Raw genomic sequence first — 71887 nt, forward strand, 5'->3', positions numbered from 1 at the left:
AAAATCCTCGATGAAATCGAAAAGATCATTAAAAGCTTTTAGTGGGGGGTTTGCAGAAAAGAAGATGGGTCAGCTGGATCGCCATGTCTAGCTCCAAATCTAAAGGTGGCTTGGGACTTCGAGATTTCAGAGCATTCAACTTGGCTCTCCTCGCTAAGTAGGGCTGGCGTATCATTCATGAACCGGACTCCTTTTGGCTCAAACTTTGAAAAAGAGGTATTTCCCAACTTCTTCTTTTCTTGAAGCTGAACTAGGAAGAAACCCTTCCTACGTTTGGCGTAGCATCCTGGAAGATAGAGAGATTCTTCAGGCAAGCTCAGTTTGGAGGGTGGGTAACGGAATTAGAATCCGCATCCTTGAAGACAACTGGGGTTGTAATATCCAATTTTCAAAAAGGGAGAAGCAGAATTTAAAGAGAAACGGTATCTACTGTGCAGCACAGCTCCTGAACAGAGAAACAGGCCAATGGAACACTAGACTCCTTCAATCTCTCTTCAGGCCCTTAGTGGCAGCAGCAATTGGGAAAACCCCAATCCTCCCTTTCAACGATGACCTGATGGCCTGGAAGAATACAAAAAATGGGACCTTTACGGTTAGAAGCGCTTATTTTGTGGCCCTGGATCTCAGGCAAAGCAACGTTTACTCCCCTCCGTTTCCTAAGTTCTGGGCGATAATTTAGAAGCTCCAGGTTATGCCTAAAATAGCCCTCTTCCTCTGGCAATTGGGACACCAAAGGTTAGCTACTAAGGACATCCTGCGCTCTCGAGGTACGAATCATGGTTCTCAATGCCCGGTATATAAATTGGAGCCCGAAAACATTGGGCACCTTTTCCTCTCTTGTAGCTGGGTCAAAAAATTCTAGAGTTTATTGTTTCCTAATCTAGATGTTGGAGTGTGGCAGAATGAAAATTTCTTCCAGTGGTTTTTTAGGATGCATGATTTGTTAGACATTAACTCCTACATTTCTTTGAACATTGGGCTGTGGATTACTTGGAAAAATAGAAACGACGCGTGGTCCAACTCCCTGTGCGCTACTCCCCAGTCAGCTGCTACTCTGGTCATGCATATTAAGGCATTGCCGTCCAGGTCAGCCAGTCTGTCGAATCAACCCCAGCCCAGTTCCTCTAGAGGCTGGATCCCCCCTCCGCAAGGCACGGTCAAGGTTAACTCGGACGCGGCGTTATTTAAAGGATCAGGATGCTGGGGGCTCGGTATTGTTTTGAGAGATCACCTTGGTAAGACTATTTTCTACAAATCCTTGTTTGAACAGGGGATCATGGACATTCTTTATGCTGAAGCTGTGGCTCTCCTACAAGGAATCTTAGTGGCCTTATCCCTTGATTTTTCTCATGTTATAGTTGAATCTGATGCTTTGATGGTGGTTAACGATGCTTTGAGCACCGGCCCCTCTTTTCTTTCTTGCAGAGATGTAATTTTTAAAATTAGATCTTTAGCTAAAAATTTCATTTCCTGTAATTTTGTTTATGTACCAAGAACGGGTAATTTGCTTGCCCATCATATTGCTAATTTAAGAAGTAATGGGCAAGGAAGATTACACCTTCTCTGACTTTTGTAGCTAACTCAGATTCAGCTCAATAGTACATCAGTTCTGATGGGTACAGTACATATGGGTACAGTAAACCCAAATGGTGAACAGAAAAGAGTCGGACCGGATTTTAAAATGCCGGTCCGACTAATTACCACTAATCACCTTAATTAACACACAAAACCGACTTTTTGTTGCCGGTCCCGTAGGAAACCGGCTTTGGGACTGCCGGTTCTAAGCAAAACCGGCACTTTAAAGCCGGTTTTGTACTGAACCGGCATTTTAATTGCCGGTTTTGCATTGGACCGGCAGCTTCATTCCCGGTCCAATACAAAACCAGCAATTAAAATACCGGGTTCAGTACAAAACCGGCAATTAAAATGTCGGTTCACGCATAAAATTTAATTTAATTTTATCCGGCAATCCGAATGACGGTTCGACATATTTTTCTATAAAAACCCCATGCCCATTTCTCAATTCCACACCCCATTTAATATGTACATTTTTTCCGCCGACAGGCTATTTTTAATATTTATTGAATTTCAATTTTTTTTTCAATAAATATGTGTTCTTATCTGAATTTATACTGGAAGAGTTCTATACAATTCGTTGAAGGCAAGGTCGTGGTGTCTAGCTTACCCGACGCATCGTATTTCATCGATCGTATTTTGGATTACGATGGGTTTTCTCGAATAATGTGCAACTTTGTCGGGATTCGAAGAGAGCAGGTACAATTAAATCTTATTTATATATACGCGGTAGATAATGGTGAAAACCAATGTATCGTAATAAATGATGATGCTATGCTGCCATTATTGTATCAACACCAATCATGGAGTCGTCACTTGTTCATAAGCTACATCCGATTCATAATTCTTTCCGGACATCAAGCTTCAATAACGCGGGAGAGGGTAGTAGTAGACCACGCGACGACGCACACAATTACAGGGAGGCTTCTGCCGAAGCTAGCCAAGGCGTCGTGCACGTCGAACCCAATCAGGATAACGCTGCCCCCCAATGGAGATCACTGTTGCAGAGGCTCGGGAGTCGGGTATTCGGTGGCGGCAGACGACGCAGACAGCAATCACCAGAGGATCCTCCGCCTTTTGTACCTCCTCCACCGCCCGCAGCCGCGCGTAATTCTGTATCGGATTTTAGGGTTGCACCCCCTCGACATGTGGTGCCTCCTCCTCCACTTGCGGCCGCTCGTTATTCTGTATCGGATTTTAGGGATCTTCCGTCTCGCCCAGCTGGATCCTCTCGAATGGGAGAGGGTAGTAGTAGCTCTCGCGTAAGACGAGGAAACGCGTCATCGGACGAGGATTACATCGTCCCACGAGAAGAGACTATCATGTGTTCAGCAACATGGATGGGCCTAATGAGGTAACAAACCGCCGCATTCCTGGTGCTCCGGAATTATACAATGGGGACCCTAATTGTATAAAGCTGGGAACACATTTCTCTAGCAAGGACGAGCTTCATGGTGCGATGGCGATCTGGACAACCAGGGTTGGGAAGAGAAATGCGAACGACGAAGTCAGATCGAGCAACTTGGGCAGCAGAATGCGTTAATCGCCCGAACAAACGCACCAAGGAGCCGTATGACGGTATTATATGCAACTGGAAGATTCGGGCTACGTTCCGGAGGGAATATCGAACGTGGCAAATTACCGTGTGGTGTGACGGACACAACTGTGACGGATCGGAGAATCTTCGTGAGGACAGGAATATAACTCAAGGTCACGTTGCATACGTCATAATGGGAAAGATTCGAGAAAAACCTAATTACCCGACCTCGGCAATAATTGACGACTGTAAAGCAGCATTCGGCGTTACAATTGGGAGAAAAAAAGCTTGGGACGGTAAGCGAGTGGCGATGAACCAGGTGTATGGAGACTGGGAGACGAATTTCCGCCAACTACCCGGCTACATGCGAGCTCTTCAGAACTGCCGAGATGGGACTGCAGTACAGTGGAAGTTCAAGAAGGAGGACGGGAGTGTTGACAGTAGGAGGAAGATTTTCAGGTACCAACACAACTTTAACGGGTTTTTCTTGAATAACCATTTTACTCCGTACACTGATTTATCGTTATTATTCAGGTACGTATTTTGGCATTTCGGTGCCACGAGACTCACTTTCGAACACAGCCACCCTGTGGTTACTGTCGACGCAACCCATCTTCGCGGGTCGTACAACGGTAAGGCGATTGTAGCGGTCGTGAAGACTGCCAACGACAGAGTGGTTCCAGTCGCATATGCGATCGTAGACGAGGAGTCTAGCCACAGTTGGTACTGGTTCTTAAAGTACCTGAAAATTCACGTTCTACGAGATACATTCACCTGCATCATCTCGGATCGTAATTCGGGGATCTTGTCCGCGACTGCGAAGCTCGATACCAAATTTCCCAACTGGGGTGTTCACAGGTGACTGTTTACGGGACTTTAATCGTAATTTCAAGTTCAAATTATTCATTCAATTAATTACTTCTTCCGAACAGGTATTGTATGGAGCACATTCGTGCTAATATGCTTTCAAACGTGCCGAAGAAGGCAGGATTATATGGCTTAGCTTGGACAGTCGGTACCGAATTGGACGAGGCTAGGTATACTCAAGCATGGGCAGATCTCATAGAATCGAGTCCGCCTGCAGCAGCATATCTCCAAGGTATTCCCCTAGATAAGTGGACGTTGATGAACGACGGATTCCATCGATGGGGGACAACCACCTCGAACGACGTTGAGAGTTACAATAACGTTCTCAGAGGCGACCGCTTCTTGCCTATCAGGGCATTCGTTCAGGCCACGCACGCCAAAGTCATGGCGATATTTGTTGACGAAATGTCCAAGATAAATAGATACAGATATCCGCTCGCACAAAAACCGATGGCGACGTTCGAGGAAAACAAAATGCGTTCAAGACGGTACGAAGTCTCGCTATATCCAAACGCACCCGGTCGTGTGTTCAAAGTAAAATCTCCTCCTGCTCGTTTTGGAGTTCCAGGCAACGGCAGAGACCACGACAGGAGGAGTTGCACGTTCACGCATACACCGGCGGATAGACTGCCGTTGAACATGTTGTACGACCCGTACGGACTTCAAGGTAATGCGCCTCTCGGTGAGCACAACTACGACGACGACAGTTCAGATGAGGACTACAATGTGGACAACGACGACGACGTCGAAGATGATGACGATTACGACGACGACGAGTACGACGACGAGGATGCCGTCGACCATACCGATGATGATGATGTGGAAAACGACGATTAAGTCGTTGATAACTATGTATTTAATTTACCCTCCGAGATAATAATTGGGTTCTACATTAATGCCTACATTACGAAATACATTGTTTAATTGTTAATGTTCGGAGTATAGAGTGTAAAATGAAAAAAATAAAATTGTACGTATAAATATAAACTTTTAAAACCCATATACTTAACCATTAAAACAACCATATGAGTAGATATTATTTTGTTTTACTTCGTACAATCAAAAATATATATGTTCTTTGTTTATGAAATCCATCCCATATACATACGACGAAAGACTACTCCTTCATACAGTCTAAATTTAATTAATAAGATAAAAAAAAATATCTATATCATCTGACGTCGAGATATAACCAACTGCTGCGTTTTTCCTTCTGACCGAAATTGGCTCTAGTCGATCGTCGCACCCGTACGTCCTCCGCAGTCGGTTCGGCAGATTGAATACTAGTGCCTAATAATTACGATAAGATCAAACGATTACACTTGTCAATAAATGTACATTAGAAAAAGTACGTGAAAACGTATAAATTATTACAAACATATTCTAACCATAATAAGTATCCCCTCCCTGCTGTGTTGCGTACTCCGCAAAACCCGATAACCCGGCTGTGGACGTCTCGAGAAGTCCCCGAGAGCTCGATCCGATCCCTAAACTAATGTCCACTCCGCTATCGATCGGAGCCGTCATATGCTGTGCGGGCATATCATAATCAAACAGGGCGCCCATGAAATCATGCTGAATATTACCCGGTTGAGTGGGAGGTCCGGAAGCCGTCATATGCTGTGCGGGGATCTCAACATATGGAGAAGTCGTGTCGGTCAAGTCCTCGACACGATAATCGGTGGAAGTGAATATATTAGTGAAGCCGCTCGGCCAATCGGACTGCACATTTTCCAAGTCGATTGGCAGTGCACCTGGCGCTTGTTGGAGACCACCTCCACGATGTGATGATGTGGGACGACCGGACGACCCACTATGACGAGAAGACCCAGGGGGCCAAGAAGGACCAGGCCTAAAATCAGAAACGGAATGTCGAGCAGCGGCCGGCGGAGGAGGAGTAGGTACATAAGGAGGAGGAGGTACCTCAGCTGGTCGGTCTCTGCGTCGTCTCCCGCTACCCGTAATCCGACTGCCTAGCCTTTGTAGAAATGATCTCCGTTGTGGGGCCCTGTAACCTTGTGTGGGATCCACTTGAACGACGTCCTGCGGAGCTATGGCGGTCTCCTCTAATATCGGCACACCAGACGCCTCCATCAGATTACGGAGATCGGACGAGACCTTACCGAAACCTTCACTACACGCACGGTGATATTCGTTGTGACTCAACAACTCCTCAAGTCTTTGCACCTCGTATATTATTCTGCTCAACCCGTGGCTCTGCAAATGAATACCACATAACAATTTCTAATAAGTAAATCACCACATGAACTAAACAGCGAATTAATAAGTAAAACATCATATCACCTAAACAATGAATTGATAAGTAAAACATAACATCACCGTAACAGTTATAAACATTACGTACCAAGGCATTAACCGAACCCGTATGGCCATGGTAACCCCCGCTGGACGGCGCCCGATTGGGCTGCTGAACTAATCGGACTGTCTTATCCAGATACCACTCTTCATATCGGGGCACCGTTGTCGGGACTAGTGTCGGCGGGCCCTCAACGACATGGTGCGCACGTCGGAACCAATGACGAACGTGCCAGTCATGAACAGCTTCCCAGTCAACAGCGTAGGACGACCTCTTCGTCCGGTGCAAGATCTCAGCACCTGGCTGATCTAGGGGTGCCTGTGGCACATGCTGCAGGCGACCGAACTGCCGCATCACCCTGTCAGGATAGTGACACTCCACAACATAAAAGTAGTGGACGTAAGTCCTGGACATCCATATATTCTCGCCTTCACGGCATCCATTAGGTAGACCGACAAGCAGGTCGGCATACGGTGTCCAATCGAACTGAAACGAAATGACGAAAATAATTGTTACAAATAAATTAATATTACGAAAAATAATACTCTGAAAAATTTAAAATACCTGGGATGGAGTCAGGACCGAGAGCTGATCTCTATACCCTACTAGTGAATGGCTGGTGATGGTAGTCCTCGACATAGGTCTCGTCCACCTGCGTCGATTAGCATTTTAGTAAACTGCATAAAAAACATAACTTACTGACAGTCGTATAATATAAAGAATTAGCGAAATTACTTTGCAGCAAGTGGGGAGTCCGGAGGCAGCTCATGCCCTCGACGATTCCTTGGCCTCACTTTAGATATCCTCGTCCATGCCCATGACTGGACGAGTAGACCGCACATGAGAGAGTTTTTCTCACCAGATCGCGCCGAATCGCATAGTGCGCAATATGTGTATGCCAGAAGGGCTCTGCCCCAGCTGAAACAATCGCACCTCTCTGGGTCTTCTAGTAGGCGCAGTGTGAATAGGTTGATTTTGTTCTGGCTGTGATCTGGAAAGAAGCAACCGGCGAGCAAAAATGCTAGCATACATCGCGCCCTTTGAAGCGCATCCAGCTCAGAGGTAATTTCTGCCCCGTGAAGTCCCTGGAGGTGGGCCTTAATACTTGTCAATTTTATGCCAGTCTTGGATGTCTTCTCCGGCACGAAGCCCAATAATCCAAATAGGTACCCATCGATGTCGGGGTCGTACGCCTCGGTACCAGTTACGGGGGCACCGTCGACCCGAAGTCCGAGCAGCACCTCCACGTCCTGTAGGGTAATGGAGGCCTCGCCGACAGATAGGTGGAAGGAATGTGTCTCTGGCCTCCATCGCTCAGCTAGTGCGGTAAGGAGGTGGTGGTCGTACTCCATGTACCCGACCTTCGCAATCAAGCCGAAACCCATCAACCGTATAAAGTACATGACCTCTTCGGTTGCACACCCTTCGTCGTCCGCCATGCACTCCCAGAAGAAAAAGTCAGCTCTCCTTATCCTCATAGCATCCTCGACATCCTCCCCGGACGAAAATATGTCGCGGGACCTGTGCTGCGGCTGAAACCACAGTAGATCATCCGAAGTAGAACCCTGCGCCGTCCAAGAGGATCTCGCCGCCATAATCTGGAAAAAAATAACAATAAATCCTAACCGTTAAATTTTCTAATTTAATCATTTTATATTGTTGATTAAATTATTTTATAAAAAAAAATTAAGAAATTTAAATTATTTAGAACTAAATAATCTAACAAACCAAAATATTTAACCGTCTCAATAAATTATTTATTAAAAAAAATATACATGCCGCATCTTAATTACAATGTAATGAATTTTATTTAATAATCTCCTATTTAATAAACAGAACTACAACCTGGAATGAACTCAACAGAACTACAACCTGGAATGAACTCAACAGAACTACAACCTGGAATGGACTCAACAGAACTACAACCTAGAATGAACTCAGCAGAACTACAACCTGGAATGCACTCAGCAGAACTACAACCTGGAATGCACTCAACAGAACTACAACCTGGAATGGACTCAACAGAACTACAACCTGGAATGAACTCAACAGAACTACAACCTGGAATGTACTCAGCAGAACTACAACCTGGAATGGACTCAACAGAACTACAACCTGGAATGAACTCAACAGAACTACAACCTGGAATGTACTCAGCAAAACTACAACCTGGAATGGACTCAACAGAACTACAACCTGGAATGAACTCAACAGAACTACAACCTGGAATGAACTCAACAGAACTACAACCTGGAATGAACTCAACAGAACTACAACCTGGAATGAACTCAACAGAACTACAACCTGGAATGAATTCAACAGAATTGCAACCTGGAATGTACTCAGCAGAACTACAACTTGGAATGGACTCAACAGAACTACAACCTGGAATGGACTCAACAGAACTACAACCTGGAATGATCCTAACAGAAATACAACCTGGAATGAACTCAACAGAACTACAACTCAGAATGCACTGAACAAAACTACAACCTCGAATGAACTCAACAGAACTACAACTCGTAACACATCATTACATCGCAGAAATACATTAAATTGCAACGAAAACTAAATAGAAACAGAGAAATTTACCTCGTATGTATTTGACTTCCTTTGACTAAAAAAAACACCAAGAATGATAGAAATTGAGTGAGTGAAAACGAAAGAGTTGTTTGTAAGAGTAAATGTTTGAGAGTGATAGAAATGAAAACGAAAGGCTTGTATATAATGTGAAAGAGCAGGCTGATTTTTTAAATAAATTTCTCTTGCCTTATATGAGTTGTCAAGCATGCATACAACGGCAAATACATTTGTCCCGCATGCAGGTAGCATGAGACCGGCATTGATTGCAATAAAGTCACCCATGACCGGCATCTAAAGTGCCGATCTTACATCACTCCACCAACATAGTTTTTGCACATGGCCGGCATTGAACCTGTCGGTCCCTTTTTTTTTTTGTATAACCGGCACTTTAAGTGCCGGTCTTGTGTTGGAAAGTTTTTTTTTTTTGTATAACCGGCACTTTAAGTGCCGGTCTTGTGTTGTAAAACCGGCATTTCCTTTGCCGACTTAATTAGCCTTAATAGAGTTTAATTAAGTAGTCCGACCGACATTCCCATTGCCGGTCGGACTACATCTGTTCACCTTTCCGTTTTCCGTTTCCAAATGTTTACATGTATTTAAAAAAATATACATATGTAATTTTCTCCAGTTCTGATGGTTTTTTTTAATAAAAAAAAAAGGACTGTTGTGTTGTGTTGTGTACACATCATCATATTTTAGAGGGAAAATGTATTCTACTAGTATAGTAGTAGTAAATTAATTGGCGATTTTACTCTCAAAAAAATAAGTTTTAATTGGCGATTTCAGAGAGAGTGAGCGTTTTGCACTGTTTATTTTCCCCAAACAATAAAGTGGGGCCCAGCACAGCTTACCCAAACAAAAGAAATGTGGCTGTGCGTGCTCCTCCTTTCCTTCTCTTTCTTTCAGTAGATATATATCATAAAACTAGCAAGAATCATTGGACAACCATTCCAATCACCTCCAGAATGAACTTTGATTCCAAACAAACAAACACATGCCCTCAAAGATCATCAAATTATTAATCAATATTCAACAATAGCGCATAAGTACTACACTTAATTTGAACACCACGAGAAAGACCATATATAGCGGGCATGATGATAATATTTTATCTAGCCAATACTCTTTTTTTTTTTTCTTTTTTGAGGGGTATCTAGGCAATACTTGTAACACTTAAAAATCGTATTTTTATAATTGTTCGTCATAAAATGACAAATAATATTCTAGACGATAGATTGAAAAACAGATAGATATTGTCATTGGCCCACTACGTACAGAGATATAAGCATATATTGAAGGTGTCAACAAGTTGTGTTCTGTCTGAAAGCAGCCATCCAACCATGCAACTAAAAAAAAGAAAAAAGAATCCGATCTAGTAAGTAAAGTAAGGTGGGTTTTATATCCAAACCACGTGCTATAGACATATATTTAGGGTTATGTTTCATGTTTAACGAGTTGTTAACTGCAGCGACATAAATTTTCATGAATTAATTAGATATCTTTGGAGAAAATGCTTGTTAAGTAAGAGGCTTATATAATAGAGATTAATAAATTTTTACATACAAAAAAGGTTTATATTTTATGGATAATTCAATTCAATCATTCTTCTTCAAAATTAATCGGCTTAAACTTTTACTCATTCCTTGTCGATTCATAACCTAAAATATTTTCAAACATATATATGATATAAATATTAAAAAAATATTTCTTCCATCCCAAAATAAATATAAATTTTTATATATAAATTATATTGAAAAACATCTATTTTAAAAAATAGTAAATATTTATAAAAAAAAAGTACAACAAATGTGTTGTAGTAATATAAGTTGCACAGAACACGAGTCAAAAACTTCCAAACGAAGTCTAAACGGAAAAACAAACATCCCATTCAATCCCAATTTTATTTTATTTTTCCCAATTTTACTTTATTTTATTTTTCCCAATAATTAATTAATTTCCAAGCTAAATTAAAGCAACCCAACTCTCTCTCTCTCTCTCTCCATTCTAATTACACTACTGGACAAGAATGGTGAAGGATATGAAGTTTGATCCAAAGCCATTAGCACTCCACAAATTCAAACACAATCGTTTAGTTGTAAGGCTAGCAGTTTCAGTCCTGTTGTTAATCGGCATCGCATTTTGTCTTCTGTCATCAGATTCTTTTAGATTTTTACCAGTTACAGAGACCCCAAAAACAGAGTCCATTACTGATGATGAGAGCTCTCTGCAAACCAAATTGCATGAACCGGAAGAAACGATTAAGTTTCAGCCAAATCAAACCCAAAACAGAACTTCACTAGATGGTAAGAAGAGAGATCTTTCATTTGCTGAGTAAATGCAGTTTGGATGGATAAAAATGTAAACTTTATCCACCTTCTTCTTTAATGTTGTTGATTGAATTAGAATTTTCATGCTTATGAAGCACATGTTTCATATTTTGGACATAAATTAAAAGATTCTTTTTTTTTTTTTTTTTAAGAACTTTTCTGGGATAACTGTTCGCCAGAACATTTTATCAGGTAATTTCTTGGTTTTATCGACCCAATTTTTGTGGGTTGGTAAGATATTAGTTGTTACTAGTTAATGTTCATGTGTAAATTGTGATGACAATTAAAAGAAAATATAATGTAATTGATGCAATGCAATGCAGGAAAATGTGATTTATTTATCGGAGATTGGATTCATGACCCATATGCGCCAGTATACACAAATGAGAGTTGCCCTGAGATTGAAGGTCACCAGAATTGTATGAAGAATGGTCGTCCTGATTCTGGGTATCTCCAATGGAGGTGGAAACCACGCGACTGTGAGTTGCCAAGATTTAATCCACGCAGATTTCTCGACTCCATGACCGATAAATCATGGGCATTTATCGGTGACTCCATTTCGCGTAACCATGTTCAGTCTCTCCTTTGCATTCTCAGTCAGGTAGCTACATTCTTAAATTACTCCCTCCGTATCACAATGATTATCTCTTAAGAGTATTTAGCATATCGATATGATTATCTCTTCTTATTCGTGGATATAGAATTATCGTAGATGCATAAGTGAGGTAATTTTCAATTTGTAGCAATGCCTATTGCTATTGATTGTAAAATATGAACTAAATCAGACCATTGCTTAGAAGATAAGACACAATGTAATTATCTTTGACCAGTTGTTAGATACTCATATCACTAAACAGTATTGTAGTATTTGGTTAATTTTAGCCGTTAATGTAGATGATTTTTGATGTTGCATACAATACAATTATCTATGTTTGTATGCTGAACCTTACATAGTTTTCCTTATTAAAACCAAACATTCAAAATTCACCAGACATTATTTGTACCAATGCTTAGAATTGTGTAGACATTCTTATTTAGCAGCCCAGTATATCTAGGACCTACAATTCCGGGCTATTAATGTTACTGTTCCAGTGGTTTCTCTGTTGTGTTCTCTTTTTCTTGCTTTATCTATCCTGTTCAATTTTTTTACCATTATTTGGTTCCGCTTATTTATGAACCAACTTGATATATCCACAGGTGGAACACGCTGTTGAGGTCTACCACGACAAGGAATACAAATCCAAAATATGGAACTTCCCTTCTTACAACTTCACCCTCTCTGTTATTTGGTCCCCATTCCTTTTAAAATCTGCTGTTTTTGAAGACATGAATGGAGTTTCTTCCTCTGATATCCAGCTGTACCTCGACGCATTGGACAAAAAATGGACCGATCAATACAAAGACTACGATTACGTGGTGATCGCCGGTGGGAAATGGTTCCTCAAAACTGCTATATATTACGAGGACAACGAAGTGAGGGGCTGTCATTACTGTCCTGGAAAGAACTTGACCGAACTTGGGTTTGACCATGCATATCGGAAAGCTCTCCGGCTTGCTCTCAACTTCATCTCAAATTCAGATCATAAGGCGTTAGTCTTTTTTAGAACGACTACACCAGATCATTTCGAGAATGGGGAATGGTTTAGTGGAGGAATTTGTAATAGGAAAGTACCCTTCAGAGACGGTGAAGTTAATATGAGGGATGTAGATAGTACCATGCGAGAAATAGAGTTAGAAGAAATCAGGAAGGCTAAGGACGTGGCAGCAGAGAATGGGGTGGCTCTGAAAGTGTTGGATACGACTGGACTTTCGTTGTTGAGGCCGGACGGGCACCCAGGACCATATAGGCAATTTCAGCCATTTGCGAAGGATAAGAATGCAGAAGTTCAGAATGATTGTCTGCATTGGTGCTTACCAGGTCCAATAGATTCTTGGAATGATTTGGTACTGGAGATGCTAACCAATGAAAGAATTTACAGATGATAATGGGAATACAAAATATCTTTTAGAAATTACTGTCCATTTCGATTCTGATCGCAGTAGCAAACCATGCAAAGAAATTATGGTTGATAGTTCCAAAGTTGATTCCTATTGATTTTCTTTGAATTTTTATACTCGTTTACAAAGTGACTAGCTGCAGTTTGGATGAACTGAATACTATGAGAAATAATACACACAATTCGAACAGATCAAGCTATTACTTTTGAATTCCAAAATGATACAGAGTGAACTCAGTACTCCTACAGTTCCCATACTGTTTTTGAGTATTTTGACCATTATTATTGAGTTCAACGCCATCTAATATTCAGCAGAACATACCAAACCATTATTTAGAGTCGATGCCTCAATGGTGATCTCACAGTTCCTATAATATGAAGTTTGAATGAACTGAAAAAACGATGAAGACATATATAGAGTCAATGTGACTAGCAATCTAGAAAGCAGTTATATTTGAACTCTCTATTTGAGCATTGAAATTTGGTTATTAAAGATGGTATAGACAAGTGTGCCAATCAGATACAGAAACTAAGCAGTATTATTCAGCAGAACATGATTATTGCCGACGGCAGCTTGTTCAACGGTCAAAAAACACAAATACTTAACAAAGAAAAAAGAGACACAAGCTCAATTTGCTTAAAAGACCACACACAGAATTCACCTCCAATCCATTCTTCCTACTTCTTAAGTATTTCTGGCTTCTTCTCTTCAGGTTTACGCATCCAATCCTGTAAATCAAAAGAGTGTTAAGCGAAATCAGTAAAAGAAAAGCATAAAATCTCAAACAAGATACAAGAACAAGAGCATGACGTAAAGTATCTCCAACTGCAGATAAAGTTTGACAAATAGATCAATTAGCATTATCAATTGCATAACAGAATATGAAAAAATGCTGAACTCTAACACAGAAATCAGTCACCCAAAGATGGTTACAGTAAAAACAGGGATTCAGAAGAAAAGCATACTGCAAAAATAACAAAACATATATACAGAATAAATACAACTAAGGAAACAACAGACTATGAATAATATTGATACGATTTTTACTTCACCAGCAAAATCTTAGACACATATGTGTTGATTATGTGTTTGGATCTGAATGGAGCTATTGAAATCTAACTGGAGTAAAAACTCCTCCCCTATAGAATGCAAAACTAAAACATTGGCTCAGATTCTTCACCAAAGCTCGAAATCGAATAATTAGGATGTATGAAGGCATAATCGGGTAAGGAACATGTATCTAAATGAAAGAGAGCTAAATTCAATTCAATAGATCCGCTAATAATTTATATCCAGCGAACAATCCACTAAGTAATCGGGGATTTGAGAGAGAGAGAGGGGTAGGGAGATTACGTTTTCAACAAAGAGGAAGTTCCCGACGATGACAGCCGCCGCAATTCCGCCGGTGATATAGCCCGTGGCGGTGAGCATACTCCATTTACGGTAGATCATCTTCTCCGCTTCGATTCACGTGTCTTTGGAAATTCTGGTAGTGCTCTACTATTAATCAGTTGATTTTAAATTATTATAGCAAAGGCCTACTACACTCCATCGCGGCGTTTCAGCCCGATATGCCAGCCTTCGGCTCTTTTAAAGCCCATTGTCTTACAAGTTACAACCCATTAGGCTATTGTTAGATTGTATGCTTTTATTGAATTTAATATTTTCGAAAATAATCATTTTTTTTGTTAGGTTTTTCCAAAATAATCATTCATCTCTATTTTATAAGTAGACAATTAAAATGCGATTTAAATTAAAATTTTATTCCGTTCTCTTGAGTAAGAAAAGATAAAAATTTGATGAAATCTTCTTATCTTATCTTATATATACATACAATTATATATATAATAGTGAGATTTTTTCAATTTTAAATCTGTTCTAATTATAAATTTAATAGTAAATTTTATTGTCAAATCAACATCTGACATATGGCGTTTTATTAACTAATTGTAATTTGACACACATATTTTAGAATTTTGAGTTTAATTAGGTTTCAAGTTACAATTTTAAGTCAATGATATTTTTTTTTCCTATTCTAACTAGAAAATCAAAACACAATAATAACATAATGATTCCTAATAAAATTCTACAAATTACTTTTTTCTAATATAATAATTTTATTACTAATTGAAAACTGAATCGCAAATTTTATTATCAAATCAACATCCGACACATGACGTTTTATTAACGAATAGTAATTTGACACATGTATTTTAGAACTTTGAGTTTAATTAGGTTTCAAATTACAATTTTAAGTCAATAATATTATTTCTTTTTCTATTTTAATTAGAAAATCAAAACACAATAATAATTTAATGATTCTTGATAAAATTCTACAAATTATTTTTTTCTAATATAATAATTTTATTACTGATTATGAACCTATTCTGTACGAATTCTATTCTCATTTATCTTAATTCAAACGAACATACATAAATATAAATATATATGTATATACATATCTTTTATTTTCGAATTAATTTCGGCTCATAGTTTTTTATTAGCGAATTAAATTTGACACATGAATTTTTTATCTATCTATTATTTAAAATATTATTCTTAATAAAATTATAATACACTATAATTTTTTTTCTAATTTTTTTATTAAACAATTTTTCCTAATTAAAATCCATTATATCATTTTTTCCTATTCTAATTAAAACGGACACATCTTCTTCTTTTTTCCGATTCAAACCGGAACATTATTTAAAATAATATTTTTTATCAATATTTTTTTTTAATTTTTTTATCAAACTATTATTCCTAATAAAAATCCACTATATTCTTTTTTCCTTTTCCTAACTAAAACATACATATCTTATTTTTCAAATAATAGGAACAATTAAATTGATTAGATGAAATTATAAATTTTATTATCAAAATAAATCTTGACATGTGACTTTTATTTTTTGCCATGTTTATTATTTTTTTTAAAAAAAATAATTTGTTAACTCTAATAAGATTGTAGATCTTGAAATAAAATAAAAATAATTATAATTGATATAAAGTTAAAATAATTCTCTTTTAATATAATATTTGACATATATTTAAAATGTTTAATACAAATAATTATTATATAATTTTTCATATGATATACTTAAATTATTAATTTTCAAAGTTACGGATTTTATGTCCAACGGACGGGCCTACTGACTTGTATATATAATAGCAAGATTTTTTCAATTTAAATTTGTTCAAATTGCAAATTCAATTGAAAATTTTATTGTCAAATCAAAATTTGACACATGGCACTTTATTGATGAATAGTAATTTGACACATGTATTTTAGAATTTTGAGTTTAATTAGGTTTCACAAGTTATAATTTTAAGTCAATGATATTTTTTTCTTCCTATTCTAATTAGAAAACAAAAATATAATAAAAACATTATGATTCCTAATAAAATTCTACCAATTAATACTTTTTTCTAATGTAATAATTTTATTCCTAATCAATTTCCTATCTATTATTTAAAAGAAAGTATTCCAAATAAAATTTTAATACACTATATATATATTAATTTTATTATTAAAAAAAATTTCCTAATTAAAATTCATTATATTATTTTTTCCTATTCCTAATTAAAATGGGCATGCCTTCTTTTTCCTTATTCAAACGAGCATGTTAAAATTATTTCTTATCAAATTATAATATATATTATTTTTTCTATTTTTTTATTAATCTATTATTCCTAATAAAAATCCGCTATATTTTTTTTCTTATTCTTAAATTAAACGGGCGTATCTTATTTTTCAAACAATTAATAGTTTTTTCTAATTAAATTCATTATATTTTTTTTCTATTCCTAATTAAAACAGACATATCTTCCTTTTTTCCTATTCAAACGTGTATATTATTAAAAAAATTATTCATAATCAAAATATAATATATATTATTATTTTTTCTAATTTTCTTTTTTAACTATTATTCCTAATAAAAATTCGCTATATTTTTTTTCTATTCTTAATTAAAATGGCATATCTTATTTTTCAAACAATAGGAATAACTAAATTGATTAGATGCAATAATTAAATTTTATTATGAAATTGAATCTTGATATGTAACTTTTACTTTTTTTTTATGTTTATTATTTTTGAAAACAAATTAAATTTTTAATTTTAGAATTGTAGATTTTGAAATAAAATCAAAATAATGATAATTGATATAGAGTTAAAATAATTATATTTTATATAATATTTGACATATATTTAATAATGTTTGATACAAATAATTATTACATAATTTTTATATGATATATTTAAATTATTAATTTTTAAATGTATGACTTTTAGTCCAACGGACGGGCCCACTGACTTGTATTGACAATAGAGAAACTTTTTCAATTTGTTCCAATTGTAAATTCAATTCCAATTCACTTGCAAATTTTATTATCAAATCAACATCCGACACGTGGCGTTTTATTCATAAATAGTATTTTACACATGCATTTAAGAATTTTGAATAAGAACTTTGAGTTTAATTAAAAATCAAGTTATAATTTTAAGTCAAAACACAATAATAACATAATGAATTAGGAATCAAATTATAATTTTAAGTAAAAAAACACAATAATAACATAATAATTCTACCAATTACTTATTTCTATTCATATGAGATTTCTATTCTCTTTTATCTTTACATCACAAATATATATAGCTATATACACCATACTAAATTCACACCCGACAAAAAATTCGCAAATTTTTTTAATTTTAGCAAAAGTTTCTCTTTGTTCGGTAAGGTTTTTTTTAACCAAACGAGAGTAATATATATCTTTATTGTTTTATAAGAACAATGTCAGGAGATTTATTTTGATGCCAGCAAACCACAATACATGTTTCTGTTCTCCATACTCCCAAATAAGTCTAATATTATTGTAATTAGCAACTTAATTCAATATGCATTCGTCGTGATTTTTTTTAAAGAATCTATAAGAACATCAAGCATTAATATATTTGACCAAAAATTCTAACAACTACTAATTAATTAATTATATATTATGAGTATTTTTTTTTGTTCTTTAAGTTAGTTTTTTTCTTTTTTAAGTTCGTATGTTTTCTTGATCTTTTGATTATAGATCATTTTATTGTAGGATTGGGTCAAAAAATATTCTGAAATTGATGATGTTTGTCCGGATGTATTGATTGGAAGATTAAGGCCCCGTCTTAAATCTTTGGATTGTACCAAATTTTTATAATTGTATAGCAGATGGAGGTATGGAGATGATTTTGCTTGATGAGAAGGTTTTTTTTATCTTAGAATATTATGACGTAGAATTCTTAGGAGGTTTTTAATAAATTTGTCTTTTTTATATTTTTTATTGTGTGTAGCATGGCCGTATTCAAGCAACAATTAAAAATGATCCTCTTGCAAAATATCATATAGACAATAGATAGACTTTTCAATTTGTTCTAATTACAAATTTTATTCTCAAATCAAAATTCGACACATGGCACAATCCTACAATAAAATCAAAATAATTATAATTGATGTAAAGTTAAAATAATTCTCTTTTGATATAATATTTTACATATGTTTAGTAATATTATTATAAGTTCTTCATATGATTTATTTAAATTATTAATTTTTAAAGGTACAGATTGTCCCTCCAACGGACGAGCCCACCGACTTGTTAATTATTAATTATAGAAAGAATTTTAATTTTAAATTTATTCCAATTGCATATTTTATTATCAAATCAACATTCGACATATGGTGTTTTATTGATAAATAGTAATTTTACACATGTATTTTAGAACTTTGAGTTTAATTAGGTTTCAATTTACAAAATTAAAATAAATGATATTTTTTTCTTATTCTAATTAGAAAATCAAAACACAATAAAAAAATCCAAATAAAATTATAATACAGTATATTTTTTCTAATTTTTTTATTTAACAAATTTTTCTTATTAAAATCCATTATATTTGTTTTTCCTATTCCTAATTAAAACGGACACATCTTCTTTTTTCCTATTCAAACGGACATATTATTTAAAAAACTATTCCTAATAAAGTTTCAAGTTACAATTTTAAGTACATGTGTCAAATTTTGACACATGTACTTTAAAATTTTGAGTTTAATTAAGTTTCAAGTTACAATTTTAAGTTAATGATACAATTTTTTTCCTATTCTAATTAAAAAATCAAAACACAATAAAATTCTACCAATTACTTTTTTCTAATATAATATTTTTATTCCTAATCAATTTTCTATCTATTATTTAAATAACTATTACTAATAAAATTACAATACACTATATTTATTTTCTTATTAATTTCTTTTTCTATTTAAAACTTATTATATTTTTTCTTATTCCTAATTATAACGGGCATGTAATCTTTTTCCTATTCAACCCGACATATTATTAAAAAAATCATTCCTAATGAAATTTTAATATATATTATTTTTTTCTTTTTTTTTATTAAACTATTATTCCTAATAAAAATGTCACGATCCAAACCCACGTCATGACCAGCGTCCTAATCCACTCAACCTCAGGACTACGACCAGCCTCAAAATACAAACCACGTCCAAATATAACCAACAACAAGGTTCAATAATTACAAATCGACTTCCGACTTAAACAAAAATCGGCATTATAACATCAAACCCATAGACATCCCACAAGCCAGAAACCGGAAGTCATACTACTAAGTTCTACCAACACGGAGTTACACTAGATTCAAAAGTTTACATCGATCATTTTACAAACTAAACGACCAATGTACATGAAAGTATACCAAAAAGAAAGATCCTAATCTCCTAGAGCAAGTCCTCGAGTAGACGAGGCGAGAGTATGGAACCTAGTCCTGCAAAATCTGAAAAGAAATATATATTTTTGGGTGAGTTGGGCCACTTTGTAAGTATCGAATATAATATATGAAGCAATATACCCATAATCTAATAAATTATAATCCCAAATAATCTCCAAAACATTTATAAAAACCGTTTTGAAACCATATGTGAAATCATAAATCAGTTTATCAAATAATCGAAAGAATATTGAATACTTCCAAGATATCAATTTCACAAAATGTAATTCATCAAAATACAATCTTATGATAAGTTAATTAAATCACAATATAAATTTCGATTTCAAATCTCAATAAAACCACAATTACTTATCATGGGTTAATCTTCATGGCACGTGCTCCCTAGAACATGTCTAGGTACAAGTAACGACATGCCACCACGTCTTTTGGCTTAGGTGCGTAACCTTTTGCCTCACCTTGAGCCCGTCATCATTACGAATTGGTCACTCTACCCTCATTGATAGCAAGTGACAAGACCCAAAACTAAATAGTCCTATAATCGGTATGCGGCCGTATCCTACACATATGCCAATCCAATCAAGTATCGAATTTCTCAATGAAATCATTTTTAAATCAAATTACGGTTTCAAAATCAATGTGAACTTCCCAGATTACATTATAATCTTCCCAAATTATATTTTTAAATCTATATAACATGCAAATATTCAACTCTAATCATTTTCTACAATCCATAACATATGTTTAAGATTCAATTCTCATGAATGTCTATCAATTCAATGATTTCATAAGAAAATATTAAACCAAACTCTTCGAGAACCAACACACGTATTAATTCAATAGATTTTCATGAACAATTAACTTAATTCTAATAAGAAATTAAAACACATATCTAGATTAGCTCTTAATCAAATTAATTGAGATTAATCAAGCAAAGCTTTCTCTCTTTCCTCTTTAAATTCGATTGCTTCCTCAATTAATCAACTTCCTCCGTCTCATCTATCTTTGATATTTAGCTAGTCACTCCTTTTCTTTTAATTTTTTTCTCCCTTCTCTCTGGGTGTGCTCTCTTTCTTTTCTTTCTAATTAATCATTCTTTTTCTAAAAAAAAAAAAAAACTAGTTAGTAGCTTCCACCGTTCGGTGGAAGCATTATATATAATAATTTTTTTAAATTCATCCTCAAATTTTATTAAATTATTAGATATAATTTTAAATTTCAATAAATTACAATTCAGTCTTTCTTTTTATTTAATTTTTAGTATAAAGTTATAATATTTCACGTAATATCATTATATCGTTTTAATTTTATACGTGTTTCGTAATATCATGAATGCGTATATGCATACTATTAAAATTCTACGTCTAATAAATAAATATTTGGGGTATAACAAAAAATTCGCTATATTTTTTTTCCTATTCTTAATAAAAACAACCACATCTTATTTTTCAAATAATTAATAATTTTTCATAATTAAAATTCATTATATTCTTTTTTTTGGATTCCTGATTAAAAAAGACATATATTCTTTTTTCCTATTCAAACGGACATATTATTAAAAAAAATATTCCTAATCAAAGTATAATATATTAATTTTTCTAATTTCTTTTATTAAACTATAATTTCTAATAAAAATTCGCTATATTTTGTCCTATTATTAATTAAAATGGGCATATATTATTTTTCAGGCAATAAGAACAATTAAATTGATTAGATGCAATTATAAATTTTACTATGAAATCAAATCTGAATATGTAACTTTTACATTTTACTATGTTTATTATTTTTAAAAACAAAATAAACTTTTAAGTCTAGAATTGTAGATTTTGAAATAAAATCAAAATAATTATAATTGATATATAGTTAAAATAATTATTTTTTATATAATATTTGACATAGATTTAATACGATTTAATACGAATAAGTATTATATAATTTTTTATATGATATATTTAAATTAATATTTTTTAAAGGTAAGAACTTTTCGTTCAACGGACGGGCTCACTGACTTGTGATATAAAATAAAATATATTTTACTATGGTTAATTGATATGAGTTAAATTATATTTTGATTCAAAATGAATCAAGGTGAGTCAAAATGAGTCAAGACGAGTTAAGATGAAACGAAAAGAAAAAAAACAAAGACTTAAGGAGTATATTTCCTTCTTGTTATTTGGAAACTAAAGACCGATAAAAATGCATACCAAGACTTGACCCAAATGGTGAGCATCTCCTCTTTCTTGAGGTAAGGGTTTTGAGCCGTGCAGTCCGCACAATTGTAATGTAATAAAAAAATACTGATAAAAATAAAAATCAGAATGATTAAGATTAAGATGTCTGAATCTAAATACATATCTGAATATTAAGAGATTAAATATGAATCTTAATATTAGTCTATTAAGACTGTTTGTTTTAAAACATCTGAATATATGTATGAATTGTATAATTTATGTTTAAAAATATAATGAGGATTAAATAAGGATATTAAATTAAATGTTATTTTAAATAGAGAAATATAATTATAAGTTCATATAAAATACTAAATTCATCAATAAAGGAGCAAACTCGAATGATGTAGAAAAAATTATCCTAACATGACTTCACTTAATTTTAATTTGAAATAATTTTTAGTTACTAAAAATGAAACGTAAGATTGAAAAGTTGGGAAAAAAAAGTACACATTTGATCTTAACTTAAAATTTACATGGATTTTCAAATTTCATTAATATAAATTAAATTTTAGTTAAAGTAATTAATTAATATATTGATCATATTTAAATCAAAATACGTCTCAGAAAAAAAAACATATGTAAAAGCAGGAAAAAAAACAAGCTACAGTAATTTTAGCTCATACTTAAAATTGTGGCTAAAATAAATTATTTTAATTATTTTTTCAGTTAAACAAATTAATTAAAATACTGAAATTTCATAATTTTATGTCACGTATGAAGGAACTAAAGTAAAAGTAGGAAAAAATAAAAAATATCGAATAATTTGGGTTTCGAGCCCAGTCAATCAAGGATGGATACAGCAAAAGTTTATTTCTTACGCGCAAATTATCTCTGAATGGTATTCAGCGAGTATTAGATCACTTAATCGGTCAGAGTCTTTAAGTTCTATTAAGAGGATAAAAATTAAGAAAAATAAAATACTCTTAATTAACACAAATCTAATTCATTCAAATTAAAAGACTTATTAAGATCTATTAAATCTAAACAAATATATTCAGATTATCTTTAATTTATGAATAATTTGATCATTTAAAGAGTATTTTCATTTAATGATTTAATCAAACTCTTTTTTTTTTTTTTTAAAGTTTAATTGCATTTTTAGGGTCTGTTTTTTTTTCCGTTTATTATTAACTCATCTCAACTCACTTTGATTCATTTTGACTCAAAACATAACTTAACTCATATTAATTAACCATAATTGAATATATTATATTTTATATCATTAATTACCACTATACATTTAAAATATATTATAATATATATTCAATCATCCACTACCTACCTACTCTATATTTTTTATATTATCATAATTTATATTTAATCATACTTCAATCATCCACTAACTCATCAAATCAACCAAAATCACACGCAATCATCTTAAATCATAATCAAACACAATCGAATCGAAACGAGTCGAAGCAAAACGAAAAAAACGGACCCTTCTCGTTTTCTTTCCGTTTTTTAAAAAATATCGTTCTTCCCAATTTCCATTTCATTTTTTAATTTGTGCAAAACTTGTTCAGTGTACAAATTTTTCTTTTTTCAAAAGTCAAAATCCCTAATTTTCAAAAATCAAAATCAGATCTTCAATACCAGCGACGACGATAGGGCTTCGGAGCAAGCTGACGGTCGAGCTCTTAGAATCAGGACAAGGACAAGCAAGCTGACGGTGACAGGATTCGACGTCGAAATCAAGATGAGCGCCGACTAATCCTTCACGTCGGAGAAATCAAAGGGATCCGACATATGCGAGCTTCACTCGAGAGAAAAGGGATGGTTTTGGGGCTGAAGGAGTGAGAGACAGTGAGCGGGAGGAGCAATGACGTTGATTGTGGTGGCCGGAATTTAGAGTGGGCGGTGGCCGGAATTTGATAGGAAGAAGGAGAGATTGATTAGGCGGAGATTGATTTTGTTATAATACATTATGATTCTTGACGTTTTCATTTTTTTCAATTCAATCCTTCGAGTAATTTAAAAACTTCAAATTTAATTATCTCATTTTTTAAAAAATTGAAAAAATAAGAATTTGATGAAAAAATTCAAAAAAAATTTAAAAACCGAGTCACCGAATAGGCCGTTAGTGTGTAGGCTGTGAATAATTTTTTGTTTTTTGTTGATGGAAGTGCATAATTCTTGGCGTGCCTTTAATTTTAGCGGACAAGATGTACTTACTACAGTAGTATGTCATTGGTGATGCTCGTATTTGGATTCAAGGTTACGCATGTTGGCCGCCACTGTGACAGTCCTCAAAAGAAGCGTCTCACATTCCGAATACTCTAATCGTGTGGGGCCCAGATCAAGATTCCTACGTCGTCCTCTCATCATTCTCTCGTCATTTATTTTTCCAGTCTTGGATAATTCAAAAAGTTTTCCAATGATTAAAATATCTGCTTTTATCGCTGATCGTTACACATGAATTTTCTTACCTAATCTACTCTATACCATTCCCTCCCTATTTAAATATATTATATTTTTATTTTTTAATTCATTAAAAATTAATATATTTAATCATTATTTTATATTATTTAAATATATTAAATTTTCAAGAAATTTGAAAAATTAAAAATAAAACTACCAACTACTGTATCTATATAATATTTGTTGTTCCTGAAAGTGTTATAAATGTCAAAACATCTCGAAAGAATATATCGGTCATTTTATTTAGGATTTCTAGTTCTTCGAAGTTTTTTTTTTTTTTAGGATTTTCATCCGTAAAAACATCTCGAAGTTTTCTTCTTCTTTCTTTATGCTAAATATACTCGTGTAATTTTTCCAACCTTCCCTTCTACAAAAGCAAGAATACCATTTATCAGGACATATATATTATTACCATTTATTCAGTGCATTGTCGCAATTTTAACCATTTGCCTAAGAGCATATTCGACTTAGGAGAAAAAAGTAGTAGCTTTGCTTTCAATTTCATACCAAAGTAGGGATGAATTCCAGGAAGTGCTTTGGCAGCTTTGTCTATGTTACAAACATCATAAGCCAATACAACTCCATCAAAAACTTCATTATACCAGTGATTAACATCAATTGAATAAAAAAATTGTCATCTTATACATTTTGAGCTCAAAAATCCTAAATTAACATAAAGGAAACAGAGTGTAAATTTACTTGAAGAGCAGAGAACTGAGCTCATAAAAATTACGTTGCTAACATGTTAAATAAACAGATCGTAGATTGACGGGGAGATGGATTTTACCGGCAAGACCGAGAGATGATTTGGTGATGAGAGTACCGGTGACGGAGAATCCGACAAGGAAGGGCCAGCTCCTTTTCCACTCACGCTTGAAGAAAACTGGCCATGGATCGAATTTTCGCATTGTTGGCTGATGCCAATATCTCTTCCTCTCTCGAGCTTCGATTCGATGATACTGAAAAAAGCTTGTTCCTCCGTGTCAAGTATTTCGTTCAATCCATATCTGGTATTGTACAAAGAAGGAAAGAAAAAGAAAGATTTTTAAAATTGAAACAGAGATCATTGAAGAAAAGAGGGACGGCTTTGAATCCTTTGTAGAAGAATAGAGGATTGGAGAGATGGAATTGATTTGAGATAATGGATCGAAATTTAATTAGGGAGGAAAAAAAAGGACAGAAGGACGAGGGAAGGAGATGCAACAGACGGCAGACGCCCAATCGCGTTACCTGCTGACCAGAATATACAATTCAACTCGCTACGGTGACGTACAATCGACGAACGAAATGACCAAATAACCATTAAAAATGAGACGCGCTAAGTAAAAATAGAAAATGCTGAGGTGGCGTATACAGGTGTCATGTTGTAAGAGAGTCAAATGGATTGATCTCTCCAGATAGGTGTTAATTATGAAATTAAATGTGAAGTTTGTTAATTATGAAATTAAATTATGATATTTAATTTTGTTCAGTATGAGAATTGAAACTAAAAAAAGGCTTGAAAATTATAGGAGTAGTTGATAGTTGGGGTATGTAAGCATTACGTTGTCACTAACGTCAGCCTCTCCTAACGCGCATGTGCCAAACAATTATTCCTTCCGTCTCAAAATAAATTTCGTTTCAAAATAAATGCAAATTTTTATATATAAATTATATTAAAAAATTTATATTTATTTTGAGACGGAATTAGTAATGAGATAATTTTTTACGAAATTCTGATTTGATTAAAATAAAATTGATGTCTACCCAATATATATAAGAAATACTACTATTTTATTTCAGAAACTTCCACATAAATAGAAAAATATTTTTTGAAGTAAAAATATCGTACGCTTATTTTGGAAGAGTTTGAATTGTACATGAATCTTGATCTTGATATAGTTAATAAAATGTTAACTTTTACCGGGCTAATAAAAAAAGAAGAAGTGAAACTCAAAAAAATAATAAAAAAGAAGAGTTGATATTTATGTATACAGTATATATATATAATGCGTTTTCTTAAATTGTCATGTGAAAAAAATAAAAAAAAAGTTTGTTGAAAGGAAGACAAACATAAAGCTTTCAGGCATAGTCAAGTTATCATGTGTAACTTATTTTCTAGAAGATCAATTTAGGAAAAAACTACTCTGAAGATTTTTTTCCCTTTTTCTAATGCACCAAAAAGAAAAGGATTTATTTCCTTTGAAGATTTTTTTCTAATGAACCAAAAATAAAATGATTTTTTTCCTTTTTTTTTTTTTTCCATTTATTTTGAAATGAAAATCTTCCAAGATATACCGAACAGCTCAACAATATACTTTATCTGGCTAATCAGCCTAAATGTACTTTGCATCTGCCTTGTTCAGGAATTAGTGGGAATTATTAATTTCGTGATCACGAATTAGTAATTTAATACAAAACAACAAATGAAAGTAAGAAAAATCAAACCACACACACATATAGCACTTCCAAACAAAAACCTTCCCAAACCCAACTTCTTCTTCTACATACATGCACAAACAGCCTCTATATATACCCGCCATTCGTCTCTCTCTCTCTTCCACCATAACCCACCACCAAAATTAAATTTATTGAATTTCATTCACAGCCATGGCACCGCACATAGCTATTCTTCCGAGTCCAGGTATGGGTCACCTGATTCCACTCGCCGAGTTCGCCAAACGACTCGTTCATTGCCACAATTTCCAAGTCACTTTCATAATTCCATTAGACGCTCCATCTCCTTCAAAATCTCAAAAATCCACTCTCGACAGCCTTCCTCCCGCCATAACCTCCGTCTTCCTTCCTCAGGCAGACTTAAACGACGTCGCACCAGATGCGAGAATCGAGACAATTATCTCCCTAACAGTCGCCCGCTCTCTGTCTTCGCTCCGCGATGCGTTGAATTCGTTAATTGCAAACGGAAATTCGCCGACGGCGTTAGTGGTTGATCTTTTCGGCACCGACGCTTTTGATGTCGCCAAGGAACTTGATATCTCGCCGTATATTTTCTACCCATCGACGGCCACGTGTTTGTCTCTGTTTCTTCACTTGCCAAAGCTTGACGAAATTGTCGATTGCGAATACAGAGACTGGCCCGAACCGATTACTATTCCCGGTTGCATACCGGTTCATGGAAAATATTTGCTCGACCCGGTTCAAGACAGGACAAACGATGCCTACAAATGGCTTATCCACCATGCAAAGAGGTATAGATTGGCAGAGGGTATAATTGAGAACAGCTTTATGGATTTGGAGCCAGGAGCAATCAAGGAATTAATGAAGGTCGAACCGGGAAAACCACCAATTTATCCGGTCGGACCGTTGGTCAATATGGATCACCCAGGAGACAAAGTTGACAGGTCACAGTCTTTGAAGTGGTTGGATGATCAGCCCCATGGATCGGTTCTGTTCGTCTCGTTTGGGAGCGGTGGGACCCTCTCTTCATCTCAATTTACCGAATTAGCCTTCGGATTGGAAATGAGCGAACAGAGATTCGTGTGGGTCGTTAGGAGTCCGAACGATGATGTAGCCAACGCCACGTATTTCGACGCCCAGAGCAAAGACGACACATTTCGATTCCTACCACAAGGATTCTTGGACCGGACCAAAGGCCGTGGGTTTGTCGTCGATTCGTGGGCCCCCCAAGTTCAAATACTAAGCCACGGTTCGACTGGTGGGTTCTTATCTCACTGCGGTTGGAATTCGACTCTGGAGAGCGTCTTTAACGGCGTGCCGTTAATTACGTGGCCACTCTACGCCGAACAGAAAATGAATTCCATCATATTGACGCAAGACGTCAAAGTAGGAATTCCGGTCAATTCTAATCCTCAAACCGGCTTGATCGAAAGACATGAAATTGCAAAAGTGGTGAAAGCTTTAATGGAGGGTGAAGATGGTAAACGAGTTCGTTACAAGATGAAGGACTTGAAGGATTCTGCTTCACACGTACTGAGTCAAGATGGATCATCGGCAAAAGCACTCGCCGAGTTGGCTCACAAATGGAAAACTCCAAAAAGCAGCAATTAAAGTCGTGCTCGATTATATTGCTTTGTTGTTTGATTGCTACAAAGTGGTTGGAGTACAGCACTCGTATAAAAAGTTAGGCATTATCATATGGCAACATATTCTGTTAATATTTTTACAACTTTATTTACAAATCAAGATCTCATTTACTCTAGATAAAATATCCAATTAAAAGTTGATGTCAAATAAACAAATTTATATTTTGCAATACAGAGAGGCAATCAATTAGAGGGGAAAGGGACCCAGATATGGAGAAATTTTAGAAATTTGTTACATCACAATAAAAGTGGTGGACACTAAGCTCCATTGAAGTGGGTGGAGGTGCCATTGACAAGAGAAGAAGCTTCTAAATTTAATTACGTACTTCATAGTTCATCCTGATCTGATTTTTAGTATTTGATACTCCAATTAAACAAATTTTCAAAACAGTATATATGTAAATGTAATGTAAGGGTGCTGATTGATTAGTTTAGATGTGGATTATCAACCGAATCCACGAACTAATAAAGTTATAATTTTCTCTCTTACGTCAAATTAAGAAAGTAATTTCCTGCGCAAATTCTCTAAACCAACCAAACTTACATAAGCTAGGTATAGACTTTACATTGCTGTATACTCATGATACTTTTAATTTTGTTTGACTAAATATTTGATTTTTTTTTTTTTTAATTTCTTTTTAACTAGTACTGTATTACATTAAAAAATTACTATTTATTTACAGTCCAAGACGTGCAGGAATGAGAAATCTTATGTATCCGTTCTTTAATGGAGTGTTAAATTTTTTAAAAATATATATGCAAATTTATAACCTATTGCGTATAAGTTCTAGCCATGTTCTTTTCATCCTTATTAATTTTTTTGCAAATATTAAATATGTTACACGTACGGCATGACGGAGTCATCCATGATCCAAAATACTCATAACTTTAGCTTATGAGTTATGAGCTCTTTCGTCAATGTTTATTTTCTCGTAACGAGCTCTTAAAGAAGGAGTCATCGTGCTCGACGATTGAGATTAATGTTTATACTCGTAATAAAGGAGTCGAAGCCAAACAATCACGTAAAAAATTAAACAAGTCATATATATATATTACCAGCATCGTTTCAAAAATCCTAGTAACAAGTAGTATACGATAAAATCATTTTGGATAAGCTATATCTTTTAATATGGACCACCTCATATATATATATATATATATATATTTTGTACCGTGCAACCCACCATTTCTCTAGAGCGACCCTACCTTATAATAAGTGGCGTATATATAGACACTAATAGAAGTCCAATATATGAAACTGTTGCGTGATTAACTTTGTACACAAAAAAGAACTATAGGTCTCAATGGCAATATATAAATTTAGGGTCACTCAATAGAGTGTAAAAGCATTTCATTTCATTAGTTTATCTATTTGATGATAATAATGCGTTTTTTTTTTTTAATCTGTGGTTATAGATAAGCCCGATCTATTAAAAATATATATGCCTAATCACACCTCAATAATTACTTGTAAAAGTAAATCAGGCTACACTTTAATAAAAATAAAAAAGTAACTAGATTATTATTAAATTGCTAGTCACAGCCAAATTGTTTGGTGATGGCCACATGGATATTGACTTCAAATTAATTTAGAGATCATCGGTATAGGGAGTTTTGCGGTGGGATATATTGATGTTGACAGAAAAGAAAAAGAATACTAGGTTACCGTTTCATGTATTTTACAATCGAAATAGAAATTCGTCTTCTTTTTTGATTATCGACTGTACGGATATATCGTGAGGCTTAAAAAAAAAAAAAAAAAAACAATAAATTATAATACCAATACAGAGTGGGACGGAGATGGATAGAAAGGTCATGCATAGAGTATTTACCTAGAAAGGATTCTTATAAAATCACTATTCGTTAGTATCAAGAACATGATGCGACATTCTCTCATTAGCAAGCATTTTTTAGATAATGATAAATAAACTCACTAAAAATCTGATTCATCAAGTAAAACGTTTTTTTCCCGATTGAGTTATTTCTTTGAACCGGTGGTTATGTGAACTAAGCATGACATTAAGTATTGTAATGCTATACGGATTGTCGGATAGATCTATGAAGCTATAAGTAGACGACATCAATTAAAAGTCGTATTTATTCGTTTTCAAATGATCGAGCTTAGTTTATTTTATTTGTATATATGATAGCCACACCACAGCCCACCACGTGTGACTTATATAGATTCATTAAACTAACATCATATATAAAATCTGTAAGGCCATGTTTGGTTTCAAAAGGCTACTCGATCGAGTAGAGGAAAGAAAGTCGATTCCTTTGAAACTACTCATTTCGAGAATAGATAAATAGATCTCCTCGTCAATGTGACAATGATTCAAGCCATCATTTTACATCTAGAAGAAAACGTAGGCAGTGGGGACCACCATCCCACTCTTTCCAAAAGCTACCATTAATAAATGGGCTGAAACTAAATCTAGAGCCCAGTAATACGTGGGCTGGTCTTTGATCAAGATCTAGTTGGGTTCTTTTATTCTAAAGCCCAAATCCATTTATTACTCATTCCAGCAGAACCCCAACCAGCCTTGTTTAGCTCCAGTCCTAGTGAATTTTATTAATATATCTGAAAATATATTATTTAAACTTTATTTTTGTATGCTAACAGCTTGGAAATTCTTGTTATTAGAGAAGATCATAATAATATTACTTACCAATTTTTTGAAAATGTATTAAGCATTTAAAGGCAACAGATAAATTAAAATAAGCTTAAATGAAAGGAAGGCAGCTTTCAAATCATGGAGGAAACAATAAAGATTACGTTGCAAAATTCGTGAATGGAAATGAATAAATGAATTTTCTATATATACACGTGAGGTGGGTGTTGAAATTTTGGGGATCGAGTCGATCGGAATGGAAGAGAAAATAAAGAAGAGAAGAAAGAATTAGGGATTTCGATTTGAAGAGAGGACTAACCGTTAGATAAAGAATAAGAAATGGAAGAACAAAATGGCATCGTTTTGCCTTAAATTATTTTTCCTTCCGCTCACACCGAACGACACCGTTTTGATGACTTACTCTGTACGACGCCGTTTTTGCTTCTTCTTGGCGATGGGCTCGCTCCAGCCTCGGCCCAACTCGTCCAGCTCGTTTCTCTTCTGCCCAACTCGCCTCCTCTCCACCAGATTGCTTGTAAAACAAGCTAAAGACCTCTTCTTCTTCCTACACAGGTATGGGCATGATTAGAATAAATATCTTCAACAACTCAAATCATTCCAAACCCATACTAATCACATAAGTCATTCCAAACCCGTAGTAATCACATGATAGAAGTATGGCAAGTGATTCGATAGTTTGTATTAATTTCTCTTTTAATATTTACATTAGTATAAAACTTGTGGTATAAATACAACAAGATAGGCCTGTAAGGAATTAATTCAAATTAATATAAAACTGAGATTATTCTAAAAAATCCTTCTATATTTAAATATGATATCTATAGTCAATTGAGAATTCTTAGTTTGTAGTTTAAAACTTGAACTCATCAACACTCACTTCAGAAAATCAACCCTCACCTTTATCTCTAAATCATGGCCAAAATTGAAAACAACTCTTCCAATATTACTAGTTCAAATCAGAATTTGTCTCCATCTTCTGCCTTTTACCTTCATTCAAGTGAAAACCCCACTCAAGCTCTTGTCTCACCTCTACTTAACAACAATAACTACCATACATGGTTTAGGGCTATGAAAATGGCCCATAGATCCAAGGTTAAGTTTGGCTTTGTTAATAGCTGAATCAACAAACCTGAAGAAGATGACCAATTTTTTGATGACTGGGACAAATGTAACATCATTGTCTCTTGCTGGATAATGAATTCAGTCCTCCCCTCCATCAAACCTAGCATCTCAAGGTTTCACACAGTAAAAGAGATGTGGAAAGATTTGCAAGCTAGGTTTTCTAAGATAAATTTTTCTAGGATATTAGATGTACAAGAAGAAATCTATCTTCTGAAACAGGGAGATCTCAACATTTCAGATTACTACACTAAGATGAGGACACTATAGGATGAATTTGATGATTTGAGGCCTATTCTTGAATGTCAATGTGCTATCAAGTGTGAATGTAAAACACTCAAGATCATTTCTGACTATTATGAGAATGATAAGATAATTAGATTCCTAAAAGGTCTAAATGTTGTCTATGCTCAAACAAGGTTAACTATCATGATGCTGGATCCCATTCATTCTCTACAAAAAGTATATGCCACTGTGGCTTAGTTTGAAAGACAAAATATCTCACCTCAAGAAACTGATAAACCAACTCTTGCAGCCTTCTCTTCTGGTAAACCTCCAAAGCAGACTTAAACTCACCCTCCTTACAAGAAAATTCTTGAAGGGAAACCCATCAGTTCTCATTATGGAAAAATAGGGCACATTGCTGCAAAATGCTACAGGTTGGTAGGCTTCCCTTCAAACTTTAAGTTTACTAAAAATACAGCCATCAATCTGGCAACTGCAGCAGAAGGAGAAGTTCAGCAAAGTGCTTCCACCATCTCTATCTCTCAAGAGGAATATGATTGCCTGAAAAGGCAAGCTCAGTCAAATTTTTAATCTCAAGTTTCTATGAGTAACATGGCCAGCACATCCAACAATTCCAATGGTAAGTTTTCACTGAAAAACTCACAAATTTCAAAATTTTCATGATTGTTGGACACAGGTGCAACAGATATACTGTTCAAAAGATTTTTTTAAAACTCTATATCCTATTTCAAATCATAGCATTCAACTTCCAAACAAGCATTTCATTGCAGCAACTCATATAGGAATTATAGAGCTAACACAGACAATCACTTTGTTTAATGTCCTGTATATCCTAGAATTTGCCATCAATATGATTTCAGCAAACAAATTGACAAAAGATTATAACTGTGTGTTGATGGTGTACTCTAAAAAGTGTTTTATGCATGACCTGAATTCAATGAGGATGATTTGATCAGCTGAGCAAAAACATGGACTATATTTTGTGAACTTGACAGATTGTTTTGTCAATCTTAGGAATGATGTGAATGGAAAATTCTCATATGTTAATATAATAGAAGAAAAATCTAGGGATAATTTTGATATCTGACATTTTAGACTTGGTCATCCGTCTAATGCCAGATTATCCTCCTTCAAATCTATTAATGAAAATGTCAAGTTTAATCAAAATCATGTCTGTGATATCTATCATTATGCTAAACAGAAAAAGCTCACATTTCCTATCAGTCATTTAATTGCTAAATCTAGTTGTGATCTTGTTCACATGGATACATGGGGTCCTGTCATTCCATCTATACAAGGATACAAATATTTTTTTACCATTATAGATGATTTAAGCAGACATACATGGATTTTCTTAATTAAAGCTAAATCAGAAACAAGAGAGCATATTGCACATTTTTATCAGCCAATCTTAACTCAATTTGACAAAAAGATAAAGGCTATTAGAAGTGACAATGGACAAGAGTTTAATGATTTTAATTTCTATGCATCACATGGTATTTTGCATGAAATTTCTTGTGTAGAGTGTCCTGAACAGAATGGAAGAGTGGAGAGAAAGCATCAACACATCCTGAATGTTGGAAGAGCATTACTATTTCAGAGTAAGCTACCTCTAAAATTTTGGAGTTATGCAATATCCCATACCATCCATTTAATAAATAGAACACCAACACCAATTTTGAATAACAAAACACCCTATGAATTGCTGCTTAACAAAATTCCTGACATATCACATCTAAGAGTTTTTGGATCTTTGTGTTTCATATCTACATTAGATAAGAACAAGACTAAGTTCACTTCTAGATAATCTAAATACATACTGTTAGGATGGTAGAAAAGGCTAGAAAGTACTGCATTTAGACAGTCATAGCATTCAATTCGGATTGTTGTGTTTCATGAACATATATTTCCTTATGATGGACCTAAAGTAGATTTAGATGATCTATGTTTGATACTATCAATAAGGACTAAAAATTCACCTGCATTAGATCTCTCTGTGACCATAGAACCCTCAGCTGATATTTTTCTGTTCCCTTGAATGAGAATGAGAATGAACAACCTGCACATTCAGTAGAACATGTAATTAGAAAAACTACTAGAAATAAGTTTACACCTAAACATCTATAAGATTATCACTGTAATCTAGTCCAACTTTTGGCAAAATAAGATCATGTATCATTCCTCAAGGATTCAAGCTGTATTCCAATTTCAGGTACACCTCATTCTGTCACTAATTATTTTGTTTTTTCAAATTTTCTCATCAACATCTTGTATTCATATTAAACATTTATTGTCAAAAAGAACCATTCAATTTTAAACAAACCATGAAAGATAAAGAGTGGAAAAAAACCATAGAAACTGAGTTGAAAGCTTTTTCTGATAATCAAACATGGTTGGTCACTGATCTGTCTAAAGGAAAGAAAGCTATTGGCTGCAAGTGGGTTTTCAAGTTGAAACATAAATCAGATGGTTCAATTGAAAGACACAAAGCAAGACTTGTTGCAAAATGATACACACAGAAAGAAGGGATTGACTACTCAGAACCCTTCTCACCTATGGCTAAATATACAACTATAAGACTCCTACTCACTATTGCAACAACCAAAAATTGGCATCTTACACAACTTGACATCAATAATGTTTTCCTACATGGAGATTTAGATGAGGAGATTTACATAAAGCCACCTCAAGGTTCTAACATTCCTACATACAAGATTTGCAAACTCACAAAATCACTCCATGGTCTCAAACAAGCTAGCAGACAATAGAACTTTAAGCTATCTGTAGCACTCATCAATATTGGTTTCAGACAATCTCCCTCAGATCATTCCCTCTTCACGAAGACTCAAGATGATTCATTCACTGTAATATTGATATATGTAGATTATCTAATCATTGCAGGAAATCATATTGGGGAGATAAAGAAAACAAAAGTCTATCTTCACAGCTAATTCAACATTAAAGACTTAAGAAATTTAAAATACTTCATAAGTTTTGAAATTGCCAGATCACAAATAGGAATACACATGTGCCAAAAAAAATACACTCTGAAAATGCTTGCAGACACATGTTTCATTGGTTGCAAACCATCTTCTACACCTATGTTCTATGGTGTGGATTTTTTTTTGAAAATTCACCTAAGCTCCCAGATGCCTCAATTTACAGGACCCTAATTGGTAAACTTCTATACCTCACTCACACAAGACCAGACATCTCACAAAACACACAACATCTTTCCCAGTTTCTGTCAGAACCCACAGAAGCACATCTACAAGCTGGAAATAGAATATTGAGATACCTGAAAAATGCGCTAGGGAAAGGCTTGTTTTTTCCTTCCAAGAACGATTTACAACTCCAATCTTATTCTGATGCAGACTGGACAGAGAGCCCTTTGACGAGAAGGTTAGTCACTGATTTTTGTGTATTTCTTGGAGATGCCATCATATCCTGGAAATCGAAGAAGCTGTCCACCGTATCTCGTTCCTCAACGGAAGCTAAATATCGAGCACTGGCAATTGTATCTTGTGAGTTTACATGGCTCAGGTATCTTCTCGGAGATTTAAACATCTCAACACCCCCAAGCCACTCTCTTACACCGTAACAACCAATCTGCAATCCACATTGCCCTTAACGCCGTTTTCCATGAATGAACGAAACACACATACATTGATTGTCACATTATAAGAGATCAGGTGAAGGCAGGATCTATCAACTTGCTCCCAATCGCCTCTGCATCTCAACTAGCAGATTTCTTCACCAAATCTCAACGAGCACCCACATTTCGTTATTTCCTATCCAAACTTGGACTTCTTGATCTCAGAAGTGTCCAGCTTGTGGGAGATGTTGAAGTTGTGGGGATCGAGTCGATCGGAATGGAAGAGAGAAGAAAGAAGAGAAGAAAGAAGAGAAGAAAGAATTAGGGATTTCGATTTGAAAAGAGGCTAACCGTTAGACAAAGAAGAAGAAATGGAAGAACAAACATCATCGTTTTGCCTTCAATTATTTTTCCTTCTGCTCACACTGAACGACACCGTTTTGATGACTTACTCTGCACAATGTCGTTTTCGCTTCTTCTTGGCGATGGGCTCGCTCCAGCCTCGGCCCAACTCGTCCGGCTCGTTTCTCTTCGGCCCAACTCGCCTCCTCTCCACCAGATTGCTTGTAAAACAAGCTAAAGACCTCTTCTTCTCCCTACACAAGTATCGGCATGAATAGAACAAATATCTTCAACAACTCAAGTCATTTCAAACCCATACTAATTACATGATAAAAGTATGATAGCGATTAGCTAGTCTGTACTAATTTCTCTTTTAATATTTATATTAGTATAGAACTTATAGTATAAATACAACAAGATAGGTTTATAAAGAATTAACTCAAGTTAATATAAAATTGAGATTATTCTCAAAAATCCCTCCATATTTCAATAGTGGGGAAAAAAACTTTGAGGGATGATGCATCTCCCAATATAGAAAGTCGAACATAATTGACAAGTAATAATATTGTTAATTATTTACTTAAAAAAAATATTATTATATATAGTCATAGGCAAATACAAAATTTTATTTATTTCCTGCATCTCCACGTAGTACGCTGTTCTCTGTTTCTTGTAGTGGTTGAAACTTAGCCGTAAATTAAGAATATAGGAATAGCGAGTGTATGTGTAACAGGAGGAGCTGGTTACATTGGCTCTTGGCTCGTCAAGAAACTCTTGGAGAAAGGTTACACTGTTCATGCTACTCTCAGAAACTTAGGTATTTCTCTATAGGACGTTTTAATAACTAATTAATTGCTCCGTATGAGTGGTGAATATAGATAATTTATTTAATTGATTTCAAATATATATATATATATATCTCCATCAATCCAGATTATATGTCCAAAGTGAATCTTCTAAAGAGCTTAGCAGGTGCAGACAAAAGATTAGTCTTTTTTCAAGCTGATATTTATACTCCTGCTGAATTCGAGAAAGCTATGCAAGGCTGCAAGTTTGTTTTCCATGTTGCCACTCCCTTGCAACATATTGATAGGCCATGATCAGGTATATATATATATATATATATATATGTTTTCTACCAGTAATTGCAAGATTCAATCTAGATAAAAATTAACTGATCAATTTCTTGATATATGTCTAATTTAAATTTCAACAGTTCAAAAACATATCGGAAGCTGCACTTGCTGGGGCAAATAGCAATTTATCATCTTGTGTCAAATCAGGTACTGTCGCCGATCCATTTTTTTTTTTCAGGAATAACCATTTGTTCATTTAACTTTGTAGACTAACTTGTCAAAATAGTAATAATAACAATTTAAGGGCCCCATTCAGTAAGGAAATTTCTCGTTTTGTTTTCGTTTTTCGAAAACTACTAATTTTCATCTCATTTTCATTTTTTTTTAAAAACTTGTTCAGTGTCCAAATTTTCTAATTCGTAAAAGTCAAAATCCCTAATTTATAAGTCAAACATCCCAAAATTCAATTCCTCCGTCAGCCACCACCACCACCAATCGACGGCGAAGTCGTGTCCTTTCCCTTGTATTATCTCCGGCGACACGTACTCTTCCGTCCCGACGAACGAGTTGGATTTCCCCTCTGTCGACGAGTCGATTGGTGAAACACCACCCATCTCCATATCCAGTGCCGTCATCATCGACGATGAAGCCGCTACCGGAAACCACTGCCTCGTCGTCCAAACGGGATGATGCCCCTGCTCCTCGAGCTCGAACGGCGGCTACCGGAAACCACTGCCTCGTCGTCCGTCATACTTGATTGGGTGAGAGAGAGGAGCGGCGGCGATGGCGAGAGAGACGAAGGAGATCTCACTTTTCTGAGAATTTTTTGAAAAACGAAAACGAAACTCGACTATCGAACGGATTTTCAAATAAAAATGAGAATTTTATGAAAAATGAGAAATTTTCGAAAACTGGACTCTACTGAACGCCCCCTAAAATTTTTTTTTTTTTTCAAGGAAGTGTAAAGAGGTTGATTTATACGGCTTCAGTGGTTTCAGCTTCGCCATGGAAAGAAGATGGGAGTGGTTTCAAGGACTCCATGGATGAAACTTGCTGGACACCTCTACACTTGCCCTTTCGATTTTCCAATAACCATTTATCGGTACGTGACAAAATTATTTCTTTTTCTTTTGACTTTTTTATTTGAAAGGCTTTACTTGCGGAATTTTCATTATTATAATATATAGTAAAGATAAGCATTGAATACATCTTGTCAAATCTTTTAGCAGTAGTATTGAGTGTTTGGAAAATTTGCACAGTTGAATTAGATTGGCAAGAGACAAATGAATACCGAATAATTCGTTGAATATTATTAATCATGTGAATAGAAGAATATAATCATATGATTTGAACATAAATAATGAAAGCATCACATGCATAAACGATTAAACAAACAAATAAAGATTTAAGAAAAGAGGATGCAAATTTGATTCGGAAGCACGATCAGATCGCTTTCCTTAAAGCGTATTACGCCCCGTACTGTGTTTCGGTTTGAATGGCGTAGAGCTTCCCAGGATACAACCGAATGAACAGCAATAACCAGCACAAGATAATCGGAGTTCGGGCGAGACTTACGCTAGCTAAACTCTCCGACGACATAAGAAAAGAGAAGACAGAAAGACAGGTGGGTTATGAGCCAACCTTTTGACACAAAGAATTTGACTTGGAGTGCAATCAAGACTCCTAATCCTAGACGCATTGGGACTTTACACTCTTATCTATTCAAAACTTGATAGTCAAATTTTTTTCAGTTCTTGCGCAATTAAAATCCATTCAACAGAAGATTAAATTTGATATTAATTAGGAGATAAAATCCATATCAAATTAGGAGACAAAACCGAATTGCACTAGGAGACTAATCTCCCTCTAAAATTCATGGACGAATCCCACTTAAATACGGATACATAATTAAGAGATAAAATTTCCCTAATTAAATAGACAAAAATCAAACCGGCTTCATCCCAAAAATAAGCGAATTGAACGAGTATGATCCACGAATCAATATCCAAATCGGTCGAGCATGCGAGGTAGTGGTGCGCACATGTGAAACCTGTAGACTTCCTCTACAATACACTTTAAACTCCAACATACACAAATCATTATATAAATGACTTATGTTTCTAGAGAATTTCCAATGTGGGACTTTGTACATTCATGCACAAATCACCACTATAAGCCCTACCATTTCACATTCATACTTTGACACAAATGCCAAATAAATGATTGAACATTCATCTATGTAGTATAGACTATCTAAAAAAATTAATTTCAATTTATTCCGTCACACGGATTCGTCTACACACGTGATCAAACTATTAGTGACCATGCAATTTGCCATTTTGTCTTAACATTGAGTATTCATATTTTTAGAGAAAACATTGTCGTTTTGTTAATGTAGATATTGGGCATATATATATATATATACACACACAAAATTGATCAGTGATTCCTTTTAATCCTAATGAATTATGAATGATAGGAATATGCAGAATCTAAGACGACGTCGGAGAAACAACTTTTGAACTTCGAAACGAATAAATCATCGGATCGTAACAATGTGGAGGATTAGCTTAGCATGTGGCATTGTTGGAGGGGAGACACTGCTATCAAGTCCTCCTCTAAGCTTGGCAATGTTAGTTCCACACTTAAACAATGGAGTAATGTACACTGTACTCAGGTTCATGGAAGAATTGCTTGGAAAAGTCCCAATATTACATATTGATGATTGCAATGAAGCTCATATTTTCTGTGCCTAGAATCCTTCGATTAAACCTGGCAGATTCTTGTGCGCTAGCTCCTACGTCTCCTCGGCAGATATTGCCAGTTATCATCAGCAAAATCATCCTGAGTTTCATATCAAACCAGAGTAAGTACATATAATACTCTCTCCGTCCCTAAATGCTTGTCACTTCGATAGTATATAGTTTGATTTCAATCTTTTGGTCCTATCATTAGATTTTAGGTACATTTCAAAAAGATATTTATATGAAAGTGAATATTTGTTGTTCAATTGAATCCTAACCAAATGAAATTGATTTTATTTATTTTCTTTTCGTCCGGGTATCTAGAAGTGCCAAAGAGAGAGATTCGGTGGGGATCTACAAGGCTTATTGACCAAGGCTTGAATACAAATATGCTACCAACAAGATTCTCGATGAATCTCTCAATTGTTGCCGGAGATTGGGTGATCCAAATTTATATTTTTAGACCAAATCTCAACAGTATTTAAAGTTTCTAGCTTCCTTTACCTACTTCTGAAAAATTACTCATGGTCGAACCCAAGATTAAACAATGGTGTAATTAAATACTCTGTTTCTTATCCTTAATCATGCATTTTCTAAATAAACATAAAAGTGGAAAATAGTAGTACTAATTCTAGACAGTTTCTTTAAAGCAATTCTAGAATTTCTAAGCAAGTACTAGCTACAATTCCTATTGTGGCATACATAACAGCGAGATTCAAGAGAAGAATTCAGGATTTTCTAAAGAGAAATCCGGAACAAACTCCATCTTAACTAAGGAGAAATCAATGTCTCCAATTGGCGAATCATTGACAGAAGTCGGAGCTGAGAACATTTCGCCGGTGAGGTCAGAATATTCTACCGAGTTCTGGACATAATGGTACTGGTCTAGTGATCCAAATTCCGAATATTGATCATGCGACATCATGAAAGATGGAGAAAATCCTTCTATCTGCATCGAATTGCTGACTAGATTATTATTTATATCTTGGTCAGCCACCTCGGCACTAGGAAATGTGAAAGATGGGAATATTTCCTCCTTGGTTGTTGTAGACTTCAAAATTGAATATTCTTGTGACTGCTCTTGTTTTTGTTCTTGTTGAGAATTGTATAATTTCCAATCAGAATTAATCACAAATGAAGATGGTGAACAAGGGGTGGTCTTAGATGGCTTATTAGTACTTGTAGGAGTCGATATACAAGTATGCCTTCCTCTATACGACACTTCTAGAATCGTAGAATCCTTATCACTTCTCTGAACTTGTTTCGTCGCCAAGCATCCTTGCGAGTGGCGATGCCTGCATCTGTAGTATCCTCTGCAAATTAAAACCAAGAAAAATTAGAATAAATATCTTTTCAAAGTTGCTGTGCCTGAGCAGTACAAATTTTCTGATGCATCAAGAAAATATTAATGGACTATGGACCACTGTAGCTTGATTCTTAAATGTTGCTTAAAAAGTTATCTATTCAATAGTACCAATAATTGGCATCACAATAGTACTACTCAAACAACTAAAAAAAAAACCCAACACTTGTGAAATGAAGGACTATATATGAACAGAACTTTGCATTCATGTCAATGGATAAAGATCAGATGTACATTGTGAAATGAAGGGAAAAAATAGTCAAAATTTATTGTGGATCATGTGAAAAACAATTGCTTACCTAGGAAACTTAGATCCAAGAATTTCTTTCTGTCCGTATTTCCTCCAACCGTAGCCGTCATCCAGAGATCCTCCGATATCGGTATCCCCAGAGCATACCTGAACTTGCTCAGTCCATTGAGGCATTATTTTCCTAATTAACCAAACAAATCCCAACAAAGATTTATAAGCCATATTGTTTTCCGGAATCAAAAAATTATACACTTTGAAATTAGGCTAGCAAGAAGATCGATACCTTTTCATGTAGACATGATGATCATCTCTCTGGTCAGAATTTCTAGATCAGAGCTCTCACTACAATTCGGAAACGACGGCGGCGGAGCAGGAACGGTACTAGTAGAATTGTTGAGCAAGGAAATTGCATTTTCATAAGTGGAAAGTATCTTCTCAACTAAGAATTGGCGAGTCTCGTTTCTGGAACAAGGGTTGAGATGATTCTTAAGTTGGTTTGCTAGCTCTTTCCCTTGCCTTAGCTCGTTGATAAGACTCTTTTGATCCATACTTATCGCTATCTCCATTTAAAATAAAAAAAACACACACACACACAAAAAACTTCAATTTTCTATAGCTTAATTAATTCCAAGAGAAGAAATACAATGTGCATTAAAAGAGAAGAGATAATTAAGCTTATAATATTATTGAAGCAGACAAGTGTAGCTTATAAGAGGGGATCATATGTGAGAGTTAGGCAGTGTACTATACAAGCGAAGCGAATGGGAAGAAATGTTTGAGAAAGAGTTGGGAAGTTGCGATATGAGTAAATTAAAGAGAGAGTGTATGGTTTATATATATATATATATATATATATATATGTGGGAAGAAATTCTGAGTAAACGGTTTGCTTTTGTTTTGAAATGCATTTTGATTTGATTTTTTTTGACCAAAGTGCCTTTTTTTCATTTGATTTGTCACCATGTACGGTACGTTTTCTGACGTGTGCTTTTCTATTTTGCCTCTTTAATTATGCTTTTACTTACCAAAACGTGTGGGTCATGTCGGACATATTTTTTCTTATCAGTCTTAAATTTTCCATTTTTTATTTTTCAGGATCATTCAATATAGAGTTTCAATTAGCTTAATGGTGGCCGTTGTAATGGTTAAATGTTAAATTAACCAGATCAAAGAAGGAGAATGAATCTTTTTTTTTTAAATTTATTTTATGGAGTAATTTTTAAAAATTAATTATTTAAACATAGAAATATTGTATGGACCCCAGTCTTAATAGACAGGAGTACGACCTCTCAACACATTTTAAAGATCCTAGACAAGAAAAAAATGAATCTTATTATTAATTTTTAAAGAAAACAAATTAAACACATGTACAAAAAATTACAACAAATTCTACTTAGGAACTCAAAATTTGTTAATATTTTTTGTAAATAACATTTTTTGAAAAGATATCTCAAGAATGTTTTAAGTATACACAAATAAAAATACAAAGCGAAATATCCGGAATACACGATAAATGAAGCACATTTTATTAGAATTTCAATATTTAAATTTAATTTAAACAAAAGGTAGGGATACGATGACTATTTATTCATTTGATCAACGCTAGCTAACTTCGTCTTCTCCGTTGTGACATTTCCTTCATTTGTGCCTTTATGCTTTATGCGAGGCGGCGGTTTGATCGCTTATGCTTATGTGCTTTATGCGACAGCGTGACAACGTCTTCTTGCTTTAACTTCTTGTCCAGAACTTCTCCATATTTTTCTGTCTTTCAATTGTGAAGGGGAGGCCTCTATTTATAATGTTGAGAGGCTTGGTGTAATTAATGCCTTGAATATATTTTCTCCCTCGTACAAGTTATTGTATGTTGACACAATGAGGACATCATTTGACATTTCAACTTATTTCAACTCATTTCCAATCTCTTCCAGACGTTCGAATCAGAGAGAGTAATGAGATTTGTTTCCAGGCATTTTTCGAACATGACTTCAACATCTTCGTTTGAGAATGAATAAACCTTAACCTTCTTTTCTTGAAGAGCGCGAGAATTATTTCCTTGCTTTTTCCGCGGAGCGTTTCGGTTTCGAGTGTAGCTTCGAGGTGGAGGGACTGCATTTTGGCTATCTCGACCGAGCATGGTCGCCATGGATGGCCTTATTTCTTGAGCAGGAATTTTTGCACCTTCACCTTTCTTGGCATTCATTCTTGCATCTTCACTCATGTTTGTTGCTTCGATTTCATAGAGTTCCTCGAACGTCTTGGGCCTAAATTGAAGTTATATAATCTTGATCTTGTAGATTATTCCCGCCATGCACATCGTGATTGCTTTGCTTTCAAGGATTTTCTCCACACAACTCATACTAAGCGATTTCCACTGCTGGATAAAGTCGAAGACCGGCTCTCTCTCTCGTTGGGATGTGGTGGCTAATTCCAGGTTGGTGATTTTGCTCCGGATGCTAAAGAAATTGCTGAGGAACTCCAGCTCGAGCTCCGCCCAAGAGTCGATAAATTCTAGTTGAAGATTTGTGTACCATTCAAATACATTTGCTCTTAACGAACGGACGAATTGCTTGACCAAGATGTCTCCGTAAGTGCCGACATTATTACATGTTTCCATGAAGTGGGCTAGATGTTGCCTTGTGCTTTCCTTTCCATCAAATGCATTAAAATTCGGAGGTTGGTACTTGCCAGAAACCGGAGGGCATCAATTCTTGATGTGTACGGCTTCACATAAACCATAGCTTGCTTCGTGATGGCGGATTCCCATTTAGTGAGCACTTGTTCTAGTAACTTTAGTAGGGCAGGATTGTTAGTGTCTAATGTAGTTGCTTGCTCAGCGGTTGAATTGGTGGTGATCAAATCTTTGCCTAGATTGACCTTTGGCTCGAAACTTTGTCTTCTAAGTTGATTGGCCTTTTATTGGCACTTCTAGAAGTTCCGTCCGATGACTCATGAGATAAGCCTATGACTGTCAATATTTCCTCCAACGTTCTTAGCATCGTCTCTTGCATGTCTTTCATAATGTTTTCGAGTACGACTTTCATGAGTTGACCATAGTTTCTGAGCATTCTTCTCCAACCGCAAACAAGCTAGCGGAGTCCCATGACGAAGAGAAGTTGGACTGGTAGTCGATTCTTGGAGAGCAGTCTTTACTTTCTTCCACATTATTGGTTTGGAATAAAGGGTTTATCTTCGAGTTAATTCGGACGCCCGACATGACTTTACGAGTCTTGAACTTTCGCCTAGAGGTAGGATCAATGAGGTCGAATTCCTCAATCTTTGAGAGTGGCTCGCCTTTTCTTCGAAGTAAGTACGGACAATCGGTCGAAGAATTCTATGAAGCCTTCCATTTTACCCCATCCTAGCGGTTCTTATACATCTTTAGGAATTGGTGGCAAGTCCCCGATGGACAATGCCATAAGTTGGAGCGAAGCCGAGAGTCGAGGTGAAGCTAAAGCTTCGAGTGTACCCACTTGTTGGGGCAAAGCCGGATGAGGAAGAGACGCCGAGTCTTTGAGCCTTACAGAGACTTTGTGCTCCACCGGACGGCGTTGAGAGTCGAGACCTTATGCTCCACTGGATGCTCTTGAGAGACCAAGACGTTGTGACCCACTGCATGAGGTTGAGAGGTCGAGAAGTTGCGCTCCACCGGATGGCATTGAGAGGTCGAGACGTTGTGCTCCACCGCATGGCGTTGAGATGCCGAGACCTTGAGCTTCACCGGATGGCAGAGAGATGCCGAGACTTGACGTAAATCTAGAGCTTGGGACGGTGCCGAAGGTTGGAGCAAAGTCGGAGGTCGGAGCATGACCGGAGCCAGGAACAATTCCGGAAGTGTCGAGTTTCGGATTCTTGTAGGAGCCAAGGCCTAGACTGGAGGTAGTAGCAGCGCTGGAACTAGGTGGAAGGCTGGAGCTAGTGGCAGCATTGGAAACAGAGCCAGGCACAACAATAGTCGAGCCATATGTAGCAACGACATAGTTGGGGCTAGGAACAAAACTGGGACAAGGAACAACAACAGAGCTAGGCACGAAAAGGGAGCTAGACACATCAACAGAACCAGACACATCAACAGTTGAGCCATATGGTAGCAACGACAAAACTAGGAACATGACTAGAGCTAGGAACAAAGCTGAACTTGCTCTTAGTCATCTTGTAGGGTTGTTTGCTAGCGAAGGATGAAAGGTGGTCGTTCTCCTCGCCAATCTGTAGACACGAATAAAAACATAAATACACGATAAATGAGGCACATTATATTAGAACTTCAATATTTAAATTTCATTAAACAAAAGGTAGGGATACGACAACTATGTATTCGTTTGAACTTCTTCTTCGTCTTCTCCATTGTGGAATTTCCTTCTCTTGTGCCTTTATGCTTTATGCGAGGTGGTGGTTTGATCGCTTATGCCTTTGTGCTTTATGCGAGGCGGTGGTTTGATCTCTTATGCCTTTGTGCTTTATGCGAGGCGGCAAAATTCCGACAGCGTGACGACTTCTTCTTGCTTTAGCTTCTTGTCCAGAGCTTCTCCATATTTTTCTGTCTTTTAATTGTGAAGGGGAGGTCTCTATTTATAGTGTTGAGAGGCTTGGTGTAATTAATGCCCTGAATATATTTTCTGCCTCGTACAAGTTATTGTGTGTTGACACAATGTGGACATCATGTCGACATTTCAACTTATTTCAGTAAGAACTGGGCGTTTCCCTATCTCCGGAGCTAGGTGGAACCATTTCCTGGCTCTGGAGCTAGTATCAACTCATACGACGCTGCTTCTACCTTCTTCTTCCTCTTGATCACTTTCACGCCGAAGCTAAGAGTACCACCTCGCGCTCGATTCAGCTTCGACGCTCTCTGAGCTTCGTCCACGAGCCTCCAATCGCAAGCCACAGTCCACCGTAGCTCTATCATCGTCAAATTCCTTCCATTGTAAGCTCGATTTGAGCTAGAACAGTCGCTGTCGTTCTGCAAACCTCGATGATGATGCTTGCAAAACCCACTCGTCGGAGCTCACATAAGAAACAAAGCTCTCATGACTTGGCGAAAGATTGTGATGTTGAAGAGTTGAAATCTATATCTATTTTATCCCTTCTATAAATTAAAAATCATTTTTTAAATTACGTCAATGAAGGTTCCTCGACAAAGATTTTCTTTATTGGAGGCAAAAAAGACATCGAATCATAATCACCGGAAACGTCGTCAGGGTCGGCGAAGGCGAGGTCGGAAACATCTCAACAGATAATCGGGAATATAAGCCGGAACACGTCATCGGCCGAAACACGTCATCGGCCGAAACCGGAGATCCGTCCGACTTAACGCAGGTGAAGGAGAATGGTCTTTGAACCAGACCGGTTCGATTATGAACCGATTTTCCATGTCTAATGATCAGGTGGATGTCCAAAGTGCCACGTGCCATTTTTTACCAAGTCATTTTGACACGTGTCAGTTTCTGATTTGTGGGAAATGCCACGTAAAATGGTCTGAGTGACACGTAAAATGACTTAGCGAACAAAGGTGTCATCTGGCAATTTTTAACGACAAAGAAATATTTTTGTTTGACGTAATCATCTAAGAGAAATATTTTCCTTCGATTGAAAACAAGAAGGGTATTTTCTTTATCATTTTGAAAAAGGAGGGATATCAGTTTTTCCATATATAATATGTAGACCAACATTTCTACTATATTTTCCTTTAACATCAAATCAATTATAAAAATGATAAACTTAATGGAGTATATAATTCTCCTGAAAATGGAAAGAGTCTCGAGGGCTTTCACTTGTACTTTATGTCGCCTGAAATCAAAGAGAATTTGGTCGGGCTGGCCGACGTTAGCACTCCGAAGCTAAAGTCAATAAGGGTTTAGAGAGATTAGCGTGTTTAGAGTGAGAGTGAGTGTAAAAAGAGTTTATATCTCAAACCTGACGTCAACTAGGCTTTATATAGTGCCGCCTATAGACGGTTGCTCGAGTATGTGGGGTGAGACCACGTTCTTCCTGAAAAGCCGGATAGTGGGAAGTTAGAGATCGTGGGAGCGTGGTTCTAGTGCCCGTGCTGGCTATGGGGCGAGGCAAAGCTATCCCTCGAGCCTCGAAGGTCTCCGGACTCGCTGTATCTGGATCGTAGGCTTCATTAATATTGGGCCTTCTTGGAGCTTCGGGCCCTCCATGTCAATATGGGTTACCTAGAGGGGCTCGACCCTAGTTGATACATTTTGGGTGTTATCAACTACTCCCCCCGAAATGAAGTCTTCAAATGTGAGTGGGCTCGAAGAGTTTGTATAGTCTTGTTCTGCTCCGAGGTGAAGGAATCTTCCTTGAGTTACTCCTCCTTCGAGTGGTAGGGGTCATGACGGGTAGATTTTATAATGATCACATATATTTGAATTGTGGGTGTGACTCACTTTCGACGGGGATACCAAGGGACGAGTGTTAGGTAGAGATGCCACGTCAGAGGATGAGAGTGAGTGATTATAAATGCTAGTGGAGCCCTACTGTTAATTCTCACTTTCCAAAATCTAGAGAGAGAATAACTCATAGACTCCATTTTTTGTTTGGCTTTGGTACAAGTACAATATTAGCAACCCCCTCGGGATATTTGGCCCTATCTATTAGATTCGCCTGGAGCAGCTTCTCAACCTCAACATCTATGATCTTCGTTCTCATTGGCGTACCTTCTCCTTTTCTGCTTCACAGGCTTCATGGTCGGATCAATGTTGAGCTTGTGCGAGATTATGGCGGGATCTATACTTGGCATGTCGTGGGTGGACCAGGCGAAGATGTCCTTGTACTACAGTAATAAGTTAGACATAACTTTCTTTAAGTCTTCTGGTAGATCTGCCCCGATAGTAGCAACTCTGGTGGGATCGGATAGGTCCATTTGTATGGTTTTGACCACACCAATCATCTTGTCCGCTGGCGAGACCCGGGGATCCAACTCTTCTGGTGGGATGGCTTTTCCTTCATCTTTGGATTTCTCCTCAACTCTGGCTTTCTTGGGAACCTGCTCGACTCCTGCAATGAAATCGAGATACTCGGGGCGAGGATCGCTACCTTCCCCGTGCAACGTAACGATGCCTCGGTCAGTCGGTAACTTCATGGTCTGCTCCCACATACTGATCACTGCTCGGAGTTTGTAGAGTGCTGGCTGTCCCAGGATCATAGTGTGAGGAGAGAGTGAGTCGAAGACCACAAGGTCAAGCTCTACAACGCAGTTCTACTTAGTGGTCCCGATGAAGACTGGAACTTTCATTCTACCTTTGGGGATAACTGGCATGTTGTTGAAGCAATAAAGACGACCATCGTATGCTCCTAAATTCTTCTCATCCAGACCTAACTTGAAGGCATCATAGTAGATGATGTCTCGGGCACTTCCGCTGTTAGCAAAGACCTTGTGCAGCCATATCTTGTTGATACCCAAACCTATCACTAAAGGTTCAACATTTACATCTTGATCTGGTGGCGGGATGTTCTTGGCGTCCAAAGTGCCAAATGTCATCGTAGCTTGATTTCTCTGTTATGAACTACTCGAAGGGGCCATGATCTCAACTTTGATGAATCTCTTCCTCACGAGTGGTTTATTCCAACCATTTAAGCTTGGTTCGAGATTATCTGAATCTGGGGATGGTTCTCCGGAGTCTCTTAGCTCGACCTTCTGAATGGCTAAGTCTTCTGTTGAGAGGAAGAGGGTCTCGCCTGTGTCGGTCCAAATAGTTCTTTGGATGATCGGCCTGTCGTAATCAGCATCATCTGCACAGGGTGACCTATCAAATTTTCATTGTCTGCTTGAGAACTCTGCGACTGGATTTGCTAGCAGAGGTGTCCATTCCCTGGACCACTGCTATACCCCGAGGAGTGGGGAACTTTATGGTCAAACTGGTTTGTGTCAACTATCGCGGCGAATTTGACTATGGCTATCCTTCCGAACACCAAATTCTTGTCATGGTTCCCAGTAACTACATAAAACTTAAGTATAACTGTTTTGAGGCACGGAGCTACACCGAGAGTGACTGAAAGCCGGATCTTTCCCAACAATCTGAGGGGTTGTTCGTCACATTCGAGTATGTGAGTCATGTTGGCTCGAGTTAGGTGATCAGTGGTCAGACCGAAGTTAGGTAGGTACCTAACTGGTAGCAGTTCGACATTTGAGCCCGTGTCAAGGAAGACCCGGTGTACCTTGCAGTGAACATGAGTCGAGACTACTACAAAAATCATCATCTACAGAAGAGTCTTTTTGGGATTCGGGTAACTACCGTCAGGGAGTTAATGTTCATCGAAAGTAAGTGGGTACCTTCTTTCCCCATCTTGAAAGTAGTATGGTTGAGCTTTCTTTACATCAGGATAGTCATTCGGGATCTCTGAGTGGCATCCATCGAGCCAATTTTCTTGAGAAGGTGGCTTGTCTGTCTCAGAGTCCTCATCCTCAGAAGGTTCAGAGACATACTCTGGTTCATTACCATAGTGGATTTCTACTCCTTCCTCCTCATTTCCTCTATCCTCTTCGTCTTCTTCCTCTTGGTTTCCATGGGCTTCCTCGTCTTCTTCATTGACTTCCTCTTTGACTATGTAATCATCCAACAGAGGCTCTTTTTCAATCGAGCTCGAGCTTTCGTCAGCGGTTGTGTAGGTCGGGTAATGAGCCCTATCCCGAGTCTCGGGTGGTGGTAGAATGGGTGTCGGGGTAGTTGAACTGGAGATTCACGTTAATAAGAGTCTCAAACGCCTGTTTATTGACAACCTTGATTGTCCTGATTTCCTTGTTAAACCCTGGGGGCGATTGTCCTTGCCCGAGCCTGAAGCTTGGTGTCGGGGAGGACTCCGTGCTTTCTTTTTCTCAGATTCCTTTTGCCTACTTGACCCGCTGGTCTTCCCTTTTTCCAGCAGATAAGAGAAGAGCCCGTCCGTCTTCCATTCTTCAATGTGCCTAATCAGAGACCTGCCTCATCTGTAAGATTGTCGTGATCTCTGTGGAAGTAACAATACTTGTCCTAATTCCGGTTGTCCGAATGGACAACCATCGCAAGTGGTGGTGCCCAGCATGCCTCACTTCGGCTAAGAGCTGCCCGGGGCGAAGTGAGCTGCTAAAATTTCCTCGCGGGATATAATCCTCATACTGTCGCAAGCTGTGGTAAGGTGGCTCTCTGTATCCTGACCTTTGATTATGACTGTTTCTCCTGTCCCGAGACCCAGATTCTTTCCTTGACGGGTTCCTTGCCTTTGTGGGTGGCATGGAATTCCTTCCTCTTAGTCCATAAAGAGTTTTTCCTTCTGCCTCCTTGATAAATTCCTGGTTAATGGCCGAGACCTCATCCTACGTCTTCGATACTTCTTGTTTAGCTTATTCTGCAAATTTTCCTATCCTGGACCCCGGCTCGATAGGCGTGGATGGCTATCTCGGGATGTAAATTGGGGATCTCGTGCATGTACTGGGTGAATCTCCTCAAAAGTCTTTCACTATCTCGCCCTATTACTGCTTCAGTAACTATAGGTCATACGTCTCAGCCTCGGTCATTCGAGTGGCGTCAAAATGGTCAATGCAGAGTTTTCTTAGTTGGGAGAAATTGTTGATGGATCCCAGGGGTAAGTTTTTAAACCAGACTCGAGCGTTTCATCCAGCCGGGTAAGAAATAATTTGCACATATCTATATTTGTAGCCTGCTTGTAACTCATTACATTGACTTATCTTTGAATAGCCATTTCTGGATCTGTCGATCCATCGTATGTGAAGTCGGGAAGTTTTATTTTCTTGTCGTGTGGCACGTCCCGAATGCTAGAGGCGAATGCTTTGAACGGATGAAAACATTTCAGATCCTCAACCTTAGTATTGGAGGTTCCCCCACCCTGACCAATAGTCTTGATCCATCGTGTGTGAAGTTGGAAAGTTTTATTTTCTTGTCGTGTGGCACGTCCCGAATGCTAGAGGCGAGAGCTCTGAACGGATGGTAGTGCTGCCCAGAGAAGGTTGCTAGAGTACGTGGGGTGAGACCACGTTCTTCTTGAAAAGTTAGATAGTGGGAAGTTGGAGATCGTAGGAGAGTGTTTCTAGTGCCTGTGCTGACTATGGGGCGAGGCGAAGCTATCCCTCGAGCCTCGGGACTTGCTGTATCTGGATCGTGGGATTCATTGATATTGGGTCTTGTTGGAGCTTCGGCCCTCCATATCAATTTGGGTTACCAAGAAGGGCTCGCCCGAATAGATACATTTGAGTGTTATTAATATATAATTAGGTTAGTGAAAAGAGATTAAGAGGAAGAAAAGACGAGGAAGAAAAACGTTATGTAGGATTTGCTCTAGAAAAAGCTCGGCATAATATGGAAAGCTGGGTCTGTTCATACTAACAATATTCTTAATTCTTTTGTGGCTGGCTGCTTTTGCTTGCCGTGGTCCTTGATTTATTTCACACCAAATATATATCATCGATTTATGCGTTTGTCGAGACATCCAATCAATTAGGACGCCGTATTTCTTCTTATTTTGAATTGAACGCATGCTTGTAAATACCATTGCCATGTCAAGTGTTAAGACGTACATCTCCACATTATTCTCGATGATTGTGATTGTTTTAATGCACTCAATTATTTTTTTAAATACTCCTTCCGTCCCAAAATAGATGCAAAATTTTTATATGCAAATTGCATTGAAAAATTTGCATCTATTTTGAGACGGAGGTAGTAATTATTTTGAGATAGTAATCTCTTGAACGGAAATTGTTTATGAAGATATACAGTAACCACGGGCGGAGTCGAGCTGAGACCATACAATAACGGGTTCATAGAGGGTATTTAAATGCAAAATGTTTAATTCAGTGACTTATGGGTTCGATTTGTGAAAATAGTAGGCGCATTTTGTATTAATATCTAACTTTTAAATAGGTTGCTTATCATGGTGGGTATCAGCCATAATAAGCCTGGTCAGCTATGTGGATAAGCACAATGCTGGTGAAAGGCTCATGAGCTCATCGAAACGCTGTGAAAGATACGAGACACAGTAGCCCATAATAACTAATTGAGCCCATTTCGTCATTATTTTGTTCTCTCTTTTTTCAAGAAAATTTCGATTCCATTGTTGATCAAAGAGTCTATCATATGTATATGAGTTCTAACTTCTTAAACCGAATTTAATTACAAAAATATAAATACCAATTATTTCATCAACAAACAAATTTTTCTGTAAAGAAGAACATAAAAAATCATGTGAAACCAATTTAATTATATCAAAAGGTTTATATTTTAATCATTTTATCACGGTTCTTATTTATTTATTTATTTTGATGCATTTTTTTATGGCGGTTCTTATTAATTTTATTTTGGTGAATGAATAGAGAGGACGGGACAAATGAATGGATAAGAAGAGGAATAGTATATTTTAGCGAGTTTTAAGGAAACTGGCGCAATCTTATTCAATTTTCCTAAAATTTCGCTCCGGTGTAGAGGTAGCTGTATATATATATATATATATATATATGTGGATCGGATATATGGCGACTTACCATGTTGAAGCACCGATACTCTTTTGGGTGGTATCGAAAATACACTGGTATCGACATTGATTGGAAGTACATAGTTTTTAACATAACTTCAAAATTTAAACTCAATTTATTACGAACTACTCCCTCCCTCCGTTACATATAAAAATTTACATTTATTTTGAGATAAAAATAGTATCATTTTTTATACTTTTTAAATAATTTTTTTTTTAAAATTTCACACATAGAATTATCATAATTTTATAATATTTTTTTTTTTATCTTATATACAATAAAGAGAATTTTTCTTTATATATAATAGAGAGAATTTTTTCAATTTATTCAATTTGTTTCAATTACAATTTAATTGTAAATTTATTGTCAAATCAACATCCAGACACATGACGTTTTAATTAGGAATTAAATTTGAGATTAATTAAAAATCAAGTTATAATTCTAACTTGATATTTTTTTCCTATTCTAACTAAAAAATAAAAACACAATAAAATAATAATTCTTAATAAAATTCAATCAATTAATTATTTCTAATCATATATCAATTACTTAGATATTATTCTAGATCATGATACAATTATTATTAAAATTGAAGATCTCACATTAATTAAACTGAAATAAAAGCTTTTTTTATTTAGCTTTATCAAAATAATCAAGACTCATTTAATTCAGATGTCAAACTTTCATGTTTATTAAATACATGTAGATACTAGTTTTTAATAAGGATTATGGTACGTAAAGTTTACAAATCTAGAAAACATGGTAAGCATTAAATATTATTTTATTAGATAAATTGATAAAATAATGATTTTTAATAAAATTTTATCAATTATTCATTTCTACCATATCTAATTATTCTTCTAATCATTTGAGATTTCTATTATTTTTTTTTTTTACGAGTATATATATAGCTATATGCACCATTCTAAATTCACATCCATAAGAACAAAAGTTTCTTGTACGATTTGGTAGGGTATTTTTTCCTCATCAGAACAACTACTAATTATTTAATTAATTAAATAGAAATTTTTTTTTTGTTTTTTTTGTGATCGATGGTTTTTTTTTAATTAGGAGAAGTTTTTTTTTTGTTTTTTTTGTGATTGATTATTTTCGCAACCATAATAACATTCTATTATTGTGTAATCAACGAGAAATAATTATCTTTTCCATATTTTGATTATAGATCGTTTTATTGTAGGATGACATCAAAATATTCTCAAATCGATGATGTTTGTCCCGGACGTATTGATTGGAAGATTAAGGTTCGCGTCTTAAATCTTTGGAAGAACAAAGATAATAATAGTTGCATCTAATTAATAATTTAAATATATATTAAAAAAATTATATAATAATTATTTGCATTAAATATTATTAAATCTATATCAAATAATAAACTGACAAGAAGATATATAATGAACTTAATTTTTTTAAATTGGTATGGTAGGATATCGACCAAGAAGATAGCGACATGGCTCCGACAACTGACAAATCCAACAAAAAAAAAAGAGCAATGTATATTTCATCTGATGACGAGGATGATACAGAGAAAAAGCCAAGCAAAGTCCGCTCCAAATCGATTAAAGTTAAAATTGAGAAAGAAGAATAGCCTTGATGAACCAAACAAACAGTTCTAGATTTCGTTAGGAATTTTTTTTTTTCTAATTAATCTTAAACTTCTAAAAATACTTCTCTTTAAATTCAAATTTTAGTTTTCCATTTTTCATTATACACAAGTAATTCACTCTCTATATTTAGAAATATATATATTATTTTTAATGGCATGTGTTAAAGTCCGTTAGAGTGAAAAAATCTCCAAATATAAATACTCCCTAGGAATTAGTTAACAGTCGCAAATAAATAATAACGGGGCATAGTTAAGCAAGTCTTTGTACATCTTTTTAATTACTTGACGAGTAAATATATTTCTTGAAAGCCTTTTCATGATAGAATTAGGAAAGTACTAGCATCTTTTTTGCGCTCAAAATTATCTCATCAACAAGGAATCTTAACTTGCTAACTATATTAATGAACACCTATCTTCTTAGTTTCTCTTTTAGTGCATGCCTTTGTCGTGTATCCATTCTTTACAAAAAAAAAAAAACAACACCTTGACAAGACGGCTCCTGTAATTTTTTTTATTAAATTTAGGATTTTCTTGGACACCGTGTAAGAATTCGATCTGCTCTCCTGATGTACATATTGATTATTTATGCAGATCCATATGACTTCAGGAACATGTTTATGATAACCTTTTCATTGAAGATAGTTAGATACTTAAACTTGCGACACAAGTAATAACACCATTGTACATCAATAATGCATATAAATAATAATGGGGAATAGATGCTGCACTAAACAAAAAGAATATGTATATATATCTGACAAGAAATTTTTTGGACCGCTTTTTAATTACTTGACCAGCAAGTCTTAGTTTTTCTTTTAATTTTATTATATCAGTTCGCATGATCGTCAAATAGGATGAACATGTTGATATAATTTTCTATCAAACACCGTGACAGAAGCAATAATAATGCCTAATCCATTGCACATCTCATGTTTGATCGAACGACGAACACTGTGACGGAAGACATGCATACCTTTATCGTGTAGACCAGAAAATGATTTTATTGTTTGTGCATGCTTCAGAAAATATCTTCAAATTAAAATTAAAATTAAAAATTTATTTTAATAATGCTTAATCAATTAATAAAAATCTTTAATATTTAATCCTATTTTATTCTTAGATTGCAAAGTTTCTATTGCTTCAACTCCAAGTAAAAACTCCAAAAAAGTTCACAAATAGAAATATAATTCCCAATTAAAAAGATTAAAAATATATTTCTAATATCAACTATCTCATATATATTATAACATTAATTAATCATTTTAAAAAGAAACTGCATATTGAAATAATAGGGAAACAACTCCAACATGAAGAAAAAGAGGAATTGCACGTAAAAAAAGTACATTCAGCCCAACAGGTTTGATCGATATTGAAGTCGTGGAGGTGCCTTCTCTTAGATTCAATAATGTAGATAATGGGTATATAATCAATTTTGAGCTATTTTTTAATATAGAGGCAGCTGTTTTTATTGCATAATACAACCTTCGATCGATTAAATCTTTTGTTGTACTGTTTTTCGATCGGTGAATGTGGTATTCGGAGAAGTATTCAGAAATTGAGATGACCCGTGATCATGTAGATAATTTTTTAGGTCTTTTATTTTTAAATTTGGATAGATTTTATGTTTATTTGGATAGTTTATTTTCATTTTGATGATTATCGAATTTCTAAAATAGAAATTATGATATGATTATTATATATAAAATCCGTTTAAATAATTTTTAAAAGAAATTATCCCCTCCAACGGACGGACCCCTAAATACTTTATTATAATATTAATTATCGTACTACCATTTTTCAATTTGTCGTTTTCTCAAAATGGGGTACCAAACTGGAACCATCCATGATCCATCCGTATTATACATATCTACTTAACTAGTTAACTATCAATTCTCATACTTAACACGATAAGTTTCATTTTGATGCTAAACTCAACCTGATCAATATATTCTCACAAATAAAGTTCAATTACTATTATGTTTTATTTCGTGGAGTACTGATATTATACGAAAACCATTATGAATTACATTTGGTGAGACGGTGTAGGAAACATGATCCTGATATGAATTGCACAGCACAATAAATTATATAGAATATTAGCATCCCGAGATTAATTTTTTATTACATTACAATTATACGGACTGCACGACTCGAACTCCGACCTTTCGAATGGGAAGGGAATGCTCACCAATTAAATCAAGTCCTAAAGTGGGTAAAAAGAGAAAATGAAATTTTAAATGTATCATTAATTAATTAACGGTCTGCCTGGTACGTGTAAAATTCGAACTTTTATGCTCAGCAATTTTTAATAAGCACCAAATATACAGAGAACAATGGGCTCGCACTCATCAATATCTGGAACAAATTGGTCAAATATGTCAACCAAAAAATAAAATACTCATCTCAGAAGTCACATATAAGCTCCTTTTAGGCTCACCTTCAAACAAAAACTTTTGAGATATGCATATAAGTACACCGGGTAAAAAATCTTACCCCAAATGAAGTGGGTGAATTAGATTAAAAAAAATAAATCCAAATAACAAATTGACAAATTAAAAATTAATTAATTAATTATTATTAAATCTCAATAAGCTCTTTTGTTTATTAGCAAAGACTTCACCATGTCTCATTATCCAAAACCTCTCTATCTCTTCTGCTTTCCTACCTGGAATCCTGCCTGCTATCAATTCCCACCTGAATCCAAACATATGCTTTCCATTTAAATTAATTAAATTATAGTTTAACTAAGCAATTTGATATAACTATGAAGCTACAATTAATCTTGCCGTGGCTTAAGAATAATATTTAAAATGCAATTACTTAATAATTAAATTCACTACTAATTGCATATATATTTTTCTTCAAAAAAAATTTACTACTAATTATAAGCTAGCTTTAAGCATACATACTTGTCTCCAACGAGCTTATACATTCTGGAAATAAGATCTTCTTCTTGCTCAGACATGTTTATGAACTCCCATTCTATACTGCTCACTTCTGCTCAATATAAAAAGTAAAAAATTACCACTTATATATATATACAAGACAAGATAAAAATTGTCATGATAACAACTAACAAAAAAGGAAATTAACATTTCCTTAAAGTTTTAGAAAAGTACGCGGCAAAAATTAAAAGTCAGAAAGAGATGGTTTGGTGAAAACAATTAATGAACACACGAACTCGTATATGGTATATCTATGAATAATGAATTGTTGTTGATCAAAAGCAAAACCCCATTGAGAGTTTACCTTCAGATGAACAACGACCCTTTTTGGGTTGTTTCCGGCGACGCTTATCATTAGTTCCGGCCAAATTGTTCAAGTAACTTTCTTTTTGGAATGAACAGTAGTTAGAGAGAGAGATATTGAGGGAAATAATGGTGGAATTGAAGATTTTTGACAAGGGTTTTAATAGTTTTACTTCCAACAAAGAATCTTAGAAAGAAAACAAAAAAAATGAAATATATATTTTCAGTGTTCTATTAATTTATTTTTTGAATTAGGGAAAAATTATTTTTGATAGATAGGAAAGAGCTTGAAAGTTGAAGGGACTGTTTGTGAAAACTGAAAGCTAAGTTTAGCTAAGCCAAAGTCTCCTTTAGGAACAAGAACAACGCAAAGCAACGAACGAACAGGTCCTACCAAACATACAAATTCTATACAATTTTGAGTTGACCTTATAGTTGTCCCCTCGGTTAGCTATATATAAATATTTAAACAAAGGTCAAATTTTATCATTATTCGTGAAAAGTTACCACAATACCTCCACACCTCACCATTATGCATTTGTGTAAACATGATAATGGTTTGGTTATAGAGGTAAAATTGAGATTTGTTGGATACCAAATGGACTTCTTTTTTGACTTTGTTAGTTAGTCAAGGTTTCAGTTTCAACATATTGTTTGATTTTTTTATTTTAATCATACTTTAATTACCGGTTAATTAATACCAGTAGTATACTGTATCTGTTTTTTTTTTAGGTTCAGTTAATGTTTCATTAATTGACTAGACAGCCACTTTAGACTCTATACAAAAAAACCTAAATCCAGTTTGTCTTCATATGAAATAATAACTAATTAATTACTCTCGCAGAAATAAAGATTCATATATTTTGATGGTAATAAACAATACTTACAAAAAAGATTTTTTTTTTTTTTTTTTTTGTTTCTCAATTATACAGTAGTTTTACTGCAGACCATAAATACATAAAACTCAAATCCAAATAGTTTATTTAATCTGAAATTGTTGGGTTGTTGGTTTTTCTTTTCCTTCTAAAAAATCCACCCTTGAATTAGAGGTAGAAGAATAGTCAAATTCAGCGGTATTATACTATGGTATACATTACTGAATAATGGCCCTTTTAATTTGATGGTCCCTGTAGATCGACCCCAAAGTACAAAATCAGGAAAGGGCCTTTTAGAGGCAACCATCACCAAAGCCAGTTCCCTTAAATGGGTCACTATCCATGTTATTAAATATATTTATAATAATAAAATAATGACCAGAATTTGACTCTCCGAACTCACAAGAGACCTTAAATATTTATTATGAATAACTCTCATCAATTATATATATATTTTTAATTTTTCAAAATAAAAAAAAATGAAGTTTTTTTCACTCTATGGAATATTAATTATTAACAAAAAATTAATTTAAAAATAGAAAAGTAGATCCTTTCTCTTCTAAACTTATGCAACGTGTGGTATCTCATTCATCTCTTCTACTATCAATTAAATAAATCTCCTTTGAGTTATAGTTAGCTCTGTCTTTGATGGTTTGGTTGTTTTCATTTGTTTCTATGCTTTTCATTAAAAGGTGTATATGAAGCCTTTAAGAGGTTCTGGAAAACATAAAAATTGAAGCAATTGATGACGATGATAATGATAGTTCGTTTTCATTTACTACTATTTATATAGCTGACAAGAAATTGTGTTTGTCATGGATATAGATATCTCTTTTGTAAAAGGACAAGATTGCAGATATCAAAAATAGAATAAAGCACATACCATACCATCTCTGCATTTAAACAGCACACGATATAATATGTTGTACTTTCTTGACATTTTCTTCCATTTAATTCGCTTTTTCCTCCAATAATTCAAACGATTTTCTTCCATTTAATTACTATTAGGGGAGGTGATCAATATATGAAATTATCAACTTTATTAATTAAAATATTAAAAATGTAAGTTTTCATCTTTTGATTTTCAAAACTTCGTTGATTAGTCCTTGGGTGTATCATCTATCGAATATATAATTAATTACTTTATCGGAATATCAATGGTTTGCCATTTCTATGTTTTCAACTTGCCTTCAAACAAATGATGACCCTCCTAGAATTTTCTATAATCCCTCAAGAATTTGATTCATAATACTATACATACGGTTGGCCATTGAATCTGACATCTGAGGGATCGCGACCTCTTTGCTAAATTGCTAAGGCACAGAATATATATATATATATATATGGATTCTAGTTTAGAAACTCACTCATCACTTGTACGCAACAAACTTTCAACAAACTTTCTAGATTGATATTTCTTTTAAAGGTGTTTAATTAAACTAACATGGTTTTATTCTAGTCAGGCTAAGTGCTAATACTCCTTTTGAATTGGGATGACCTGCATTGCAACAGCTGGATAAAGACTTCACCTGAAGAAGAGCAAACTAACTTAAATGGAATCAATTTATGGAAGTTGATGAAATTATATACCACTACTACTATTTTAGAAAAGTTTTCTCATGACTTAGTTCCAGTACAATTAGCAAGTACAAATTAAACAATTAGTTTACCTTTTTAGTTCACCTAACTAGCTAATTGAACACTTTAATAACATGCAACTTAATTTGGCACCACAAACTTACAAGCTTCAAATATAATCTGTATTTTAACTTCAAAAAAAATTATAATATGTATCTCATTCATATACATTTACATTTTTTTTTTCTGAAGTTATATACATTTACATTTTAGATCAAAACAATTAGAAAAATGATTTGGAGATAAACCTTTGTGTACAGATTAATAGAAAATATTGGACTTTAAAATATTGGACCTTTTCAAATCAACAAAATTTTAATTGGTCATATATATATATATATATATATACATTTCTAGCTAACATTAGTATTTTGCCCCCTAGCCATGAACATAAAATAAATCTGTCCATGATCAATGCTAACATAACATTCTTAAAAATTTGATGTCATATATTATCTCTATCTCAAAATATATGATATTTTGATTTTTGTGGCAAGTGTAAGTCGGAGGGAGGGAGTATATGGATTTGATATAGAATCAAGTATCCTGATCCCATTATACTTTCAAAAACAGTATCCTGATCCCAATTTGATTATTTTTTTTTTGCAAGAAAAAGATGTTTGTATATAACTTAATTATTGGGTCATAATCGGCATTATACAGGCTGCTAGGAATTTCAATTATTGGTTGGATTATGACAGGAAAAATAGTTGGCAACAAATTAAAAGAGACAGCTTTCTATAAAATGAAATGAAAAGCAGCTTTTGCTATGGATTGATTGAATGACTCTTTATAAAGGCCTTTTCTTTTTAACTATGTGAAGAGATGAGCTTGTTTTTGCATGTATATTATGTATATTAGGTAGCTGTCAAGTTTGTTAGTTTGTTATTTTTCACATGTATGTTTCCATATGTCTTTTATTATCATCAGCTTTGTTCATGTTAGTTGCCATTGCTATATACTCCATGTAGTAGTATTACTACCAATCAAAACACAGTTAAACAATATCTTCACTTTTGTCAACATCTATATCCGGAAAAAGAAAGAGAGAGACGGTTCTTAAACATGAAACTCAAAAAATTATAAACTAGACACTTTAGTTGGAGACACACATGATCTAGTTTGTTCAGTAACTTTTGTTTGGTTGCTCTAAGAGTGCTTGACACAAGAACTTGTAATGGGAATTTGGGATGAGATTAATTGACATTTCATGTTTAAAATTAAGAGACTCACACACATGATGCGATTTGATATCGCCTCTACGTACATCACTACATCCAACAAAACTAATTAAGATCCAAATAATCTTCACAACAAATCCGAAAAGTTATAACAAAACCACTAACAGGAGGAGTACATATACTATATATATAAGACTCGCTTTAGGCTTGTTTTTCGCCTTATTATTTTCTAATAATCCAAGATGGTATGTTGGCTTGGAGATCTTTTATGAATAGAGCATAGATTGCACAACTTGCTACAGAGCCTAGGAATTCCTGACGAAGCATTTCTCTGTTGTCGGTAAATTCAACTCTACGGTTGTGAAGGGGTTGGAGACGTTGGAGGCTTGAAGTCTGCATACTGGGATGATTGAAATAAAGAACATTCAAATAAATTTATTAAACCATTAATAAATGATGAGCAGGAAAAAGAAAATCCTGGTTTGAGCAATGGAAAAAAGAGAATTACCTGGGGGTATGGTGAGAGAGGTCTAGGAGTCATATGGGAAGATTTAACTTCTTCCGTCGCTGCAGGCGGAGGTTTTGAGCTACTTGCCGTGGGAGATGGGGATGTTGGAGGCTTCAAGTCGGAATACTGCATCAGGAAATAAACATTAAAGCAAGAAAATTATTACCTAGTATAAGCATATACTACAATTAAACAAACAGATAAGTATGAATTCGTCTGAAGTATAAAACAACAAAGAAGACCATAGAATTACCGATGTGTATGGTGATAGAGGTTGTGATTCCGGCATCGGAGCTGAATTAATTTGTGGGGCCTCTAACTCTTCAGTCGTGGAAACTGACGCTGGTGTTGCCTCTGTTGGTGATGGAAGAGCCCTGCTCGTTACAAGAGAAGGTAGAAAAGCCTTGCCAATTTCCTACAACAGCAGAATACCATTATTTATAAATGCAGTTAGCATTCAGTAGTGAGGACGAGTTAATTCATGTTAATATGTATACCTTGATGTCACCAACAATCTCTTTAGGTGCAATTTTGGTATTCAAGAATTCATCAACTTGTTTAAGAGTTTGCTTCCGTTCCTGCCACACAAAACAATTAAAAGATCATACTGCATCGTTATGAACAAAAGTTTTCTATTTTCTACTTTGGTGGATTCATCATAGTTGTCTGCTGTTGCTTTTATCAAAGAGACAAACACCCATCACAGTAAGTAACAAATTAGAAATTCAAGTATTTGACAGAATGGTAGATAACTTAGGAAAACCAACCTCGGCAAATAGGAGTTTCTGACTCGTAAACTGAAAGATAGCGATTGAACCTAAAACTTGAAGGATAGTTTCTACCTGATAAGAAATATAATAAAGTGATCAAACTTGACATTCTTATTTTGACAAGAAAGAAGAAGAAATAACTAAGGAGTCGACATTAACAAACCTCGGTAAATACCAATGCACCTAATCCAGTAGCTACAGCAAGCCCAATGGCCACACCAAAGTCATCCTGCACAACAAATCAGAATGTATGAATGAATATAGCCAATGTGAGTGAGCCACATAACATTCAGTTGCTATTCATTAGGAATCCGTCTGATCCATTCTCAAGGGAAACCTTCTGCAGATTGGTGTAAACCTTTCCAGATTATTAGTAAATCAATGATTAGTTTCATAAATTTCCTTCTATGATCTATGTTTTACTCCTTCATCTCTGAAAAATTTAACTCGGGAAGAAATTGTCAACATTTGGCACGTGGGTTTAAACGCTCCCCAGGAACATAAGCAAACGGACCGGAATGCAAACAAACATACTACACGCAGTTGCAGGCAGTGAGCGAAACTAAAGGGCAACGAACAGGATTGTTTTGTAATACTACTCCTAATTATCAAAAAAGAAAAAGAAAAAGTTGCAGGGAAATTTTGAAACAATCCTAATAACATGGCAAGAAACTCTTTCGTGTCCTTGTAGCTGATCTCATTCAGATTGGGATCAAGGTTTGGGGAAAAATAATTAACTCAGAGCTAGCTTGCATTATTATTCTTCCCACTTATCCTGTTTCCTGGTAGTCTAACTATCTGCACATTATCTTAGACTTCTGGAGGTAAACAAAAAATTAGCACCAAGTTTAAGTTTCACATTAACAAGAGGATTAGAGTAAAAACTCGCAGGTCATAAATAAATATACATACTCCGAGGGCACCACTGATACTGCTAAGATCAAGACTAAACCCTTTCTTTGGCTTTAACCAAGGAAGTCCACTATTCTGCAAAAAATACATTAGGATGAATAAGTCACTAATGTTCTTATGTATTGTATGATATACTTGGAGGAATAGAGAACAAGAAATGCATAAAGTCATAAATTACCTTCCATCCCCTGGGTCCATCCGCGCCATCTTTGATGGCATAAGCAGCTTTGAATCCATTTACAGTCACCAGTTCGGCAACCAGCTCAGAACTCCCATCAAATCTGGCTTTCATCACAAAATGCTCAAACATTAACCTTACATTATCACAATCATTATTGATCAACGGCAGCCAACTTAAATAAATTACAATGCTTCTCCACTACAAGGTCTCTATATCAAATCATATAACTTTTTTACTCACTACAACCTAAAAGCAATGCTATGATATGGATATAAGCCAAAATAAAATAATTATTAGTAGTAGTTCAGAATCTTACTTGTCAAGGATGAACAATGTAGTATCTTCAGGTTGCTTGAATTTCAATGACAGCTTGTTCAAGAACCCATTTTTATCTTCACTCTTGTAACTAACAACCACTGGCTTCTTACCCAAACCTTTGATATTAGGAGTACCCGCAAGCCGAATCTCCTTCGTTCCTCGAATATCGAGCAGCTGAGAATTGGCCTCCTCCCCTAATTTGGCATATGCATTTTTCGCAGACTGAATTCCAAATGGCTTTGGCTGCTTCAACAATTGGGACACGATTAATGGAACAGCTAAAACTGCAACACCACCAGCTATTATTATAGGATTCTCTGCTCCAAAATTGACGACACTATCGATAATGCCTATATCGACATCGGGCGTAAAACTTGTAGCAGACTGCTCTAGCGCTTCTTCATAAGTTAAAGCTTTAGCTATTTCTTGACTGCCAAGAACTGAAGAGACTAGAACTACACCTCCAAGCAAAAAATCATTCAAATTTTGTGTTTTGAGGGAAAGTGAAGAATTATTTGGGAGTTTGAGTGGTACTGAAGTGATTTTTCTCTGTTCTGTTCTTTTCTGGCAAAGAACTGATATGGGAGTCAAGCTTGCTGCATTGAGGGCTTCCATGGCATAATTTTTTAACTCAGAAAGTTGCTGTTAGGATCTCAAAATTTCTAAACTGGCGAAGCTCGGACCATCATCAGCAATGTAAGGTCAATGGAGATTTTTTAGAGATCGTGTTATTATTTAGATGGACACAGAAAGAGAAAGAAAGAGCTAGAGATTACAAGTCAAGTTTTGAGTGGGGATGGAGCTGACGTGGAATGAGATATGAGTCATCCACCACTCATTGCATGACAAGTGGAGTTGAAATGAGAGTTTGGATTATCAATTTGTGTTAGGTGGCTAGATGATGTGTAAAAGGATTGTGTGGTGTAGCTTTGGCTTTCATATGTACCACCCATTCCATTCCAAGAAACTAATAAATAAATTTTGTATAGGAAAGTTGCAGCAAGCATAAAGCAAAGACTCTTGTTGTATCTAGTTAGCTATGGGAAATTTACTGGAATCTTAGTGACATTCATATAATAGATACTCGTGGGAATATCAGGACAATCCTAGACAAGTTCTATTCCAGGAACAGAGGACAATATTCACGTCGGATCAAATTGAAGCTCTCGTCATTGTATTTGTAGGAAATCTTGAAAACAGTAACTTTACCATGTAAATTAAGTTACTGTTTGACAAGTTTGATAGCCATTTCTGGTGATCGGTCAACATTATACTAAAACCAATATCTGATGAAGATGATATTAGAGTACTATAATTTAAAGGAACAGCTGAGTAGCTGGTCATTGCCATCCGAAAGTTGTCAAGAGTAAGCAAAATTTGGGGATAAAAACTGAAGAGAGTAAACCAACAAGAGCCAGATTAGCGAAGCTGCATGTGTCTAATACAGATTATTTTTTTATCCCTTTGGTTCCGTTCTAGGCAAAGGAAACTAGGCAACTTCACTATTGGGTGTGCTCAAAAGAATTCATGTTAATATTCCTTGACGTTACGGGGAGAATGTTAAATGATTTTTCGAATATTAAATCCTAGACGGGATGATTTCCTTTTTGTCACCATGCATTGGCGTGTGCTAGTACAACGACCCTAACAAAAATTTATGCTACTTGTCGCTGGACTTTAAGCATCTCCTGCCGGATCATTAGTCGAACAAAAGGAAAAGCCGATACTCTTTGTCTTGATATATACTCAACCAAACAGTTAAACTCGGTGATGTCGCCATCAAGACAACCAATTGATTCGATAGCAGCGATGACCAATTAGAGTTTGATCTCGCCCGACCCTGCTAATTCCGATACATTAATGGCAAGAGACAAAGCTAAAGAATATTCAAGGCCGTTCTAATTTTTCTTCTATTTTCAATCGCGATATTTGTCATGATGCAATTGTCGAAATTCAAAATCATGCAGGCAATTCAGATGAATTGGTGGCGGCCGTTTCCCCTCCTGACGCTCGTTGAAGAAGCTATTCATTGACTTATGATGAACATGAATCGTAATCCTTGATGTTGGAGGAGCTTTTGAGAGATTTTAGACTAGGTGCGGTCGTTGATAAGGGTGGCAGTGGAAGAGTTTGCATGCGTGAATGGGTGGTGGAGGTTGGAATTTTTCCGATGGTGGATTAAATTTAAGTTTGAGCTAAGTTTGAACATGTGTTTGAATGGAGGAGAAGAATAGCAGATCCATTATTACAAAATACAATTTGTTCAAATGAATTGAGAGGGGTAGAAAAAATTAGTTATCTTTTTTTCAAAAGTCATGTATTATATATTACTGTATGATACGAGCTTTACACTCTAAACCTATATAATATATATATATATATATGGAGAGAGTATGTTACAAGATTTAAAGAAGAATAAGCAACACCAAAATGTTACAACAAATTAAAAAGGTATTCCAAACCTCGATTAATCTCACAAAGTAAAAATTTCATTTGCAGACATATCTTACATCCTTGACTCTTCAAGCTTGATATGCATGAATGACTTAGCGCATGCATGTTGGTTAATTTTTTAAAACTTACATGATTTTGTTAAAATAATATAACATGGTACGTCAAAAGATGACATCCGAAACATATGATATGAGTCTATATTCTATACTCAAACATGTTCACACGTTTTATTCCCTTCTTCATTTTTATATATCCATTTTTTTTAAAGTATATACATATATACATATCCAATTTTAATTTCCTTCCTATAATCTATTTATATATACTAGTCAATGGTCCGTGGTTAAAATCACGGGGCTATTTTCCACTACGATGTAGATGCATATAATTTGTGGACTATTTTCTATTACGATGTAGATGCACATAATTTATGGAAAGTAATACGATTTTAATTTATGAAGGTTTTCACTAATGTTCATATAAATTCGTTCATATAAACTCTTAAATTGATCGTAAAAAATTGTAAGATGGTGGGACTTAGAAGTATTATGTACATCCTGGCATTTGTCTACTTCAACGAATCAATGAAATCAAATCAGTAATCATCACCAAGGGGAAAACTAAGTATCGTTTTCCAACTACCCACAAGTTGAACAGAAAGATGCTTACATTCCATCAATTTAGAGCAAATTTGAACATATATTTTATTGGTTAGCTTCCACTAAGGGCTCAGCAAGCAATTCTCAAATATACTCCTATTCTATGGAGCTAATTTATTCGAAGGCATTTTTTCTTTTTCCCATAACACTGGCATGAGAAGATTTCATGTGTCTCTGCAAGGATCAACATTTTATAAAGTCCACACCACACAGTAATAATTTGAATACCAACTTTCATATGTAAGAGCAAAAAAAAGTGTGGACAAAAGAAATAGGCAAAAAGATCATGTTTCTAACGCTCTGCAATTTTAAAGATATTCGACTCACAATCTTTATTGTTTCCTAACGCCACTGTATCTTAGTTTTCTTATCATTGATTAGTAATTCACAAAATAACATTTTCGATCTGTACCGTTGTTACTTTTCTTTGTAAGATTATATGGATATTCTCATCCCAATCAAAAAAAGATTTACACAAACATCGATCATCGATACTTGTACCTATTGAATTATTTTGAAAGATGGTAGTTATTTAATTGTAAAATAAACAGCTTTCTCGTCAGCATAAGGTCAAAATTCCCATTTCTACTCACAAAATGTTAATAAATTTTATTCTACGTTCAGAACAAATTAAATAAAGTGGGACTTATCTATTTTGAAGCACCTTATGACATATACAGATAGGCGGAAAAAAATAACATCTTACTTTTAATAACCAACAATCAGGAGCAAGTCGTAGTTGCATGACACGAAAAAATTTAGGATCTGGAAGAGCAAAATACCAATTATGAACTTCAACACCAATTGATAGTGTAAAAGTTCTTGAATTGAAGACGAAACAACAAAGTAATCTCAATTCTCAACACATACCATTCATGAATATAGCTTAAAAGGAGTAAACTCTCTCTCTCTCTTTTATTTAAAAAAAAAAAGTTTTGATTAGAGAAAGGTTGTTTAATTCTTCATTGAACCTAGAAATGCAAGCAAGAATCAAGTCATAAAATAGTTCAAAGATGCCCCCGGTGTTTAGCCGAAAAATTTGGAGTAGTTTATTCTCATATTTAGGAGACAATTTGATTCGGGACGATTTTAGTTTACTCTCATTTTGGAGAATTCGATTTGAGACAATTTTAGTTTTATCTCATTTCAGAGAATTTGATTTGGGAAAAATTATTTTATACTCATTGCAGAGTTATTTGGGGTATTTTGGTTTAATGGCTCATTACAGAGTGTTGAATATGATTTTAGTTTATGGGTTCATTGCGGAGCGTTGAACTTGATTTTAGTTTATATGGGCTCATTGCGGAGCGTTGGCTTTGAATTTGATTTTAGTTTAGGAGCTCATTGCAGAGCATTTGCATTGAATTCTTTTAGTTTAAAGGCTCAATATGGAGCATTGGTTTGAATTTTATTTTAGTTTAGGAGCTCATTACGGAGTATTTGTTTTGAGAATTGAGTTTATACTCGTTATGGAGAATTCATTATAATTTAGATGTCTTAGCTTTCGTCAGGGGCTTCATGGTTTTATCTTGCTTGAATTTGGAGGGTCATTCCATATTTTCATTAAAATACGGTTTGGAGGTCTAATCATGGTGCAAAAGTAAAATACGAGATTTTTTTTTTTTTTTTTTTAGTTCTTCTCTCTTCGTTTCTGCTATTCGATTTCAAGCTAGGGTTCCAACGCCAAAAATTTCTTTTATTATCTCCTTCAATTTATTAGCAAATTGGAAAACTTCATATCGAAAGGGCTTTCCAAAACAAAATCAGCTCCTCCTCTTCATCAATTGATCAACCACAATCAGCTTGAACCTGTTCAGCTCGAACCCAGCTTGACCTTTTCGATTCTTCTAGTAAGTTTTCTTTCCTCGTTTTCTACTGTATCGTTCATCGTATGGGCAGTAACTTGGTTTCTGATCATATATAAATTGTGGTAGTAATAATTCACGTTAACTTTATTTAGCAGAACAGAACAAAAATATGTTCTTAGTTGGGGCTTTTCTCTTGTTATTTTGGAAGTACTCAATGGAACTATGTGTCAATGTTGTTAAAGAATTTTATCACATTTGTTGGTAAATCAAGCTTAAACTTCACTTGACTATTGTGACTCTGACCTTCATTGTTAATCACCTCGCATACATATTATCGTCTTATTTATTTAGTGTTATGGTAGCCTACTATCTCTGGTTTTGACGATCTCTCTTTCCAATCTCCTTCTTTTCAGGAATGTCCATTAGCGAGGATGATAGTAAAGATTACGAGAGTGACGAGAGTGATGAGGAGGCTGGCGAGGAACAAAGCGAGACTAGCGGTGATGAGGCCTCAGTTTGATCTATTCAATTCCAATCACTCCTTAGACAGTTCGATTTCAATTATCTTATTTTTTGTTCGTGCCCCCTTGAACTCTTTCGCAGACTTGTAGATAACGGCTAGTAATTTGATAGCTTGTGGTTGAAGCTCTTAATTAGCTGGGAAGTTTCTTTCCTACTTTTGATTCCCTTTTACCTCGAGTTCATGGTCCTCCTTTGTAGAACTAGTGATTATTATGGCTTGAATTTATGTCACATAATGCTGACAGCTTCTCCAAGCTTGGAGCTACTAAACTCCCAGCTTGGAGCTAGTGATCTTACAATAGTTCATATGCCAATGCCTTTTTTCCACGGCCATAAGCGATCTGATTTATTTTTGTGGTATATTTAAAGTTTTGAGCAACTGAATTTTCCTCTGGCTTTGCCTATAGTTCAATTAGGTTCCGTATATTATTTTTTGTTCGAAGCTTGTAATTTCTTGATCTTGCATAAGTTCCCTCTTCCTTTTCCTCATCTGGAACAATTCATCTTCCATCTTGAAAGCTTAATTCCGTTACTCTCTTCTTCTTCTTCTTTTTCTTTTTCTCTTTCTTTTTTTTTTTTAGTGCTAGATTTTTTTGTGGTTTTCATTGCAAGTTGGCTCTTATACAAATAGTGTCGTTGTCGGTTTTCGCCACTTGCACAGACTCATGTGATGGATGTGTGATGAGGATGGAGGATTTGTGGTCGTGTGACTGAACTCGACATTCGGCGTCAAGTTGCCTACGTATCCTTTTGAGGAATCAAGTTCTTCTGTAGTTCATTGTGCTCCCAGCATGTAGCTGGGGTGAAATATCTTCATGCCTTCCTTTCTTCATGTTGGTCCACTTTGGCTTCTTCTTGAGCTTTTGCGATGAGCATGGACCCCTTTAAAATCACATGTGGTGCCTGCATTTTGAGGACCCAAGCTTGACGAGTCGGTGCTTCACCTCGTGGTTCAGGCTTGATGATTTGATATTTAGGCATCCACACTTGAAACTTGAATTTTCCACTGCGCGATTACGAGGGCGATTGAAGTTCTTAGGTCGGAAGTAAGAGTTTATGGCTTGGTCGTATTAATTTCTAATACCCCGAGAAGAATATTTTTGCTTGGCCTTGGTAATTTCTCTTGTTGAAGCGAGAGCTACCGACTTGATATAGTGATTCCTAGTTTCGAGGTACGGATTTCTAGCTCTGAGGTAGGGATGGTTCCTTCCTCTAACACCATAGTTTTTTTGTCTCCAGACTCTTCTTTTCGTGACATGAGGAGCATTTGGTGATTTGTCAAAATTTAAAAAACGCTTCACAGATCGCCTTTTGCTTTTGCTAATTCCAGGTGTGTGAGCGGGATAAGAATTACGTTGAAAAACGAATTGTCGTTGAGTCGACAAAGAAGGTGGATACGTAAGCCTTTCAAAGACCGTTTTAGGCGGAATTGATTCTACGATTGGAGGAATTAGCTTTAGTTGGATCTCTTGTCCACCATCTTCTTTGATTGTCACGTAATTACGCTCTACTCTCGCTTGCTCTTCTTCACTTGTGATACGATTCACTTTGACCTTATAAAAAATTGTCTTAGTCCCCAAGGTGGAAGTCTTTAACGAATGATAAAAGCCCAAGTCGGCGGTGGAATACGGAGGATTTGGGCTTTTCCATGATGGTCTTCGATTACATTTACCATCGTCTTCACCA

General features: G+C 35.3%; 8 protein-coding genes across 8 annotated transcripts; 5 read left to right on the top strand and 3 right to left on the bottom strand.

The window, feature by feature from the left end:
- Window positions 1–691: 691 nt before the first annotated feature.
- On the top strand, window positions 692–1567 carry LOC139885160 (uncharacterized). The gene is made up of 2 exons (XM_071869105.1): window positions 692–793; window positions 902–1567. The coding sequence occupies exons 1-2, from the start codon at window positions 692–694 to the stop codon at window positions 1565–1567; spliced, it is 768 nt and encodes a 255-aa protein (XP_071725206.1).
- Window positions 1568–3026: 1459 nt separating this feature from the next.
- LOC139885161 (uncharacterized) lies at window positions 3027–4816 on the top strand. Its single transcript, XM_071869106.1, has 2 exons — window positions 3027–3970; window positions 4045–4816. The coding sequence occupies exons 1-2, from the start codon at window positions 3027–3029 to the stop codon at window positions 4814–4816; spliced, it is 1716 nt and encodes a 571-aa protein (XP_071725207.1).
- Window positions 4817–10905: 6089 nt separating this feature from the next.
- On the top strand, window positions 10906–13189 carry LOC139885162 (protein trichome birefringence-like 25). Its single transcript, XM_071869107.1, has 3 exons — window positions 10906–11182; window positions 11530–11807; window positions 12404–13189. Exons 1-3 carry the CDS (start codon window positions 10906–10908, stop codon window positions 13187–13189), a joined length of 1341 nt encoding a protein of 446 aa, XP_071725208.1.
- A 14025-nt stretch (window positions 13190–27214) lies between these two features.
- On the top strand, window positions 27215–34081 carry LOC139885163 (hydroquinone glucosyltransferase-like). Its single transcript, XM_071869108.1, has 2 exons — window positions 27215–28623; window positions 34027–34081. Exons 1-2 carry the CDS (start codon window positions 27215–27217, stop codon window positions 34079–34081), a joined length of 1464 nt encoding a protein of 487 aa, XP_071725209.1.
- Window positions 34082–36721: 2640 nt separating this feature from the next.
- Window positions 36722–40549, top strand: LOC139885164 (NADPH HC-toxin reductase 1-like). The gene is given in 7 exon segments (XM_071869109.1): window positions 36722–36827; window positions 37319–37420; window positions 37537–37689; window positions 37803–37886; window positions 38636–38781; window positions 40159–40241; window positions 40243–40549. Coding segments are annotated over 7 exon segments (981 nt in total).
- A 589-nt stretch (window positions 40550–41138) lies between these two features.
- LOC139885165 (probable WRKY transcription factor 46) lies at window positions 41139–42602 on the bottom strand. The gene is made up of 3 exons (XM_071869110.1): window positions 42334–42602; window positions 42086–42217; window positions 41139–41736 (listed from the first exon to the last, which is right to left on the bottom strand). The coding sequence occupies exons 1-3, from the start codon at window positions 42600–42602 to the stop codon at window positions 41139–41141; spliced, it is 999 nt and encodes a 332-aa protein (XP_071725211.1).
- A 15092-nt stretch (window positions 42603–57694) lies between these two features.
- LOC139885167 (MYB-like transcription factor ETC3) lies at window positions 57695–58906 on the bottom strand. Its single transcript, XM_071869111.1, has 4 exons — window positions 58891–58906; window positions 58377–58457; window positions 58037–58124; window positions 57695–57821 (listed from the first exon to the last, which is right to left on the bottom strand). Exons 1-4 carry the CDS (start codon window positions 58904–58906, stop codon window positions 57695–57697), a joined length of 312 nt encoding a protein of 103 aa, XP_071725212.1.
- Window positions 58907–62421: 3515 nt separating this feature from the next.
- LOC139885168 (rhodanese-like domain-containing protein 4, chloroplastic) lies at window positions 62422–65382 on the bottom strand. The gene is made up of 8 exons (XM_071869112.1): window positions 64757–65382; window positions 64438–64540; window positions 64260–64334; window positions 63511–63576; window positions 63345–63419; window positions 63075–63155; window positions 62831–62992; window positions 62422–62469 (listed from the first exon to the last, which is right to left on the bottom strand). The coding sequence occupies exons 1-8, from the start codon at window positions 65371–65373 to the stop codon at window positions 62422–62424; spliced, it is 1227 nt and encodes a 408-aa protein (XP_071725213.1). The 5' UTR covers window positions 65374–65382.
- Window positions 65383–71887: the final 6505 nt, after the last annotated feature.

Source organism: Rutidosis leptorrhynchoides, unplaced genomic scaffold (assembly GCF_046630445.1).
Source record: "Rutidosis leptorrhynchoides isolate AG116_Rl617_1_P2 unplaced genomic scaffold, CSIRO_AGI_Rlap_v1 contig84, whole genome shotgun sequence".
NCBI lineage: Eukaryota > Viridiplantae > Streptophyta > Magnoliopsida > Asterales > Asteraceae > Rutidosis > Rutidosis leptorrhynchoides.

What these genes read in the sequence shown, in the direction of transcription:
- LOC139885160 (XM_071869105.1), top strand. Translation starts at nt 692, where the DNA reads ATGCCTAAAATAGCCCTCTTCCTCTGGCAATTGGGACACCAAAGGTTA. An exon ending in ATCATGGTTCTCAATGCCCG is followed by an intron (nt 794 to 901) that starts GTATATAAATTG and finishes GGAGTGTGGCAG; the next exon opens with AATGAAAATTTCTTCCAGTG.
- LOC139885161 (XM_071869106.1), top strand. Translation starts at nt 3,027, where the DNA reads ATGGTGCGATGGCGATCTGGACAACCAGGGTTGGGAAGAGAAATGCGA. An exon ending in CCCAACTGGGGTGTTCACAG is followed by an intron (nt 3,971 to 4,044) that starts GTGACTGTTTAC and finishes TCTTCCGAACAG; the next exon opens with GTATTGTATGGAGCACATTC.
- LOC139885162 (XM_071869107.1), top strand. Translation starts at nt 10,906, where the DNA reads ATGGTGAAGGATATGAAGTTTGATCCAAAGCCATTAGCACTCCACAAA. An exon ending in AAACAGAACTTCACTAGATG is followed by an intron (nt 11,183 to 11,529) that starts GTAAGAAGAGAG and finishes AATGCAATGCAG; the next exon opens with GAAAATGTGATTTATTTATC. An exon ending in TCCTTTGCATTCTCAGTCAG is followed by an intron (nt 11,808 to 12,403) that starts GTAGCTACATTC and finishes ATATATCCACAG; the next exon opens with GTGGAACACGCTGTTGAGGT.
- LOC139885163 (XM_071869108.1), top strand. Translation starts at nt 27,215, where the DNA reads ATGGCACCGCACATAGCTATTCTTCCGAGTCCAGGTATGGGTCACCTG. An exon ending in AAATGGAAAACTCCAAAAAG is followed by an intron (nt 28,624 to 34,026) that starts CAGCAATTAAAG and finishes ATTTTCTTAATT; the next exon opens with AAAGCTAAATCAGAAACAAG.
- LOC139885165 (XM_071869110.1), bottom strand. Translation starts at nt 42,602, where the DNA reads ATGGAGATAGCGATAAGTATGGATCAAAAGAGTCTTATCAACGAGCTA. An exon ending in ACCAGAGAGATGATCATCAT is followed by an intron (nt 42,218 to 42,333) that starts GTCTACATGAAA and finishes TTGGTTAATTAG; the next exon opens with GAAAATAATGCCTCAATGGA. An exon ending in CTTGGATCTAAGTTTCCTAG is followed by an intron (nt 41,737 to 42,085) that starts GTAAGCAATTGT and finishes TTTAATTTGCAG; the next exon opens with AGGATACTACAGATGCAGGC.
- LOC139885167 (XM_071869111.1), bottom strand. An exon ending in GGGTCGTTGTTCATCTGAAG is followed by an intron (nt 58,125 to 58,376) that starts GTAAACTCTCAA and finishes TATATTGAGCAG; the next exon opens with AAGTGAGCAGTATAGAATGG. An exon ending in TATAAGCTCGTTGGAGACAA is followed by an intron (nt 57,822 to 58,036) that starts GTATGTATGCTT and finishes GTTTGGATTCAG; the next exon opens with GTGGGAATTGATAGCAGGCA.
- LOC139885168 (XM_071869112.1), bottom strand. Translation starts at nt 65,373, where the DNA reads ATGGAAGCCCTCAATGCAGCAAGCTTGACTCCCATATCAGTTCTTTGC. An exon ending in GTATCAGTGGTGCCCTCGGA is followed by an intron (nt 63,577 to 64,259) that starts GTATGTATATTT and finishes TTTGTTGTGCAG; the next exon opens with GATGACTTTGGTGTGGCCAT. An exon ending in AGAAACTCCTATTTGCCGAG is followed by an intron (nt 63,156 to 63,344) that starts GTTGGTTTTCCT and finishes TTTGTGTGGCAG; the next exon opens with GAACGGAAGCAAACTCTTAA.